Source organism: Hylobates moloch, unplaced genomic scaffold (genome assembly GCF_009828535.3).
Source record: "Hylobates moloch isolate HMO894 unplaced genomic scaffold, HMol_V3 SCAFFOLD_14, whole genome shotgun sequence".
NCBI lineage: Eukaryota > Metazoa > Chordata > Mammalia > Primates > Hylobatidae > Hylobates > Hylobates moloch.
Window position 1 is genome coordinate 41010451 of NW_026652289.1, and position 70332 is coordinate 41080782.

General features: G+C 48.3%; 2 protein-coding genes across 10 annotated transcripts; both read right to left on the reverse strand.

The window, feature by feature from the left end:
- Window positions 1–9379: 9379 nt before the first annotated feature.
- On the reverse strand, window positions 9380–27177 carry ISG20 (interferon stimulated exonuclease gene 20). 3 transcript variants are annotated; one of them, XM_032174480.2, is made up of 4 exons: window positions 27032–27152; window positions 26514–26765; window positions 13491–13691; window positions 9380–10446 (listed from the first exon to the last, which is right to left on the reverse strand). In XM_032174480.2, exons 2-4 carry the CDS (start codon window positions 26739–26741, stop codon window positions 10330–10332), a joined length of 546 nt encoding a protein of 181 aa, XP_032030371.1. In that variant the 5' UTR covers window positions 26742–26765; window positions 27032–27152; the 3' UTR covers window positions 9380–10329. The 3 variants fall into 3 exon arrangements, with proteins under 3 accessions (XP_032030371.1, XP_032030372.1, XP_032030377.1); XM_032174481.2 differs by lacking the exon at window positions 27032–27152 and adding an exon at window positions 26930–27010 and having other exon boundaries at window positions 10218–10446; XM_032174486.2 differs by lacking the exon at window positions 9380–10446 and adding an exon at window positions 10706–10783 and having other exon boundaries at window positions 27032–27177.
- Window positions 27178–32281: 5104 nt separating this feature from the next.
- On the reverse strand, window positions 32282–59980 carry AEN (apoptosis enhancing nuclease). Of its 7 annotated transcripts, none has more exons than XM_058427610.1 (8): window positions 59454–59980; window positions 59056–59149; window positions 57992–58614; window positions 55752–55869; window positions 55538–55650; window positions 37824–38427; window positions 35135–35335; window positions 32286–34504 (listed from the first exon to the last, which is right to left on the reverse strand). In XM_058427610.1, exons 5-8 carry the CDS (start codon window positions 55636–55638, stop codon window positions 34265–34267), a joined length of 1146 nt encoding a protein of 381 aa, XP_058283593.1. In that variant the 5' UTR covers window positions 55639–55650; window positions 55752–55869; window positions 57992–58614; window positions 59056–59149; window positions 59454–59980; the 3' UTR covers window positions 32286–34264. The 7 variants fall into 7 exon arrangements, with proteins under 7 accessions (XP_032030379.2, XP_058283593.1, XP_032030380.1 ...); XM_032174489.2 differs by having other exon boundaries at window positions 57992–58253; window positions 58499–59149; XM_058427611.1 differs by having other exon boundaries at window positions 32286–34501; window positions 57992–59149.
- Window positions 59981–70332: the final 10352 nt, after the last annotated feature.

Below are 70332 nucleotides of genomic sequence, written 5' to 3' on the forward strand. Positions count from 1 at the left end.
GCTGATCTTGAGCTCCTGGGCTTAAGCAACCCTCCCATCCTGGCCTCCCAAAGTGTTGGGATTACAGGCATGAGCCATCATGCCAGGGCTGTTGTAGGTTTTTTGATTTGAGATTACCATGAGGCTTGCAAATAATATCTCACAACTCATTATTTTAAACTGATGACAACTTAACACTGATTGTATAAACAAACAAACAAAGAGGAAACTAATAAAAGCACCACTGCAACTTACTTTGTTTCTGCTTCATTTTTGAAGGGTATTTTCAATGCATATACTTTTCTAGGATAAAAGTTTTTTCTTTCATCACTGTAAATATGTCATGCCACTCTCTCCTGGCCTATGAAGTTTTCACTGAAAAGTCTGCTGCCAGATGTGTTGGAGCTCCATTGTATGTTATTTGTTTCTTTTCTCTTGCTTTTAGGATCCTTTCTTTATCCTTGACCTTTGAGAGTTTGATTATTAAATGTCTCAAGGTAGTCTTATTTGGGTTAAATCTGTTTGGTATGCTAGAACTTTCTTGTACTTGAATATTGATATCTCTTCCCCTAGGTTTGGGAAGTTGTCAGTTATCATTCCTTTGAATAAACTTTGAATAAACTTTCTATCCCTATCTCTCTCTCTTTACATCCTTTTTAAGGCCAATAACTCTTAGATTTGTTTTTTTGAGGCTATTTTCTAGATCCTGTAGGCATGTTTCATTGTTTTTTATTCTTTATTCTTTTATCTCCTCTGACTGTGTATTTTCAAATAGCCTGTCTTCAAGCTCACTAATTCTTTCTTCTGCTTGATCAGTTCTGATGGTGAGAGACTCTGGTGCATTCTTCAGTATGCCAATTGCATTTTTCTACTCCAGAATGTCTGCTTGAGTCCTTTTAATTACTTTAGTGTCTTTGTTAAATTTATCTGATAGGATTCTGAATTCCTTCTCTGTGTTTTCTTGAATTTCATTGAGTTTCCTCAAAGCAGCTATTTTGAATTATCTGTCTGAAAGGTCACATATCTCTATCTCTCCAGATTGGTCACTGGTGACTTGTTTAGTTCGTTTGGTGAGGTCATGTTTTCCGGGATGGTCTTGACGCTTGTAGATGCTCATTGGCATACGGGCATTGAGGAGTTAAGTATTTATTGTAGTTTTTGCAGTCTGAGCTTGTTTATACCCATCTTTCTTGGGAAGGCTTTCCAGGCATTTGAAGGGACTTGAGTGTTGTGATCTAAGTTTTTGGTCACTGCATCCATATATGCATTAGGGGGCACCCCAAACCCAGTAATGCTGTGACTCATACAGACTCACAGAGGTACTGCCTTGGCAGTCTTGAATAAGATCTGGAAGAGTTCTCTGGATTACCAGGCAGAGGCTCTTGTTCTCTTCTCTTACTTTCTCCCAAACAAATAGAGCCTCTTTGTCTGTGCCACGCCGCCTGGAGCTGGGGGAGGTGTGACACAGCACCTGTGTAGCTACTACCACTGACACTGCACTGGGACAGATCTGAAGCCAGCACAGCACTGGGTCTCGCCTAAGGCCTGTGGTAATCACTGCCTATGTTTGCCCAAGGTCCTAGTGCTCTACAATCAGCAGGCGGTAAAGCCAGCTAGGCTTGTGTCCTTCCCTTCAGGATGGTGAGCTCCTCTTGGCCCTGGGCAGGTCTAGAGATGCTCTCTGGGAGCCAGGGCCTGGAGTTGGAAACCTTAGGAATCTACCTGGTGCTCTATTCCACTGCAGCTGAGGTAGCACCCAAGCCACAAGACAAAGTCCTTCCCACCCTTCCCTTCCCATTCCACAAGTAGAGGAGTCTCTCCCCATGGCCGCCATCATCCCAGGCCTGTGGTGGGTACAACTTGGCTACCACTGATACTCACTTAAGGCCCAAGAGCTATTCAGTCAGCTTGTGGTGAATGATATCAAGCCTGAGATTTTCCCTTCAGGGCAGTGGGCTATCCTCTGGCCCAGGGCAGGTCCAGAAATGTCAAGACCCATAGCGAGTATTGCCTGGATATCACTGTGGATTATTCAGGGCCCAAGGTGATGATCCTTTAGTAAGCAGGTGATGGATCCTGACAGGACTGGGTCCTTCCCTTCAAAGCAGCAGGTTCCCTTCTGGCCCAAGATGTGTCTAGAAATGTTTTCCGGGAGCTAGGGCCTAGAATAGAGGCCTCAGGACTCTGCCTGGTGCCCTATCCTACTTTGGCTAAGCTAGTACCCACGTTGCAAGACAAAGTCCTCTTTACTCTTCCCCCTCTTCTCCTTAAGTGGAGGGAAAGAATCTCTTCCAGAGCTGCTTGCTGCACTGCCTGGGGCTGGGGTGGGTGGGGGAGTGGTGCAAACACTTTCTTGGCTTCCCTGGCTGGTGTCTCACTAGGTCATTCGCCCCGCAAATCCACTGGCTCCAAGCCCAGCACAGTACCAAGACTTGCCCAGGAATTGCAGTCCTTGTGGCCTAGGTTGTCTCACAAGTTTATTTAGAACCCTAGAGCACTTTAGCCCATGATGGCGGGACTTGCTGGAACTCAAGTTCCAACTGCTGGGATGGGTGATTCCCCTCTGGCTAGGGCTGGTCTACATGCTCCCTCCATGGGTGCCAGCTGAGTTCTACCTGGTGTTGCTTTCCACTGTGACCAGGCAGCATTGAGTTCTAATGCAAAGTCCCACAATCACTGTTTCTCTCCCGCCCACAAGTGCAGATTATCTGTCTGCACCACAGGCTGCTGCCGGGGAAACAAGGAGGGGATGGCACCAGCAACTCAGGACTATCTTTCCTACGCTCTCCAGTGCCTATTTCAGTGATATGAAGTTAAAACCAGGTACTGTGATCGCTCACCTGATTTTTGTTTTTTATGAAGGTGCTTTTTTGTTCACTTTGGTGTTCCTATGGGGAGGATGATCAGTGAAGGCTTCTACTCAGCCATCTTGCTCCACCTCCATCTGTCTTATTTTCTCTTTAAATTTTTGGTCATTTTCTGGAAGTTTTACACAACTTGATATTTTAATATTTTATTGCATTTAAAATCTATGCTGTACTATTTTTACTTGTGAAGAACATTTTTTGTTCTTTAAATATTCCTTTTTAAGTAGTGATATTCACTTTTTGGATGTAATATATTTGATTTGTTTTCTGATAATATTAATTATGGGTTTTTTTTCCCCTTTCTTTAAAGTGTCCTCCCTGCTTTGTATCTATTCCTTCTCAGTTTTTACCTACTCTTTGTTTGGGTAACTTTCAGGTAGAAACCTTCCTCAAAAGGCTGGTGATCCTTTGCTGGCTATTCATATTGAAGAGTGAGGCACTAAAAGCCTGATTAGGGGATCTGTCTTTGTGTGGAAAGGGCTTGTTGACTGCGGGCCTCACTGTAGGGTGATGGAGCAGAAGTCCAGCTGGTTCACTGGGAACCCCAGATAGCAATATCTATAGGTTTTTGCCATTGGCTTGGTCAGTTTCCTCAGAGAGAAATTCTTTTGTCTCATGCCAGGAGGTTAGAGATTAACAGAAGCATTTGGGGGCAGAGTGTGGGAAGCTGTACAGATGTGAGAGGTCTCACTATCTAGAATGCCATACCTGCCACCACAATCTCCTCTTCCCACCTGTAACTCCTGGGAACTATGAAACTGTTCTCATTTTTATAATTTTGTCACTTAAGGAAATTTTTTTAAGTGGAATCATGCGGTATACACCTTTTGGGATTGACTTTTACACTCAACATAATTCCCTGGAGATTGATCTAAGTTGTTAAGTGTATAAATAGTTTCCCTTTATTCTAGTAGAATTACATGGTATGGACACACCACAGTTTATTTAACCACTCACCCATTGAAGGATGTCTGGGTTGTCTCCAGTTTTTTACTATTATGAGTAAAGCAGCTATAAACATCCATGTACAGATTTTTGTGTGAACATATGTTTTTGTTTCTCTTGGATAAATGCCCAGGAATGCAGTTGCTGGGTTGTATGGTAGTTGCATGTTTAGTTTTTTATGAAACTCCCATTTTCCAGTATGACTGTTTTTGTGTTTTAAATAAAAACTTAGTTAAACATAGAAGTGTAGGTTCAAAGTTCTTTTCCTTCTACTCTTTGAAGATGTTATTCCATTTCCCTGCATTCAATGTTGCTGTTGAGAAGTTAGATATCAATCTCACTCTTACTTCTTTGTAGGTGATCTTTTCCTCTCTGGAAGCTTATAGAACTTTATTTAAAATTTTTTTTTCCAGCCTCTACATTAAGGACAAAAGAATTTCATTTTTGACTTTCAGACTTTAAAGAGTCCACTGAAATGTATCTAGATGTGAATTTTTACTTACAGACTTAGTTGGGAATGCAATGGATTCTTTCCATATTAACATGCATTCTTTTGTATTCTGGGAAATTCTTGGTTATTATTTTTTCAAATATTTTCTCTACTCTGTTTAGTCTTTTGGGGTTTCTAGCATATAGATAGTGCATTAGTTATCTATTGTTGCATTAAAAACTACCCTAAAACTTAATGGCTTAAAACAGCATTAAGCCTTTATTATCTTGTGCAATTTCTTGAGGTCAGGAATCTGGGGTGACTTAGCTGGGTGATTCTGGCTCAGAGTCTCTCAAAGTTGGAGTCAAGATGTTGGTCAAGGCTGAAATCATCTGAAGACTTGGCTGGTGTTAGAGAATCTCATTCCAGGATGGCTCAATCACATGACTGGCAAGTTGATGTTGGCAGTGGCCCTCAGTTCCTGCAAATGTGGACCTCTTTGTAGAATTGATTATCCTCCCAACATGGCAGTTGGCATCCCCCTAAGCAAGGGATTTCAGAGAAAGTAAGAAGAAAGCCACACTGGCATTTATGGTCTGGACTTGGAAACTACAATCTGTTAGTTCCTTAATATTCTACCAGTTACACAGGTCTGACCTAGTCAATGTTGTGAGGAAGTGGGTTGACTTCTACAGAAGGAAGTGAATATCAGGAGATGGTGATCACTGAGGGCTGTCTTTGAAGCTGGCTACTATAGATCAGAACATTTCTTCTTTTCTATCTCCTGACTTGTCTTTCATTCTTATTTCTTTATCCCTTCCTGATGTCTTTTGGATGAGGTCCTCAATCAAGTCATTTAGCTCAGTAATTTCTCATTTAGCTGTATTCTCTCTGCTATTTAGCCTATCCCACTAGAGTGCAGTAATGCAGTCATAGCTCACTGCAGCACTGAACTCCGGGCTCAAGTGATCCTCCATTCTCAGCCTCCCAAGTATCAAGAACCACAGGCATGCACCACCATGTCTGGCTCATTTTTGTATTTTTTATAGAGACAGGGTCTATGTTGCCCAGGTTGGTCTCAAACTCCTGGCCTTAAATGATCCTCCCACCTTGGCCTCCCAAAGCTCTGGGATTACAGGTGTGAGCCACTGCACCTGGCCATCCCAAGTTATTTCAAAAACTAGGTTTCTTTTAAAACATAAGTGTTGTATTATTTGTGCCTTATGCCCTGCGGGTGTATGCACATGAACATGTTTAAGGGGGTGGAGCGGAGGCAGGTAGCAGCTTGGGGGCAATAGCCAGCTCTTCCTCTACCTTCATTCCCAGGGCCCAGTACAGCCCCCAGCACACAGGAGATGCTGGGTAAATATGCATTGAGAGGAGAACAACATTAATAACAACACAATGGTTATTGTCTTTTAAGCACTTGTTGTGTGTCCCTATAAACCTACAAGCACCGTCTGAGGTGGGCACTGACATTTCCATTCTGGAGGATCTCAAGGCTGGAGAGGGGCTCTGGCTGAACTAAGTTCAGGTCTTCCTGCTCTGTTCTAGCCCTAAAATTGGGAGAATGGAATAGGAGAATGAGGAGTGCAGGACATCCAGCCCTGAAAGAGGGGACCAGGTCAGTGCCCTAAAACCAAATGTTCCAAGCAGTGTTCCCTGGGCCTCCCCATGTGCCTGGGAGCAGAGGCCTGCAGCTTCTGCCACAAGACAAACATTGCTGGAAATCAGGGTGCTGGGGCTAGGCCAGCGTTTGCCTTTTCCTCCACGTCTCGGCAAAGCTACTCGAAAGTCTCTCATCCCCCAGCAGGAAAAGCATATGTTCTTTCCATATAGAGGAGAAATTGTTCCACCAGTGAGTAAGCCTCTTGGCTACAGAGCCTGGCCCAGCCCACAGAACACTGGACAGGAAGCTGGGCTGTGCTGCTTACCACTCCTGGAACTGGGACAGGGCCGGCTGACACCCTTGGAGACGACAATGGGCCTTCGGATGGGGCTGGGGGACAGTGGGGAAGCAGGGGCTGGGATGTGCCTGGAGACATTCAGTGGTTCAGGGTAGGAGGAGCATGAGTACACCCCTGAATAGAAGCACTTTTCTCCATTCTGGCTGAGATGGGCTGGAAGCGGGGAGGGACAAGGGGACTGAGAGGGGCAGGGCAGCCTTTCCAATCCCCTCACTGGGTCAGCCCAGGAGTCTGGGTCTGAGTCAGAGGTGACTCAGGTGTGCTCAGAAAGGTGGGGCTGTTTTTTAGACTGTTATTTCCAGCTACCCAAAAAGTCTCTTTGATGCCTGCACAGTTAGGTGGCAGGCAGTGACTCTTGTCCCTGACACCTTAGTTCATCCTGCCAGTGTCTCAGGTCTTTCTACCAGCCTCAGCTGGATGGTGGATGCTGCTCTTTCCCTCAGCTCACCTGGGTCCTGCTTCTCTCTCCCCATTTGTTAAGGACCCACTGAGAGTGGGGCTTGGGGAGTGTGGGGAGAGAAGGGACAAGGAAGCCAGGTTGTAGGAATGGGTAGGAGGGCAGCTAGTGGGGGGTAGAGGAGAAATCGGGAGGGGCTTCACATAAAAGGAAATCATTGAGAAATTGAGTGCATTTAACCTGGAAAGTCAAAGACTCAAGGGCGAGGATGGTGACATGAAAACCATTTGAAGACGTGTCACAGGTCACCCCATTAAAGTGGGATTGAATTTCTTGTGGGTGTGAGCTTGAGGGGGACAAACCTTGCTATGCATAAATCCAGGGCCCCCACCCTCTGAGAAGTCCTTTTGAGAAGTTGATTTTCTGTCCTTGGACCCATCCAGGCCAAGGGTAGACGCTTCCCAGTCAGAAAGAGTCAGGTGTCAGCTGGGAGGTGGACTGGAGTTTAGGTCTCAGACTGGTGACCTGTGGGCCAGACACAGCCCTGACAATGTGCACAATGACCAGCACTTGTGCATGGCCGCAGCAAGCTGGGGCTGAGTGGCAACTGCCTGCTTCAGCAGAGCATACACTCCCTGCTCCCCACAGCACAGCTGGTCTGGTTCAGTCATTTATTTTTCAGGACTGGCCCTTGAGACATTTTCATCTGTGACCCTTGGAACGGAGGCCTGGAATACACCCACCTTTCTCTCTCTTTAGGTGTACCCTGTGGGCTCAGCTGGGGCAGCTGCAGGAGGAGGAAGTAGTACCTGCTAAGATGCAGGCTCTCCCGTGGGCTCAGGGGACACCAGATAGCCTGAGCTGCCTGCCCTGACTGGGACCCCAGATAGGGCTCCCCGCGGGCTAGACATTACCACCTCAATAAACATCGCCTTCCCTTCTCCCGTCCTCAAACCTCATTGGAATAAACCCCGCCTCTGCAGGCATCGACTCCAATTGTGTTGAGGAGTCTAGAGGGGCAGCCCCAAGGCAGCTCTTGATTTTTATATCAGTAGTGATGGATGCTGTTTATCGGCCCCTGCCCCTCCTGCCCCGGCCCCCCACCCGGTGCTGGGCACCCTGCATACAGACTCTCAATCTTCTTTTCAGCCCTGCGTGGCAGGAAAGCCCATATGGTGGCTGCGGATACTGAGTGTCACAGAAGTGAGACACTCGTCCGCCATGACTCAAGCCAGATCCTCAGCCCAGGTCAGCTGACTCTAAAGCTGGTGCTCTTTCTAGAGCTCTCACTGCCTGTGTTTTACGTGACTGCAGCACCTGCTGCTCTTCGGGGTCCTGCCTGCCTGGGAGTGGGGGTGGTGGGCACCGTCCCGGTTTTCTCTCCCCTCAGGGCATCTAAGCAAGTCGGGCTGGAGATTCCCTTTGAAATGCTCTGACTTCAGGAAACCTGGTTTGTCTCTCCTTTCAAGGAAGCCTGAAGCCATGGACAGAACCTTGGGCTGGGAGTCAGAAAGCCTGGGCTCACCTCCCAGGCCGGGCTGCATCATGCTCCAACCCCTCTCTGAGCCTTAGCATCTGTGGCTGAGTGAAGACTGCCTAGAGTGTCCCTGGAGCAGCCCCCTAGGCATTTTTGAAGACACTGTCCCTCACACCTCATCCCAAAATATTCATTATGCAGGTTCTGCCCTCGAAGCTTTCAGGAGGACAGACGGCCCAAGGCCACCACCTGGTGGCCAGTCATAGCCAGACAAGGCCTACGCACCCAGCAGCCTTGAAGGCACGTAAGAAATCATAAAACTGCAGGGGGCTGGGTCATCACCTTGAAACTCTGTGGACAGGGCAGGAGAGAACCCCGTGAGAGCAGATTGCATCTCCCCCCTCTTCCAGACACGGGAGGGGGCCCTCCAGCTTCCCAGAGGTCAGTGGCTCAGATGGGAGGCATTGCCATCCTAGGACAGCTGAGGGGAAAAAAAACAAGACTTGAGTTTGGGGATCGGGCAGGTCTGGATTGGGATCTCTTGTGTGCTTAACCTTGGTCGAGTCCCTCATTTGTGCAGTGGGCCATTTGGGACCCATCTTGCTGGGCTGTGGACCTCTCTGCATGAACAGGCAGCCAAGGGAGCCGGCATGGGGAGAGGCTGGACCTGTGACTGAGTGCACCTTGGTGGCGCCCAGCCCTGGGGCCTCTCAACTGTGGCTGCACATCCTAACACCTGATGCTGAGGCGGTGCTTCTCTCATAGCATGGTCCCCGGGCCAGCAGCAGCGGGGAACTTGTTAGAATGGGGAACCTGCACATTCTCGAGCTCCACCGCAACCCACTGGATCTGAAACTCTGCGGGTGGACCCAGCACCTGCCAGGTGATGCAGATGCCCACTGTAGTGTGAGAGCACTGTGTTCAGGTGCTGGGATGGTTGAGAAAGCACCGCAGGTGACTCAAATACCCTAGGACCAGAATCACCTGTGGAGGTTAAAGAACGTAACAGCTTGGCCAGGTGCGGTGGCTCACGCCTGTAATCCCAGCACTTTGGGAGGCTGAGATGGGGTGGATCACCTGAGGTCAGTTGAGACCAGGCTGGCCAACATGGCGAAACCTCATCTTTACTGAAAATACAAAAATTAGCTGGGTGTGATGGCACATGCCTGTAATCCCAGCTACTTGAGAGGCTGAGGCAGGAGAATCGCTTGGACCCGGGAGGTGGAGGTTGCAGTGAGCCGAGATCCAGTCACTGCACTCTAGCCTGGGTGACAGAGTGAGACTCCATCTCAAAAAAAAAAAAAAAAAATTGCTGGACACCATTCCAGTGATTTTTATTTAGTGGAAGCGCTAAATTATTAGTTATTATTAAAATAACAAGAATTCTTCAGCTGATTCTAGTGATCAGGGCAGCTCTGGTCCAGACCCTCCTCCCCATGCAGTATGCCCTTCCCTCAGAGAGCCGAGCCCCGAAACAGAGTGCGGTGACTCTTCCTGGGTGCCCTAGATCTGCAGGCAGTCCAGGGAAGAACAATTACTTATCGACACCTGGTGGATGCTTGAGCTAGGGCAGGCATGGTGCTGGGGACTTTGCATGCAACATCTCACAAATACCCCACGAGTTGTTAGAATTCTCATTTTACAGATGGAGAAACTGAGAAGTTCAGTAACTCACCTTAGGTCAAACAGCTACTAAATGACAAAGAGTGGATTCCAACCTACTTCTCTCTGACTCCAGTTTGTTACCTTTCCTTCCTCGTTTTACAAATAGGAGGGGTGACTTGCTCAAGGTTGCCGGGGTGGCACCCTTGACATTTCCTGTACCTTTGCTTCAAAGCCCACAAATGCTGTGGCACCAACTCAAGAGGAGCTGAATGCCACCCCAGGAAATAATGCCACCTCTCTGGGCATAAATGCACCAGGAATAGGGCTGGGATGCAACAGCAAAGGGTAGGATTAGTAATTAAGCCACATGCTACTTAGATTCCCAAGCCGCATTTTGGACCCACAGGATTCAAGATATTAAGGAAATTGATACTTGCCCACCTCCCCAGCATAAGACTTCATTCCCTCCTAATATCACACAGAAATGGATCCTGTCTACTGTTAACCCAGCTCGGAGAGAAGAATAAGAAGAGGACCCAGTGATGGCGTAGAGAAAATATAGAGCCACTTTACTATTAAAAATGTATTTTCCAAAAGCAAGGTAGTTGCTGTCCCAAAAAGCCAAAAGCCTCTAGTCCCTGGGGAACGGGCTGGATGGGGCTTCAGTTTGACACAGCCAGGCGGGGCAGCCCTCGGCGGGCTCGGATTCTCTGGGAGATTTGGTAGAGCTCCATCGTTGCCCTCGCATCTTCCACCGAGCTGTGTCCAAGCAGGCTGTTCTGCAGACACAAGTATAGAGTGGGGACTTGGGATGAGGCTGAATTCAGAGGCCCCGTGACAGGGTCTTCCCTGGTCATATCCCGATTTCCAGAGTCCCCAGGTGGGTCAGTGGGTGAGAGTCTCTTGAGGTCTCTGACACTCTGGACTTAGGAGACTCAGCAGGTGGCTGGAGCTGGCCTGCCTTCAGACCTGGGGCCAGTGGCACAAAAGCCAGCCTCCTGGGAACCAGGCTGTGCCTTCAAGTCACCTGCAGTCCCGCAAGGGAAGCAGAGGCTGCAGACTTGCTGTCAGACACACGCAGTGGCTCCAGCAGCTCTAACAAGAAGCTTCAGGACACTGAGGAGAGAATGAGGAACTCCAGCTAGGGACACAGGGAAGGGCTGCTCAGAGAGAACACGAGGACATCAATAAATGGAAAGCAAAGGCTGCAAGCATTTAGGAGGCAGGGAGGGCATGTGCAGCTAAAATAAGAGACCTGCGAGGGTGGGGGCAGGGGGTGTGTGAAAGATGGTGTGGGGGCGGATGGTGGGCCTGGATTTATCACTGAAGACCTTGAATGCCGAAGTCGGGAGCCTAGACTTTATGGGGTAGTGCTACGGGAGTCAGGGGGCCCTCGGTCCATTCAAGGGAGAAGCGATGACCATTTACCACGTCTTCCATGCACTAAGCTGAAGTTAAACCTCTGAGCTGGATACGATTACTCCCCCATTTTATTGATGATAAAACTGAGGCTCACGCACAAGCCAGCCAGTTGTGGAGCTGAGATGTGGATCTTGCAGAGGGAAGTAAGCAGGGCAAATCCTCACTGCAGTCACCTTTCATCTCCCTTCGCATGCCCCGCTCAGCCCTGGTGTCCTGGCCAGTACCCAGCATGGGAGCCAGCGGGCTGTTGGACCTGGCTGCATTTTCTTGGTGTCCCTCTATCAAGAGAGGCCTTCCTGTTCTCACAGGGGCTCCTTTACCAGGCACTCCAGACAGGGTGTTGGGGTCACCTGGTTAGATGGCCCAGCTCAAAAAGGCTTTTTCTCATTGCCGTTATTACGCTGTATTATTTTTTAATGTTTAGTTTTATTTTTTTGGCTTGGACACCCTATCATTAATCAGCAAGCAGGTAGCATGGTGGCGTCGTCTGCACTGTGCCTCTGCATACTTGCCCCTGTCACCATCCTTGCTTGACAGATGAGGAAAGTGAGGCACAGGGAGGTTATGTGTTCTACCGCTCTGCTCTGTGGAGAAGGAAGCCAAGAACAGAAGCAGAATGCAGCACCAGCATCCTTTATTACCAAGTGGGGAGGTAAAGAGCCCCGGATTTGGAATCAGACAAACCCCAGGCTGCAATTCCCAGCTCCCCTGCTTATGAGCTCTGTGACTGTGGGCAAGCCACTTTTCCTCTCTGGGCCTGTTTCCTCTTCTGTGAAATGGGCCTGATTATACCTGCCTTAGAGGATGGAATGAGAGAATGCCAAGTGCCCAGAACCCTTCACAGGGCTTGATAAATGGCAGGGTCTTTCCTTTCCTATGCAGCCCAGTCTGCCATGCGTGCAGCTTGGCAGGGAGCCACAGGCCTGCCATTTCACTCCCTGGAGGGGCAGTAACACCACTGCCCAACTGTGACAGCTCTACCATGTTAGCTCCTTGTGTCCTGTGGGTCAGTTCTGGTCACAGTGATCAGTAGCACCACTGTCCATGTGAGGGGGGCTGGAGGGCTGGTTTCTAGGGGCATCAGGGTAGGCAGGAGCTGCCTGGTGGGGTACTGAGCTTCTGGAACAACCAGGCTTAATGAGCCCAGGGACAGAGCCTGGGAGAAGGCCCTGGGTCAGGCTTAAGGCCCCAGACTGAGAGCCGCAGAGTGACAAGGGCTCCAGGAAAAGCCCAGCCTGGCCCTTATGTGCCTTATGTGCCTTGAGGCTAACAGGCCCAGACTCAGCCCTGTTCCCTGCTCCGGACATGATTCCTACAGTTCCTGCCAGCAGGCTAGGGGCGGGCTCCATGCTCCCCAGCCCCTCCCCGAGCCTCAGGCTTTGGCTCACCTGGCCCCACTCTGTGTGCCGCCTTCTGCCCTCCTTGACTAAGACCCTCCTCCAGGCTCTGTTCAGATCTGGTCTCCTGCCCTGCCAGCCCCATCCTTCATCCTGCTCCCAGGGCACTGCCCTTCCCTCCATCAGACACTCCTTACCATGTGTGCTGATGATCTGGTTAAGGGCCACCTCCCAACCAACCAAGAGCTCAGGGACAGAGACAGGTCTTGCTCACCCTGCGTCTCTAGGATCTGGCCTAGAGCAGGGAGCAGGTGTTTAATAAAGAGCTGTTGACCTGAAGGGTCCCTGTGTACAGCCCTGGCTCTTAGTGTCTGGCCCCTCTCCCTCTGCCCTTCCCACAGGGTGAACTCCCAACCCCCCATATCCGCATGCCTTTTCCTGCCTGCTTTGCCCACCAGCCAGAAGTGCTGCAGAATCAGTGCCCAGGAGTGGCAGCAGCTGGTGGCTGATGGGGACTGGTGTACAAATATCCCAGTTTCCTGGCCCCTGCTGTGAGACACATCTGAGGTGAGGTGTGTGCTTTACATCATTGCCCAGAGTTCTATGGTGGGAGCAAGCTTCACTTCCCACAGGGTAACTGGCTTGATTTTTAGGTTTTTCCTGCCTGCCTCATCCTCCACTCCAGCCCAGGACCAGGAAAGCAGGACCTACCATCAATGCCTCAGGCAGGCTGCCCTGAGGTGTGGAAGGGCATGAGGGAGGAGGAGGAAAGGGAAGGGACGGGGAGGAGGAAGGGAAAAGGAGAAGAAAGAGGAAGTGGGAGAGGTGGGAGGGGGGGGAGAGAAGGCAAAGGGAGGAGGAGGCAAGGAGGAGAGAGGAAGGGAGGAAAAGGAGATATGAGGAGGGCGAGAGGAAGGAGGAGGGGAGAATGAGAGTGAGAGAGGAGAGGGGGGAGAGAGGAGGGGAGGAGGGGGAGGAAGGGGAGGAGGGGGAGGGGAGGGGAGGGGGAGGAGGGGGAGGAGGGGGAGGAGGGGGGAGGAGGAGAAGGACGAGGAGGTTCTCACCTGGATGCTCTTGTGCAGGAGGCGCTCACTCAGCACCCGCAGGGAGACACGCCTGCAGTGGTCCACCTTGGCCTCACGCCACAACAGCATGTCGGTGGACGTGTCATAGATTGTGTAGCCGCTCATGTCCTCTTTCAGTGCCTGGAAGTCGTGCTTCAGGTCATGACCCACCACCAGCTTGCCTTTCAGGAGCTGCAGGATCTGGCCAGGAAGACAAGTGCCCACCCCTACATGACCCAGCATCTTCTGGGTGGGGTCTGGGGCTGGCAAGGGAGCAACCCCTCCTTGACTGGCTGTGTGACCTCGGGCAAATTATCATCCCTCCCTGCGCTTCAAATATATCATCTTTGAAAAGAAGAGATTGGACTAGGTCCCTCCTCACGCTTGATAGTTTCATTCTGTGCCAAAAGCCCACCCGGACTCCTTCAGGAGCTGAACTGTGTAGGAGCAATGGTTAGTACATCCTGAGTATTTCCCAAATGCCGAGCACGCCTCAAAATACGTCATGTATATTATGTTGTTAAATCTTCCCAACAATTCTATTATGGCAGGCAGAATAATGACCTCCCAAAGATGTCCACACCCTAGTCCCCAGGATCTGTGAATACATTACCTGGCAAAGAGGAATTAAAGTTCCGGGCAGAATTTAGATGGCTAATCAGTCAGCCTTCAAATGGGGAGATTGCCTGGCCTACCCATGTGGGCCCAATATAATCACAAAGCTCCTTACATGTGGAGGTCAGAGTGAATCCACGTGAGGAAAACAGGCTGTTGCTGGCTTTGGAGATGGAGGGAGGGGCCGTGAGTCAAGGTATTCAGGCAGCCTCTAGAAGCCAGAAAGGGCAAGGAAATGGATTCTGCCCCCAGAGCATCCAGAAGGAACCTAGCCCCACTGACACTTTGATTTTAGACCAGTGAGACCCACGCTGAACTTCGAAACTACAGAACTGTAAGAGAATACATCTGTGTTGCTGTGAATCACTAAGTTGATGGCTTCCTTACGGCGGCCACAGAAAACTAACAGTGAGGAGGGAGCACTGCATTTAACTGAGTTTTACAAAGGAAATATCTGAAATGCAGAGGAGTAACATGCCCAGGCTTACTCTGATGATTTTAAAACAAGTTTGCAAATTCCTTGGCACTCTTCTTTAAAAAGATGGAATCAAACTCCCCTTCCATTGCATGTGGGCTGGGCTGTATGACTTCTGACTTCTCTCTGGGACCGCAATTCTATAAGAAGTCCAGCCACCAGCCAGGCACGGTGTCTCACGTCTGTAATCCCAGCACTTTGGGAGGCCGAGGCAGGTGGATCACCTGAGGCCAGGAGTTTGAGACCAGCCTGGCCAACATGGTGAGACCCTGTCTCTACTAAAAATGCAAAAATTACCCATGCGCGGTGGCTAGTCCCAGTTACTCGGGAGGCTGAGGCAGGAGAATTGCTTGAGCCTGGGAGGGAGATTGCAGTGAGCTGAGATCGTGCCACTGCACTCCAGCTTGGGCGACAGAGCACGACTCTGTCTCAATAAATAAATAAATAAATAAATAAAGTCTGGCCACCCCAAAGCCACCATGCTGGAGAGACCACGGGGAAGAGCCACCAAGATAGTGATGTGGCCAAGGCAGGCCAGCACCAGCCACCAGACAGGTGGGTGAGCAAACCTTCCAATGCTTCCAGGCCCCAGCCTTCAAGGTGCCTTAACTGACAGCCTGTCCTGCTGCAGAGCACCTGCCCAAATTGCAGGTGGCCGAGCGAAATAAATATTGACATTGTTTGAACCAGTAAGTTTTGGTGTGATTTGCCAAGCACCATTTGATAACTGGGACAGTCACACGGCTAGTTAGTGGCAGAGCCAGGCCGTGAAGCCAGTGGGCTGAATCCAGAGCCTGCCTGCCACTGCCACACTGAGCCAGAAGAGTGAACGACCCACTCCAGGCCTCCAGCAGCCCAGGCGCCCAGCTGTGAGTGCCCCAGCCCCGCGTTCCTCGCCTCCCACATGGACAGCCTGCCCTGCTCTGGTCACACAGGCCAGTCAGCTTGCTTTCACTCAGCTGCCGTTGGAGAGGATGGGAAGGGGACCTGAAAATAGAACAGATGTGAGCTCTATTAGGGAAAGGGGCGGCTCGCGGCTAGTTCAGGCCCACTTTGGACAGCTCTAGGACAGCCTTCGTCTCCTTCTCTGCATATAGCCCACGACCTTAGCCCGTGCCCCAGGCAAGAGCCTTCTGGGGGCTAACCCCTTCCCCGTAGCCTGCCTCTCCTTCTAGATGGCAAGCGGCCTCCTGGAACATCATGTGTTCCCTTTTACGTGTTCTCCCCTGGCAACCACAGGAGACTGAGGCTCAGAGAGGAGATGTGACTTGCCCAGGGTCACAATGTGGGAAGCAGAGTCTGTCCATCCACTGTCAACAGGCAGTGTCACCAGCCTGCCCTGCCGTCCACATGGTCTGGTTTGGAGGCCTTCTCTGGACAGAGCTCATGCTCGACTTAGAGGACTGGGGAGAGCGTGCTAGAGAATGAGGGGGCGCTGCTCCTGAACCACACCAGCGCTTCTCAAACTTGAGTGTGCTAGAGGTCACCTGGGAAATGGCGATAAAACTGAGGCTTTAAAATATGACAACAGGCACACGACCTCAGAGCAGCAGCTCAAGGGAAACTCTGTGCAGAGGAAACCGCCCAGCACACAGCGGCGGGCAGAAATGGCACGGGGCGTGGAGAGATGTGGGTGTGTGGGTGGCCATGGGTCACGTGTCTTTTCTTGCTAACATCCTTTGTGCTCCTGAACAATGTGGCCTGTTTTCCCCGTCTGGGGGCTTGGCTCAGGCCCAGTTCACACAAAGCCCTGAAGGAACTCATCCACCATGCCGAGGCAGCCACAGCTGGGCCCAGACATAGAAGGTACGAGTCATCATGATGCGGATTCCCAGGAAACTCATCACTTCCCGAGCCTGAGAGTCTGGAGAGGGGAAGTGCGGGTCTACATGAGGCACTATGGGACTCACCACAAGACAAGTAGAATAAGAGGGAGAGGACAAGACGAGGAAAGAAGAGGAAGAAGGGAAAGAACAGAACCATCTATTTGGCAGAGAGACACCACTCTTTGGGACAAAGATTCTGGGAAGGAAGGGATGCTGGAACTTGCTGTGTGACCTCAGGGATGTTAAAGACCCTCTCTGGGCTTCAGTTTTCCCATTTGTAAGGTGAGGGCCCAGACTGGTGAGGCTTGAGTGGCCCTTTAACAGCCAGGGCTCCACAGATTGAGGCAAGTCTGAAAAGGGAAGGAGTCGGGCACCTGCTGGAGCCCAGGAGTCGGGGAAAGGCACAGGCAGGCTGGCCTCAGGGCTGTGTGACCTGCTGGCCACAGGACCTGCCCTGAGTCAGTGTCATGAGGCAAGTGTGCCAGACTTTGCCACTTTCAAACACAGGGGGAGGAGTCTCTCAAATTCCTGGAAAGAACTGGGGTGGGGCTGGGGGATGGGACATTTATTGATCTCTTAGCAGCCTGGCACTGTGCCAGGCACTTTCCTTCCCTCGTCATGAGGTTCCTCAGTGAGATTATTCTTAATTCCATTTTACAGAGGAGGGAGCCCAGGATCAGAGAGACTAAGGGGCTTGCCCAAGTCACACAGCTAGTCAGCTGAAAGCTGCAGTGCCGTGTCTGGATCCACCTGACTCCGTCATTGTTACTGCAGTTGTTACTATTAGCACAAGGACCAAGGGACAGGGCACTACCAGGCACACAGTGATAACCGTACAAGGCAGTGACTTTCATACCATCTGAGCCGCCAGCAAAGCGGGGTGCAGAACGGTGTGCACCCAGGTCACAAGCAGGGCAGTGCCAGGCCAGGTGCGGCTGTCTGCCTGCACACACCTGCCACTGTGTTTCCACTCTACTCCAAGTATTTCCCAGATGTGCTTGATCCAAAAATCCAGGAGGGCCAGGCCCTACACCTACTGAATTGAAATATCCAGGGAGGGGTGTCAGCAACTGTTTCAGGGTATTCTTCCCATCTAACAAGTCTGCACATCTCTGCACTGAATCCTGCTGAGCAGTCCAGAGCCTGCTGCCTCTACCATGCATTCATTCATCCATTGTACATTAGTTCATGTACCCATTCATTCATTCTTGGCTGCCAGGAGAGGAGGCTATGAGTAAGGGGCCCTAAAGAATGTTGTTCTTACAGAGGACGAGGTCCCTTACTATTACCTTCTGGAGTGGCTCCAGCCCCACTCTTTGCTGTTGTCCTCTGCCAAGCTCCACTGGTGTCCCTGCCCCCGGCTAGTGCCTGGTTCCCACAAGGCCGCTTACCCTGGGGCAAATCTGGATATTGAAGCCTTCCTCCTTCATCTGGCTGAGCCCCAGAGAGAATTTCCAGGTGGCAGGGCACCAACAGGACACTCCCACCTGTGCAAGGGCTACCAGGCTGGCTACAGCTGAAATCTCTCCCTGTTCACAAGCTACCATGACTTCCCTTCTGTCTGCATCTGTGTCCGCAACCACGGTGCTTCTCAGGGTGGATGTCCCTCCTTATGCTGGGTTGACATTAAAAGAGCATTCACTCACAAAAGTGATTTACAAGTTACTAAAAATTACTGTTAGATTTTTTAAAAAGAAGAAAAACATTAACTCCCCAGGTGGGACCCCTGAATCTGAGCAGTGATTTGTATCACAGCTTCCTGGATGTCCTTAGGCAAATCACTGCCCCTCTCTGGACGCCAGTCTCCAGTGCATGGATTCCCTCCTGTGCTGACAGTCTGATTTATGGGGCTCTCTTATGGACCAGGTTTCTTAGCCTTAGCACTGTTGCCACGTGGGGCCAGATACTTCTTTGTTACGTGTGCATGGCAGGGGAGGGAGCTGCCCTGGGCATTGCGAGATGTTTGGGAGCTCTCTGGTCTCTACCCACTAGATGCCGGCCACTGTGACAACCAGAAATGTCTCCCAACATTGCTAAATATCCCCTCTATATAATGGTCAGACACAGAGATGTCAGAAGATCATAAGCACTTACATTATAAAAGTAATGTCGCCACATTACAATAAATAAAAAGGGATGGAGTGGGGGGCCCCCACTCACATCAGTGGCCTAAAGCACTCCTGGGTGGACTTGACACTCCCCGGAGCCTCCTGGCCACCATGGGCTACTTTATTGCTGGCTGCTGGCTGGGCACACTCACTACTCCTTACTGGGAGGAGACAGAGAGATGAGGGGCCTTGGACAAATGCCTGCATAGCCAGGCGCAGTGGCTCATGCCTATAATCCCAACACTATGGGAGGCCAAGGCAGGAGGACTGCTTGAGGCCAGGAGTTCAAGACCAGCATGGCCAACATGACGAAACCCCATCTCTACTAAAAATACAAAAAATTAGCTGGGCGTGGTGGCACATGCCTGTAATCCCAGCTACTCAGGAGGCTGAGACACGAGAACTGCTTGAGCCTGGGAGGTGGAGGTTGCAGTGAGCCAAGATTGCGCCACTGCACTCCAGCCTGGGCAACAGAGCAAGACACTGTCTCAAAAAAGAAAGAAAAAAATGCCTGCATGAAACCAAGGGCTGGCCAACCCTAGACTCACCTGAGAGGTGTCACCCGGCCTTGTGGGGTCTCATAAAAGGGCTGTTAGGCTTCTGCCCTTTGGGAGTCTTCGGCACATTTGGGGGCCCGTGAGCCTGATCTGTCTTTGGGATTAAAACATTACGGACGATAAATGGGATCAAACTGCCTCCGGAGCCTCCAACAAATTGACACTCAGTGTCCTCATCCACAGAGACAAATAATGACCATTACTGGGCCACATTTCCACTCATGTGCTATGCAGGACATCGCCCCTTACATACATTGGACGCTTAGCATTTATAGAGTGCATTCACACACACTGAGCATGGGGTCTGAACACCACAGCTCCAGCTCTGGAGCCAGAATCTGAGTCTCTGCTCAACCCCTTCCTTGGACAGCTTACTCAGTCTCATACCTCAGTTTCCTCATCTGTAAAATGGGAGTGATGGTACTAGTTCAGGGTTGTGGTGGGGAGTATGTAACGTGCTCAGAATAGTGCCTGGGCCACGGGGCTGGATACACCTTTACTATTTAATCATCTCTGTGTTACAGAGGATCCTACTTAGGGGAGCACAGAGAGGTTGAGCAACAAGCTAGAGGACACAGAGCAATCCAGAGGCAAAGTTGGGATTGGATCCACATGCAGCCCAATCTAAAGACAGTGTGCTTGCTCCCTGCCCGTCAGGGCTGTGCATCACCGCATCTCAACAGCAAAGGCCAACACAGGGCAGAGACAATTTTACTCCATGCAGCTGCCAGAACTCTTTTGTATTTGTGAAAATCAGTTCAACTTCAATCCCACAAACATTCTCAAGTCACCTGTGTGCAAAACACAGGTTCCAGTCTGGGGGCAGATGAAGTGTATAGTAAGAGCTGTGGAAATAGGCAGATGGTGTGGGTGAATGGACAAGCTATGATGTGCATCAGCAACAGCAAGGAGGGCCGGAGACCAGGGACCAGTGGGGCAGGGATGGTGGGCAGGAGTGGGTAAGTGCATCATAAAGGTCTCTTCTGGCCTGGGGCTGCCAGAATGATGGTATTTCTAGGGAGAGGGATGGGGGATAGGAGAGACTAGGAGTTGGCTGAAATGCATGGTAGGCAATGGCTGAGCTATGAGAGAAAGCAAGAAAGGCAGGTAGATAGGGGTTTGGAGAGCCTGACTGCTGGGTGTTGAGCTGGGGGAACCTTAGGCAATAGGGAGCCACAGGAGATATTTTAATAGGGGAGGCGGCGATGATCTCAGGCCAGGTTTAGGGAAGTTCTCTGGCAGCAGAGTGGGAGAAAGCAGCATGCACACCAGATACAGCCAGCAGAAAACGAGGGTCAGCATCTAAGACCGCAGTTCCCAAGAGAAGTCGGAGAGGGGACTGGGTTTCTGTCCTTCTCTCTTCATGGGTGCAACTGGCAAACATCAGCTGTGAACCAGGCACCACGCTTAGGGCCACAGTCCATGTCACTGCATGTGACCTGCATGAGACCAGGGAGGAGGCACTAGGAGTTCTCTTTTATGATTAAGAAATGGAGCCTCAGAAAGGTTCAATAACTTGCTGACAATTGTACAAACCTATAGGTGATGGAGCAGGAACTGAGAAGCCCGGATGTGGTTCCAAAGACCTGCCTGGTCTTCGAACCCCTGCCTCGTCATTCAGTGGCTACCAAGTGCCCAGTCTGAGCAGGGTTCCGTATCACACGCTTAAAGCGTGGAGTTGGGCCGGGTGCGGTGGCTCACGCCTATAATTCTAGCACTTTGGGAGGCCGAGGCAGGTGGATCACGAGGTCAGGAGATCGAGACCATCCTGGCTAACACAGTGAAACCCTGTCTCTACTAAAAATACAAAAAATTAGCCAGGCCTGGTGGCAGGCGCCTGTAGTCCCAGCTACTCGGGAGGCTGGGGCAGGAGAATTGCTTGAACCCAGGAGGCAGAGGTTGCAGTGAGTTGAGATCGTGCCATTGCACTGACAGAGCAACACTCTGTCTAAAAAAAAAAAAAAAAAAAAAAAGCGTGGAGTTGGCATAGCCTCTAACTGACAAACAAAAGCATTTCTGCACCAAATCTGGATGAAGACTGAGGCGTCCAGGCCCCTAGGCCAATGCTCAAGGGCGCCCAGGGAATTGCGGTTTTCCAGGTCTGGATGTACAGGGACTGGGAAAGGCACTGCTCTACCGCCTCCTTTCCCCCCGCTCTGGGCTCCTTTGCCCCTTTCTGTCTGTCTGTCTGATGGGGAGGGAAATTGGGGACAAGGAGGAAGGAGAGGGACATACTGCCCACCCTGACTGCTCAGTGGGAATCTGAGGGTGGGGAGTTCCTTGTGGTGTCCTTGGGCCTCCCATCGGCACCTGAACAGACTCCCGCCTCTTCTTCATGTTGCCCTCACCTTTTTGGTGATTCTCCAAACATTTTCTTCCTTTCCTAACATTTTCTTCACTCCAATTCTCTGTCTGCCAAGGATGATGCAGGCCCTTGTAACTGCTCCCTAGGACCTCTGACTCTTTTTTTTTCTTTTTCTTTTTTTTCTTTTTTTTGGAGACCAAGTCTCACTTTGTCGCCCAGGCTGGAGTGCAGTGGCACGATCTCAGCTCACTGCAACCTCCACCTCCCAGGTTCAAGCAATTCTCCTGCCTCAGCCTCCCAAGTAGCTAGATTACAGGCACATGCCACCACGACCAGCTAATTTTGTATATTTAGTAGAGACAGGGTTTCACCATGTTAGCCAGGCTGATCTTGAACTCCCAACCTCTGGTGATCTGCCCACCTCGGCCTCCCAAAGTGCTGGGATTACAGGTGTGAGCCACCATGCCCAGCCTCTGACTCTTACCATCATCTCCTTTCTCACTCCCATCTATCCTGCATGGTATTTCCATTCTAGTTTTCTTGAAACTGGTTTTTATCCTCCCATGCATTGCTCAAGAATCTTCAATGGCTCCCTATGGCCCACTTAATTGCCTACACAGACTCTCCTCCACCCCTTTCAAATACCACCAGCTTCATGGAGTCTTTCCAGAACCATGATGATGTACTGTGACCATCCCCAGGGTTCCCACACTATACTGTTGATACAGGTTAAGCATCCCAAATACGAATGCTCCAGAATCCTAAACTTTCTGAGTGCCAACATGATGCTCAAAGGAAATGCTCATTGGAACATTTCAAATTTCAGATTTTCAAATTTGGGATGCTCAACCAGTAAGTATAATGCAAATATTCCAAAATCCAAAAGAATCCCAAATCCAAAATCCAAAACCCTTCTGGTCCCCAGCATTTCAGATAAGGGCTACTCAATCTGTACTTCTAGAACAGTGTTGTCCAATAGAAATATAACGCAAGCCACAGATGTAATTTTTTTTTTTTTTTTTGAACAGAGTCTTGCTCTGTTGCCCAGGCTGGAGTGGCAGTGGCATGATCTTGGCTCACTGCAACTTCCGCCTCCTGGGTTTAAGCGATTCTCCTGCCTCAGCCTCCTGAGTAGCTTGGATTACAGGCACCCATCACCACGCCCGGCTAATTTTTGCATTTTCAGTAGAGATGGGGTTTCACCATGTTGGCCAGGCTGGTCTTGAACTCCTGACCCCAAATGATCTGCCTGCCGCGGCCTCCCAAAGTGCTGAGATTACAGGTGTGAACCACTGCACCCAGCCCACAAGTGTAATTTTAAATCACCCAATAGCCATATTTCAAAAGGTAAAAAGTAAACAGGTGAAATTAATTTTAATGTTTTATCTAACCTAACATGTCAAAAATACTATCATTTCAACAGGTAATCAATATAAAAGTTACTGAGACATTTTATGGCTCTTTTTAATATTTTAATTATTATTATTTTTTAATAGAGACAGGGTCTCTGCTACCCAGGCTGCAGTGCAGTGGCATGATCATAGCTCAGTTACAGCCTCAAACTCCTGGGCTCAAGCAATCCTTCACCTCAGCCTCCTCGAGTAGCTGGGACTACAGGTATGCACCACCATGCCTGGCTAATTTTTATTTTATTTATTTATTTATTTTTTGTAGAGGAGGTCTCACCATCTTGCCCAGGCTCATCTCAAACTCCTGGGTTCAAGCCATCCTTCTGCACTGGCCTCCCAAAGTGTTGGGATTACAGCCATGAACAACTGCATCTGGCCTGTCTCTTTTTTTAAATACAAGGGCCTTCAGCCAGATGCAGTGGCTCATGGCTGTAATCCCAGCACTTTGGGAGGCTGAGGTGGGTGGATCACTTGAGGTGAGGAGTTCAAGACCAGCCTGGCCAACATGGTGAAACCTCGTCTCTACTGAAAATACAAAAATTAGCCAGGCGTGGTGGTGCACAGCTACTTGGGAGGCTACTTGGGAGGTCAAGGCGGGAGAATCCCTTGAACCTGGGAGATGGAGGTTGTAGTGAGCCGAGATCGAGCCACCACACTCCAGCCTGGGCGATAGAGCGAGACTTCGTCTCAAAACAACAACGACAAAAAATCCAGTGTGGACTTTACACTTACAGCACATCTCAGTTCAAACCAGCTAAATTCCAGGTCTGAATTCAGCCAACTAGCAGCATATGGCTGCTGGGGACCCCACTGGACAGCATAGTTCTAGAGACCGTAAGCCTGAGTTTGGATTCCTGAGCAGTTGTCTGATATTCCATCTATCTTCACAGCGCAAGTTACTCAGTTTATGGGTTGAAGTGTGTCCCGCTCTCTCAAATTTATATGTTAAAATTCTAACCCCCAATACCTCAGAATGTGATTTATTTAGAAATAAGGTCGTTGCAGATAGAATTAGTTAAGGTAGGATGACGTCACACTGGAGTGTGACACCAATCATAATCCACTATGATTGGTGTCCTTTGAAAAAGAGGAAGTTGGCTGGGCACGATGATTCACGCCTGTAATCCCAGCAATTTGGGAGGCCAAGGCAGGTGGATCACCTGAGGTCGGGAGTTCAAGACCAGCCTGGGCAACAGGGCGAAACCCCGTCTCTACTAAAAATAAAAAATTAGCCAGGCGTGGTGGCGGACGCCCATACTACAACTTGGGAGGCTAAGGCGGGAAAATCGCTTGAACCCAAAAGGTGGAGATTGCAGTGAGCTGAGATCGTGCCACTGCAGTCCAGCTTAGACAACACAGTGACTCTGTCTCAAAAAAAAAAAAAAAAAAAAGAGGAAGCTAACCAGGTGCAGTGGCTCACGCCTGTCATCCCAGCACTTTGGGAGGCCAAGGTAGGCGGATCGCTTGAAACAAGCCTGGCCAACATGGTAAAACCCCATCTCTACTAAAAATACAAAAATTAGCTGGGTGTGGTGGCTCGCGCCTGTAGTCCCAGCTACTCAGGAGGCTGAGGCAGGAGAATCACTTGAGCCTGGGAGGCAGAGGTTGCAGTGAGCCAAGATCCTGCCACTGCACTCCAGCCTGCGCGACAGAGCGAGACTCCATCTCAAAAATAAAAAGAGGAAGTTTGGACACAAACAGAGAGAATGCCATGTGAACATGAAAGCAGAGATCTGGGTGAGGCATCTATAAGCCAAGGTACCCCAAAGCTTGCCAACAACCCCTAGAATCTGGGAGAGGGGCAGGGAACAGATTCCCACTCACAACCCTCAGAAGGAACTAACCTGGCCGACACCTGGATCTCAGACTGCAGCCTCCAGAACCCAGAGACAAGACATTCCTGTTGTTTAAGCCACCCAGTGTGTGGTGCTTTGTTATGGCAGCCCTAACAAACTAATAATCTAGCGAGCCCCAGTTTCCTCATCTGTAATATGAGGATAATAAGGTAAACAACCATGGCCAGATGCGGTGGCTCATGCCTGGGACTTTGGGAGGCCGAGGTGGGCAGATCACCTGAGGTCAGGAGTTCGAGCGAGACCAGCCTGACCGACATGGTGAAGCCCCATTTCTACCAAAAATACAAAAAAAATTAGCCAGGCGTGGTGGCAGGCGCCTGTAGTCCCAGCTATTTGTGAGGCTGAGGCAGGAGAATCACTTGAATCCTGGAGGCAGAGGTTGCAGAGAGCCAAGATCACGTCACTGCACTCCAGCCTGGGTGACAGAGCGAGATTCCGGTTAAAAAAATAAATAAAACAGACAAACAAAAAAGCAATCATAAGAGTTAACTTTTTTTTTTTTCCTGGCTCTGTTGCCCAGCCTGGAGTGCAGTGGTGCCATCTTGGCTCACTGCAGCCTCAACCTTCTGAGCTCAAGTGATCCCAGCTGCTGGAGTAGCTGTGACCATGGGCATGTGCCACCATGCCCGGCTAATTTTTGTATTTTTTTTTTGGAGATAGGGTTTCTCCATGTTGCCCAGGCTGGTCTTGAACTCCTGAGCTCAAGCCACCCATCTGCCTCCGCCTCCCACCATGCTGGGATTATAGATGTGAGCCACTGTACCGAGCCAATAGCTAACATTTTTTGAGTACCTATTTAGGCACTCTATCTAGACCCTTTCTCAATCCTCGCAATAACCCAACAAAGTTGCTGCTACTATTATCCTTCTTTTCTTTTACTGGGTACAAAGAGGTTGAGTAAGTTGCCCAAGGTACCTTAGCTGTTAAGTAATGGGAGCTGAGATTGAAACTGACCCTCTTAACTCTGCGTTAACAGTTCCTGAGAACCTGCCTGGCAGGGCTGTTTGTGAGGAGTGAATGAGCTCAGGATGGCCAGTGCTTAGGGGAGCGGCCAGTGCATAGTGAGTGCTCAGTCAATAGTAGCTATTGTTGTCATTTCATCCCCAGCACCTGGAGCCTGGCACGGATTGGGTGTGCGCTGCTGAGAGGAACCTGTGTTCTTCTTGGACTTCCTCAAACCCTACCATGGTGTCTAGAAACTGACGAGCTCACTTGCCCTTCTGAGATTTCCCAGGGGTGGCTAACCCTGTTGACACCTTTAAGTTTTGCTTTCCACTTAGTAATTCAGGGAAACAGAAAGTGAGACGTGACGACCTCACAATCAGCTAAGGGCAAGAGTGCAGGAAATCCCTGGACCACGAACTCAGGATTCAAACTGAGCAGACAGCCTACTCTGGGACAGAATGCTAGCCTGAGAGCAAGGTCCTCAGCCCAAGAAGCTCAGCCTGTTCTCCAGGACGGGGAGGGCCAAAGCCTCTTGCCAGGGCCTCAGCCAAGAATCCTCTCAGTTCCCCACAGGTCTCACCAGTGGCAGCCTGGGGTAGAGGGAAGAATGGGGAATGTAGACCCCAAGTCACTGTGTTGGGGGAACATTGGATGGGACTCAGTTTCCCCATTTTAAGACCAGCAAGTTTGACCAGATCCAGATAGATACCCCAAAGGCGGCTCCCAGATGTGAGTCTATGGTTCTCTGAAGACAGGAAGGAAGCCTTCTCCAGGATGTGACGGAGACACCACCGGCTTTCTCCTAACAGCAGTGTGGGAAATCTTCCAAGTGGGGTCACAGGTCACAGATGGGCACCAGGGGGAAGGGGCCAGGGAAGTGGGAGAGGGGTTATTTCCGTAGCCCCTGCTGGCCTGGCCTTCACTCACCTCCAGCCTGGCCACGGCAAATGGTGTGGCCCCCACCATGTGCTGAGGGGTGACCCCGCTGACCCGGGTTCTGTAATCGGTGATCTCTCCCTCAGGCCGGATGAACTTGTCGTACAGCACAGCACCGTGGATGTTCACGAGGCTGCAACGAGCCAGGCCACTCTCCCGGTGGGGCCCCAGCCCCACCATCTCGCAGTCCATGGCCACCACCTCACGGCTCCCAGCCATGTTCCTTGGGGACCCTCAGAGATGCTGGAGAGAGGGGTATGGGGGGCGGTCTCACGCTTGGGCAAACCAAGCCTCCAGGTGTCCTCAACCAACCCCAGCTGGCCTCACCCTCCGCCCTGCCCTTTGTTTCCAACACCACCTGGCCACAGTGGAAGCTGGCCTCTTGCCTCCCCCCTCCCCTGCCTTACCCTGCCTGTGGGTCCCAGGGCCTCTGGCCTGCCCGGCAGCCTGGGGACCAGGAAGGCCCCTCCCGCTGCCTCCCCAGCTGCTGCTCCAGCCCCCGCTCTCACCTGCCTGCCTCTGCGCCCTCAGCTCACGTCTGCCTCTCTGCTGCCACTGGTCAGCTACTGCAGCTGCTCTCAGCAGTGACTCATCTCTAACTCCAAGCCGGCATCCCGACCCTGTTTCAGTTTCTGGTTTGTTATCAAGTGAAGTCAGGGGCGGAAGGCTGGGCACGTGGGCTGGGCTGCTCCATCTCCTGGGCTACCGGCAGGTGGGGAGCTCAGCTCCGGGCCGAGTCAGGGCTGACGGAGCTGGCAGGCTCCATGTCAGGGTGCCCCTCCTTTGCCCCGGCCCTCCCCCTCCTCAGATGACGCATTTGACGTTCGTGGAGTGGATTGCAACATCTTTGTTTCCTTTCTCACCCTCCGCCCAGAGAATAAACATCCCCAGGACTGGACTCAGGGAATGTCCCACAACTAACTTCTGGGGCCTGCTACCAGTCTGATACTCAGTGGTCTCTTATGGGGGCATGGAAGCTAGCTCTTGGGACATATAGGCTTTTATTGGAATGGGCAGGAGAAAGTTGTGGTGGGAGTGGCTAGCCCCCACTTCCAACCCAGGGAAGGCAAGGAGCAGCGAGGCAGCCCTTACAGGCCTCCGTGGGTTCCGGATGCCTCAATGAGCTCTGCCTCCAGTGGGGCTGGCACTGTGAGGGTGAACAGCCCGGCCACACTTCCTTGGGTCCACACTCTCCCAGGCTAGGACTTTGAGCTCTTAGAACAGTGCCTGCCAGATAGGGAGGGCTCGGTATTTAGTGAATGACAAATGAGTTACAACTGGGGCAAAAAGAAAATCAACTTTCAATGAGGAAAGTGCTTGTCTTTTACTGTGGTGAGATCCAACAATAAGCTGAGCGTTCCCCATGCTTTCCTCCTACCCTAGATCTGTGCAGAATCCACATCGATCCCTCCAGTCTGACTGCCTCCCAGTGTCATGAAGATTTGTGGTTTGAAAAGTAACTTCCCCAGGTCTGTGGTATTTTCACCAAGTGGGATTTGGATGCCCAACTTTAACAGACCTCAAAAATAAAACCAAAGTGAAATATGTCTTCATGAGAAAGCACTGCTCCTGCTTACTGTTCACTGGATGCAAATTTGAGGTGCGAGAGTTTTTGGTTCCCATCCTGAATAAGCAACTTTTGCTTTAATTCAGACTGTGTGGGGACTTTTTGCTTTTCAAATGCATAAAGGTTACCCTGATTCAGGACGAAATGAAGTAACATTCCTGTTACTTTATGGGAACATGCACTTAAAAAGTAACCCCCTAAAGATCCAATCATAGGTTTGATTCTACAATCCCCATAGGACCCCCAAGTGCCCGTGGTGATCCTCAGACAGGAACATCTTTGCTGCAACCCCTCACGCCTTCACCTCCGCTCACCTCCTCAGGTCTCAGTCAGAGCACATCCCACTCCTCCAGTATTTTCCCCATGGTTCTATGCCTGCTCTGTCTGACCTGAGCTGCCTCTAATTCTTACCGTTTCCCCTTTCCCGTGGAAGCCCTACCCTAGTCCTCACCTGCCTAGCCCGTGTGGCTGCAGGAGTCACGCCAGGTTCTCCCACCTCCATCTTCACGATCTGCTCAAAAGGGTCCTTTGAGTCCTACCATATTACATTTCCCAAACTCTAATCTCTTGTACTATTCATCACTGAGGCGCTTCTCTGCTCAAGAAATTTAGTGATTTCCTGTTGTCCAAAAAAAAAACAAACCTCAACTCCGGGCAGTTTCCAGACCCTCTTCCATCAGCCCACCAGCCTTTCCAACCTCATCTTGCATCACTATCCAATTTAAGGCCTTTCTTTTAGGTTTAAACCCACATCCAGGGCTTTGGTTTATGCACATGGTGACTTCTGCCAAACCATCAGCAGGCTGTTCTGAAACCCCCTGCATCTAGCAAGGACTAGGTCTGATGGCCAGAGGGACCAGTAAGATCAGGTCTCTGCTTCAGGTGGAAGAGACAGGCAGTGCTACAAAGGCAAGCCCCTCTCCCATGCCCCATTCCTGCCTCCCCCACTTCCTTCCAAACACACTGGCTCTTTCTGTCTTCCTCCAACATTCTGGTCATGCTCCTGTCTCAAGGCCCAGGCGTTTGCTGTCCCCTTACTCTTGAAAGGTCTTCCATTGTGGCCTGGGGGGTCACATTGCTCCTATTCCATGACGTCTTTCTATGAAGCTGTCCCTGACCTCTCTATTTAAAACCGCACTTCCTGCCAGGGCAATGGCTAGTGTCTATAATCCCAGTTACTCTAGGCTGAGGCGGATTTGCTTGAGGCCAGGAATACGAGACCAGCCTGAGCAACACAGGCAGATCTCATCTCTAAAATTAAAAAATAATCCATTGTGGTGACTCACACCTGTAGTCCTAGCTTCTCCAGAGACTAAGCTGGGAGGATCAATTGCACCCAGGAGCTTGAGGCTATGACAGTGCCAATATACTCCAGCCTGGACAGCATAGGGAGACCTTGTTTTTAAAAACTAAAAGTTTACTTCCTATCCCCTTCTCTGGCCTTTTCCCATAGGAATTAGCACCCTCTGAAACACTGTATTTTACTTGTTCATTTACTCTTCCCCCTGCCATATGTTTAGTTCAAAGCTGGGGCCCCAGCATCTAGAACCCTGAACTGTTTTTTAAGTGTATTGTGTGCTCTGATGTTGGACGCCAGGCACCGGTGGCTCAGCACCCAGAGAGAAGCCCGACCCCAGCCAGGGTTTCCCGGTGCCGATGCTCTACCTTTAACTGGCGTCACCCATCGGCAGGCTACGCCCACAAATCTTGTTGGATCAGGTGACAGGTGAGTCACTCAGGGCAAACTTGTCAGCCTTTCAAGACACACATCCAGCTACAGCTGACCACCTGTAATGACCATAACAGGTACAAGTCGGCCACTCTGTGGCCCTCTCTGGATCCGCAGCACTGGCCTCAGGCTGAGATAACTCATACTGGAGGGCGAGAGGCACCTCTCCCCACAAGGGACATGCTCTCCCAGCCCAGCCATCTCCAGTCCTGCTGGGCATGTACCCCTAAAATGTGTATGTGTATTCCTAAATTGTGGTTGGCCCTTGAACAACATGGGCTTGAACTACATGGGTCCACTTATATGCAGATTTTTTTTCTATAAATATATTGGAAATTTTGGGAGAGATTTTTCAACAATTTGAAAAAACTCAGATGAATTGCATAGCCTAGAAATATCGAAGAAATCAAGAAGCTAGTTATGTCATGAATGTATAAAATACATGTAAATACTAGTCTATTTTATCACTTACTACCATAAAATATGCACGTCTATTATTAAAAGGTAAAACTTCACAAAACTTACCTACTTACAGAGCACACATGGCACCATTCTCAGTCGAGAGAAATGTAAACAAATGTAAAGATGCAGTCTGAAACCGTAACTGCATAAAATTAACTATAGTACATAGCGTGCTGTTAATGTAGCCACTTCCTGTTGTTACTGTAGTGAGCTCAAGTGTTGCAAGTATCTGCTTAAAACGTGTGTGACACTAATCATCCCTGCTTCAGCAGTTCATATCCAGTACATCTGGTATCCCAGTAAGATGGAAAAAGTGATTTCTTGCAGCTTTTGTGGTATTTTTCATCATGCTTAGTGCAATACTGTAAACCTTGAATCCCACCACGGGACCCATATGAAGTGCCACTACTGATGCTGGAAGTGCTCCCAAGAAGCAGAAAACAAGTCGTGACATTACAAGAAAAAGCTGAATTGCTTGATATGTACCATAGATTGAAGTCTACAGCTGTGGTTGCTGCCATTTCAGACAGATGGTTCATCTCATATGTAAATAAAGCAAAAAACTTACAATATTGATAAATACAGTAAATATTTTCTCTTCCTTATCATTTTTTCTCTCACTTACTTGATTATAAGAATACAGTATATAATACATATAACATATAAAATATGTGTTATTTGGCTACCTGTTATTAGTAAGGCTTCCAATCAAAAGTAGGCTATTAGTTGAATTTTTGGGGAACCAAGTTATATGCACATTTTTGACTGTATGGGGAGTCAACACCCAATCCCTATGTTGTTCAAGGGTCAACTGAATATACTGAAGTTTGAACCATAAGAAACAGTGGGGCTGGGCACGGGTGGCTCACGCCTGTAATCCCAGCACCTTGGGAGGCCAAGGTGGGCAGATTCCATGAGCTCAAGGGTTCAAGACCAGTCTGGGCAATATAGAAGACCTCGTCTCTACTAAAAATATAAAACATCAGCCAGGTGTGGTGACATGCACCTGTAGTCCCAGCTATTATACTTGGGAGGCTTAGGCTGGAGGATCACTTGAGCCTGGGAGGTTGAGGTTGCAGTGAGCCAAGACTGTACCACTGTACTCCAGCTTGGGTGAAAAGTGAAACCCTGTCTCAAAAACAAAAAACGAAAAGCAAAAAACTGTAGAATATTAGCAATTTCGTGTGGTTTAATACATGTAAAACTATGCTAATAGATATAAAACACATGTTAAGAAAATTAGTTAAAAAGGAACTGTATACCAAAAAGCATGTAAGAAGATGCTCAATATTACTAATGATTAGGGAAATGCAAATCCGAACCACATCATCTCATACCCATTAGGATGGCTGCTATGGAAAAACAGAAAATAAATGTTGGCAAGGATGTGGAGAAACTGAAACCCTTGTTCACCGTTGGTGGGGATGTAAAATGGTACCGCTACTACAGAAAACAGTACAGCGGTTCCTCAAAAAGAACTATAGCCCAGGCGCAGTGGCTCACGCCTGTAATCCCAGCACTTTGGAAGGCCGAGGTGGGTGGATCACCTGAGGTCAGGAGTTCGAGACCAGCCTGGCCAACATAGTGAAACCCCGTCTCTACTAAAAATACCAAAAAAATTAGCTGGGCGGGGTGGCGCATGCCTGTCATCCCAGCTACTTGGGAGGCCAACGTGGGAGGATCTCCTGAGCCTGGGAAGTTGAGGCTGCAGTGAGCCATGATGGCACCCTGCACTCTAGCCCGGGCAACGGGAATAAGACCCTGTCTCAAACAAAAAACTAAACACAAAACTTGTGCTCTGTAATAGGGCAATAAGAAATAAATTATCTAAGTTCTGTAGCTCTGCTAGTTTCTTGCTGCAGCGCACTGCATCCTCTTGAAAACTGCCTTCTCGAAGGCCAAAGCACCCAGCAAGGCTTAGTGCCCCAGTCCCCCTCCCAAATCCCCAGTGAGCCACCCTCCAATCCCAGCTTGAGAATTCACAGGAAGGGCCACTTCACCCACTTTTCGAATTGAGTTTTATTCTAGAACAAATGGTTTTACAACAAAGCTGATCATAAATAGTACATTTCCCCGCTGATAATAGCGCCATCTTCCTTCAACCCCAGACCAAGGGATCAAAGCTACTGCTCAACTGAGTTTGACATCAGCTACCGACTTTTAAGGAATCTAGAACAAAGTTCTGGAGCCAGGCCAGAAGTGGTAAAAGATTCAGTTAGCCCCTTCCTCTGTGCTGTGCTGACAGGGAGGGAGCCAGTGACTGGACAATCTATGACCCCAAGTTTGCGGAACGTGGGGCTTCAGCTGAGGGTGGGGTAGTGTGATTTCAGCAGTGTCTCTACCTCCCTGACCCCTGTGCTGCTTTGCTCTGTTGTCACCTCCCGCACAGTGTCAGGACACTGACCGGAAGCCAAACCTGTGCCTGGTGGCCACAGACAAGACACACGGATATCCGTGAACCTTGCTGCTGTGCCCTCACCGAGGCCAGCACCCCACCTGCTGGAACAGCCAAGCCAGAGCAGTTCTGTCTGGGCCACAGCTGCTCAGCCTGTGGACTCAGGTGTTATCCTGAAGAAGTTGCAACAAATCCTCAAAGAATAAACACGTTGTGGCCCCTTTTTGGGCTTAAAAAAAAAAAAAAAAAAAGGATAAACAGAAACTCACAGTAGCTGTGGCTCACCATGTGCCAGGCACTGTGCCAAACACTTCACATTTAGTGCTCATTACAACCCTATGAGGTAGGCCGTACCACTATCCCCATTTTACAGATGAGGAAACAACAGGCTCAAGAGTGAAGTCCCAAGCTTGCCTAGTATCTCAAAAGCTGCAAGCAAAGATGGGGCTCCAAGGTCTGTGTGACCTGAGCTCTTGGTTACCCAATACTTCAAAACTGTCACTTAGGAAAGAAGAGAATATTTTTAGAAACAGGAGAAAACCCAACAGCCACAGTGTTTGTCAAAGAGCTGAGGGGGCACCAGACCAGGTTCAGGGCCACTGCATAACTGCCAATGCCCTGCCCCAGCCCCAGCCCCAGGAGACACGCAGACTCCACTCCCCTAGCGAGTGGCCCTGCTCTTAATAAATAAATAAAGTTCAGGCACAATTCTACACAAAGGCCCCAGAATTCAAATCACTGTCTTGTTTCTCAGACTTTTGCTTAAGAGCCCAGTACTGGGTGGACTGGGGAAATCCCTGATTTGGGTCAAAATAAATATGCCAGTTCTCGCCCAAAGCTTACCTGCCTTCCCTCCTCCCTAAGGTGTGCTTGGGGCTTTCTGTTGCAAGCATGTTAAGGAGCCAGCTCCCAACGAGAAGCCTGTGGGCTCTGCTATTCCACTGTAGCCTAGCAGGGAGCTGACAGGCCAGAGGGAGCACAGAGTTCCTACAAGGGCTGTAGCCAGGGTTCCAGGTCAGGGAGGTGGGGAAGAAATGCCTCCTTTAGGATTTAACTCTTTAACTTCAGGGCATATTTATTCTGAACCCAAATGAGTGGAGGAAGAGGTAGGCAACAAAAGGAAGAGACTTTACCCCAAGTCATTGAGTTGGGGTAAGGGAGCTCCAGGATATTGACACCTCCACCCACCATCCCCAGAGACAGTGATATGATCCCTTTCATTAGCACAGCATGATGACTCAGGAGATCTGGGGGGTGGGGAAGGCCACGACAACCTGGGCAGTCTGTTGGCACACTCCCTACTCCTGCTGGGCCCTAGAAGATGGTCCACCTGACATCTCCATGGAGTCTGTAAAGTGCCATTAGCAAAACCACAGGAGTCAGGAGAAAGAACCAACAGCCCTGGAGAGACAGAGGGCTATGCTGTGAGCAGAGGGTGTCAAGGTAACAGATGACCCCAACTCCTCTGGCCCTGGGGCTGGCTCGCTGCATCCTGCCCCACCCTGCCCAGGAAGGAGTGCCCGCTGCTCTCCTGGCCCCCACTTTCACCGGCCACACCGGAAGCCCAGCCAGGGAGCCCCGCCCCCTTCTCAATTCCTTCTGTCCTGTGCCTCCCTGGCTCCTCCTCTGCTGCCGTGGGCCAGGTCATCGGGCCAGTACTGGTCCTCCATGTACTGTTCCATGTCTGTGCTGCTGTCAGGTTCTCTGTCCTCGGGGCAGGTCCAGAGGCTGCGGGCCTCCTGCTGTTCCCACTGCACCTCCACCAGCCGGTAGAGCTCCATGGCTGCCGTGGCATCTTCTACTGATGAGTGCCCATGCTGGCCCACCTGCTGATGAGAGCCAACACATCACTGCCTGCAGGCCTGGTGAGAGGCCTGTTACCCCAAGAAGCAAGGCCAGTTTCCCAGGGCTCTTTGTGCAGGCCCAAGAATACGTATGCTCAGAATGGAGGTTCACAGAAAAGGGATGGAACCCCAACTGTACACCATAAGCCATGCAGCTTCTCCAAGCCTGTTTTCCTCAAATATAAGGCATGCTAAAAATCTCTTGCTTCAAAGGCTTGCAGACCAGATGAATAATAAATGTGAAGCCCAACAGGAGCAAGAGGTACTGGCTCCTCCCGATCTAAGACTCTATGTCTGGTAGTGGGGGATGGGAGACCATCCTTCAGGGATGCAAGAACCAAGAGTTAGGCAGGGGACAGAGCTGGAAGAGATCGGCCTAGGAGAATGTGTTCTAGGAGAATTGCAGTACACACTGGGGAAGAAGGATGATGGAGAGAAACACCTGCAGCTGCGTGTACAGGAAGGAGACCCATTTAGGCAAGGTCCCTGGACCTGGACTAGGGAAGAGAGAATGACAAAGAGGCTGGAGACACAGCCCAAAGCCTTGTCTGTGGCTCAGGTGGCATGGAGGCCAGGAGGGCCTCCCTCCCTTCCAGCCACTCTCCCACCACGCACCTGGATCTTCTTGTGCAGCAGCTGCAGGGCCAGGTCCTTTAGAGAAACCCGGGTCCGGGTGTGGAGGCCGGGCTCGCTGAGGAAGTTTGGGACATAGGTGGTATCCCGGGTCTGGCTCCGAGGGTGGACATACTTGAGCGCCTGGAAGTCGTTGTGCAGCGCGTGCCCCACCACCACCTTGCCCTTCAGGAGCTTAAGGATCTGTGAGCAGAGAGAGGAGTCAGGGAGGTCCCCCCACACCGTCAGGCCGGCAGGAGACACGCCCCGAGAACCCCTGGCCAATAGGTGCATGGATCCCTGTGGAGGGAAGCAGCACGAAGTGGGGAGATCACGAGCTCTACAGTCAACCATGCTGCCCCCAGTCTGAACCCAGGCCCTTCTACTGTCTATACCCAGGGGCATACCTATGTCTTCTGCACTTGTCAAAGGGGAACACTGCCAGCAGCATTCCGTGGGGTGGCTCTGAGGACTAAACGAGGTCATGGATAGAAGGCTTCCTGTTACCAGATACAAGCAACTCTACTGCTGGCGCTGGCTCTCCTCTCAGCCTGGAAGACATCGCCAGGCCTCCCACTCCACCCAACTCTCCCCCACCCCACTGTAAGGTCTGTGAGTGCAGGGACCACGTTGGACTTCTTAGTGATGCTCCAAGGAAAGCGTCACATTTATTCTTTTTTTTTAATGCCTATCTTTTTCCTGTAGTAGAAAGCATTACATTTATTGATTATTTACTTATCACAGGAGGTGATCAATAAAGACCAGCTGGGCGAAGTCAACAGAACCGTGCCTGTCACTGGTAGACACACCATAGCAGCAGCTCTTATGAGCATTAAGGGCCATAATCCCTGTCTTCAGGACTCTGCCCCCTTGCCCTGCTGTGTACCAACTCCTCCTCACCCTCTTAACGTGCTCTCTTGCTCAGCTCTGGCCGCCTGCACAATGTGTACCTCCCTTCCCTGCTGGGTGGCCCTCCTCACACACCAGGGAGGCCACGCCCAGGGCCACGGGCCAGCAACCCCCTCCAGCCCTCTTAGCTGGGCTTGGGCTCTCCTTATCACCAGTCGCCGGCCTCCACAGCCTACCTCTGCTGGCAACATATGGTTTATGCCTAACCCCAGCTTTCATGGCAGATGGATAAGATGCATTGAGACCTTATAGTAGGGGCATGCCACCATGCTGGTCACTCACCACACTGCCCCTCCCCCCAAGTCAGCCATGAAGTGGAAAGAGATGAAGCACACCCCACAGTGGCTCAGTCTGGGCAAACAAAAAGCGGTCCTGCTCTTGGGACCACCACCCACCAGGTCAATGGAAGGGACTAAGGAGCTGGAGGGTTCACCACACACCTCCCCTCTTGTTGCTACTCTTACTGATTGGCCTGCTTGATACATAAAATAACCTCCAATCATTTCAAAGGAATGCTCGGGCCACAATGTTATGTGAAAAAGTAGGACACGAGATAGTGTACACCAGTATTTCCCAACCTTGCCTAATCCCAAGAATAACCCAGAAGTGTTAAAAAGTGGTTCTGTTATAAGGCTTGTTTAAAAATGCAGATTTGTCTCAATGCAATTGATGTATGACACATTTTGAGAACAATGCAAATTTCACCTTTGCTTATGCATAATTTCGTCCTTGAGAAACACTGAATGAACGCAGAAAACTGCATCCAGCTGAACTGAGCCAAGAGGGCATACACAATATGCACACAGCCCAAACATCTCCCAGCAACCCTGGTTCACCTGTGTGATGAGCCACACCCACCCACAGCTGGTGTCACACTTCCTGTCTGACTTCAAAGAACTCTCCTTCCACCACTTCACAGAAACTCAAGCTGCAACCTTTCTGACTCCTGTTTCCACAAGCAAGCTTCAGGTCTTTTTCAAGGTAAAGTGCCATACTTATTGGTGTATTGTGCATTTCTTAACCATTTAAGATGTGTGGAAGAAAAAAAAAAAAAAGAAGAACAAGATGTGTAAAACTGGACTACCCTTTTTATTAGGTTTCTATCTTATTTTTGGGGTGTCACTGATGGCCTTTTTAATACTGTCCCCTTCCTCCATTTCCCCTTAAGCCCTGTGGCTTTATGGTGCAAGTCTGCACAGTGTGATGATTTTTTGGAACATGGGTCAGAGCCCTCCCCAAGCCTAATGGATCAGGAACTCTATGGAAGGAACCAGGGACAAGGATCCTAGATTGTTAAAAAGGCCTTAGGTGTTTCTAAGGTCAAGCATGTTTGGGAATTCCTGGTGCATCAGTGTGGTCCCAACCACTAACTAATTTTTTCTAAGCACTAAGAAACTAACATAAGGAAATATGCCAAAACATCCATACCTGAACGTGATGCCACTGTGGGCTTTACAAATTTCACATCAAAGCGTACAACTTTTATAACAGAAAGCAAACGCTAAAATATAAGCTGTTTATCACTTATAGGCCTTTATCACTTAAAGGCTACACTTGGTATAGCCTTTCTACATTGTCCTGTGCAACAGGCCAGCAATCCTTATCTGGAGGCAGGGTCGGGATTTTATTTTTATTTCCCCTATACTATGGAGAAGGAAGCTACTGTTTGGAGCAGTTAGGTGACTTTCCCAAAGTTTCTTGCCCCCAGTGAAGCAAAGTGAATCCAGGGTGGCTCTTTCCAGCCCACCACACCTCCCAAACAAGTCCCCAACCCTGTCCTTACCTCTTTCTGGGCCACCTGGAAGGGGATAGCCTTGCGCATGTGCTGCCGAGTGATGCCGCTCCAGCGAGTACGGTAGTCAACGATGGGCATCTCAGGCCTGATGTACTTGTCATAGAGGACATCGCCATGGTAGCTCACAATGGAACAGCGGGCCAGCTCGCTCACCCGCCCTCGGGGTCCCGTGCCCACCATCTCACAGTCGATAGCCACACACTTGCTGGGCAAGGGCCCTGAGGCTTTCCTGGGAGCAGGCCTTCTGCTGCATGGGGCACCGCCAGATCCAGCCCTCAGACACTGCTTCCCACTGCTGGCAGCTTCAGTTGCTGTCGCTGCCCCGAAAGGGGTGGGCAGTGGGGAGGACCCTGGTTCTGGAGGCATGCTCAGCAGCCCCTGCTCCTGCAGCAAGGCCTTCCGGGCCATGAACCGCTGGTGCTGTCGGCTCCTTCTCTTGTGCCTCTTCCGAAGCACATCCTTGGCATTTGGGATGGTGAGGGAAGGGCACAGGCACTGAGCAGACTCAGGGGCCTCCCGGGGTACCATTCCAGTCAGCTCACTGCTTGGGGCAAGGGAAGCCTGGGGAGTAATCTTCCAATGGGGCAGCAGCCTGAAGAGAGAACGCACAGGCAGAGGAGCTGGGTGAGAGTGTGCCAGGCAGCCCACCCACCCTCCCTCCCTGCAGTGATCCACGGTGCGGATGCCCGAGAGCCCTGCACTGTAGCTCGTGGCTCCCAGATTGAGTTGAGGACCCATTTCACTAATAAAAGCATTCATACTGTAAACACATGCAAATCACTGTTGTAAATACTACATGGAATCACTCAATCTGCTCAATGACCTGAACAAAGTATTATTATCTTCATTTTACAGGTAAGAAACTGAGGCACAGAGGTGAAGAAACTTGCCCAATTAGTAAAAGTCAAAGGCTGATAGGAACCCAGAATCCACACCCTCGACCTCAAACCATGGCTGAGTCCAATATTGTTAGCAGTGGACTTTCTTTCTGCTGTGATTTTTAGCTAAGAAGCATTGGACTTTGACAGAGGTATGGTTATAGGAAAATACAGGTTATAGAAACTGTATAGCCCTTTTTAAGAAATTTTTTTTTGAAATGTGAAGGCACAGATCCTCAGCAGAACCTGGAGAAAAAATTTCATAGGAAGCCTGCAGTAACTGAATAGTTGTATTTTTTTGTAATATGTTAACCAACTATAATTTATTTATTTATTTTATTTATTTATTTTGAGATAAGGTCTTGCTCTGTCACCCAGGCTGAAGTGCATTGGCGTGATCACAGCTCACTGCAGGGCTCAAGTGATCCTCCCACCTCAGCCTCCTGGGTAACTGGGACTACAGGTGCACACCACCACACCTGGCTAATTTTTTTGTATTTTTAGTAGAGATGGGGTTTCATCATGTTGCCCTGCTGGTCTTAAACTGGGCTCAAGTGATCCGCCCACTTCGGCCTCCCAAAGTACTGGGATTATAGGTATGAGCCACCGTGTCCAGCCTTTAAATGTAATTTCTTTACCTGACTTTGTAATTCATTAATCACCACCGCATCTAGAAACATTTAACAGTCCTGATCTGAAGTGCTTGCAGATTTCTGCAGTGGGCGCCCACCCAGGGGACTTCAAGCCCTCGTCACTGAATGCTAGGATAAGAGGTGCCCTTGCTCATTGCTGCTACAGGAAATGTCTGATGTTCATGTGAGTTTGCAAAACCCAGCATCTTCCCAACAGCTGAGGCCATAGCTTGGAAAGCCTATCTCATTTGTTATGCCAAGTCAGTCAGTACATTTTTAACAGATCAAACAAACTAGGGCTTTGAAGTCAGGCAGAGCAGGTTTAACTCGGCTTTTTTTTGTTGTTTTTTTTGAGACGGAGTTTCGTTCTTGTTACCCAGGCTAGAGTGCAACAGCGTGATCTCAGCTCACTGCAACCTCCGCCTCCTGGCTTCAAGCGATTCTCCTGCCTCAGCCTCCTGTGTAGCTGGATTACAGGCATGCGCCACCACGCCTGGCTAATTTTTGTATTTTTAATAGAGATGGCGTTTTGCCATGTTGGACAGGCTGCTCTCAAACTCCTGACCTCAGGTGATCCACCTGCCTTGGCCTCCCAAAGTGCTGGGATTACAGGTGTGGGCCACCATGCTCGGCCTAACTCAGCTCTTTGTAAATTGCCTAAACTGCTGAGTTTCAGTTTTCAGGCATGTAAAATGATCCTACCACCCCCTCTACTGTGTGAAGAGGAAATGACACAATGTATTCTGGGGTCTTCCTGTATTCTAAACAGTAGGGGCTCAATAACCACTGCTCCTTCTCCCAGAGAGGTTAGACTCTAGCCCGTGGTTGGTGACCGGCTTTTCTCAGGCCAGAGCAGCCTCCGCCTGGACTCACTGCCCTTTCCCAAGCCACAGGCCTTCCCCTGCCTCCCTTCCCACTCACAGCCCTCCTGCTCTTTCAGACTCAGCTATTGTTCTGCCACCACCCAGAATCCCTTCTGTTAGAACCTCTGTCCCACTGGGTTGCACAGGGTAATGCCACACTGAGGCTCTCGGGTCTCCACTGTGCCAGGTGCTGGGCAGCTGCAAAGGTGGATCCTGGACTCCAAGAAGTTTAGTTTCATGGTGGAGACAGAAACCAAGCATAAAGTGTGCTACGGGCTGACGCAGAGGTGCTAGGGAGGCAAAACAGGCTGGAGGACAATTCTCTGGAGGCTTCCTGGAAGAGGCTAAATCTGTGTGCATGTAAAACAGTAACCTTCCAGGTAGAAGGGAGAAGAATCAGTGGCCATGTTAGGGGCAAAGGTCTGAAAAAGGAGTAACCCAGGGTGGAGGAAGAGGGCCCACCAGCAGCCTGAAGTCACTGGGGTGTAGAGCATAAGGTGGGTCATGCTGGAGGCACTGCTCCTCACTCCTCTCTCATTTGGACCATTTCATCTTCTGCTTCCCACTCTGGTGGCCATTCCACAAGCCACCCCTACCCCAATCTGGTGTCCCCTGAATTGGCCTCTACTGGCCAAGTGAGTGAGGGAGCCCCAGAGGCACCTATGGAGGTCACTGAAATATCCCACAGTAGCCCTGACTCAGGACACTAAGTCTAGCTAGGGAGCAAAGAAATTCATCCCTCTGTGCTGAGCTCTTACAGCACAATTTGAGAATTATTACACCCTTCAAAGTCCATTGGTACACACAGTCTACCTCAGAGCTGTAAGAAGACAGGTTAGAGCCTTGATTGTCTCTGTCCCTTCCCCAACAGCCAGCCTAGAAGCTGGCACGTGGCAGGTCCTCTTCAGAAGGGTGTAGAAAGAGGTCTGGAGAAGATGAAAACCTGAGCAGTAGCAGCAGAGACTAAGAGAAACGGGAATGGGGTGGGAGGTGAGGTGAAATGCCAGGTTTGATGATGCCAGCATTTGCATAAAGACTCCCCACACTCTAGGGCAGGGCACCGCATCCTGACTTGACTCATCCAGACCTGACCCATCCTGACTCATCCACCCTGCTTGCTCATTCCATCCTTTCCAGGAGAAAAGGTCTCTCTTTTAAAAAGGTCTTAACTGTAACCAACTTCCTCATATTGACAGTCACATCTTAGAACTGACAAATTCAGAACCTTAATCTGCCTCAGCCCAGCAATGGGAGAAAAAGCAGCCCAATGCCCACCCTGCTAATAACTAATTTGGGAAAGGGGGATGGCGGATAGTCCCCTCCTTTCTCTGTGAGGGGCTGAGGCTAGGACTAAGGAGGGTGGCTTTCCTGATCCTACTGGCAAGGTTTTAAAGAAGCCAGAAATTAAGTCATCTGAGAAAAGGTCTCTGTGGCCTCCTATTTCAAGAGAGGAAAGCAGTCCTTTTCCAAACACCCTGACCTTGCTTGAGAGGAGAGAGAGAGAGAGACCTCCCCCTCATATTGTTCTACATTATTTTATACTCAGTACCTGTTTTAAGAAGAAACAAGGAAGCAAAACCAAAGGCAGGCAGCCCGGCGCCAGGCACCAGACCCAAAACCAGACCCAAAACCAGGCCTGGGCCTGCCTGACCTTAGCCTGATAGTTAAAATTCAACCCACGACCTAGCAACCGATGTTATCCATAGATTTTAGACATTGTATGGAAGGACATTGTGAAATTTCTTGTTCTGTTCTGTTACACTCTGACTACCGGTGCATGCAGCCCCTGTCACATACCCCCTAGATTGCTCAATCAATCACGGCCCTTTCATGTAAAATCTTTAGTGTTGTGGGCCCTTAAAAGGGACAGAAATTGTGCACTCAGCAAGCTCGGATTTTGAGACGCTAGTCTGCCGATACTTCCAGCTGATTAAAAGCCAATTCCTTCACTACCTCGGTGTCTGTGGGGTTTTGTCCGCGGCTCCTCCTGCTAACATGCTGACAGGTCAAAACCAACAGTTATCAAGGACACACCTCTTTGGGGACCCAAATGTAGCCCAGTGAAGCTGGAGAGAAGTTCCGCTCAGATAAAACAACCCTTTCAACCAGGGCAAATACAAGCCTTTCTCTAGCCTGGACCCAGCGCTCTGGGGGTCAGACACTGGGCCTTCAGGCAGGGAGGGGGTTCTGGCCTAAAGAAAGGGTCCCAGCTGCAGAGTCAATAGAGCAAAGGCCCCAAAGGAACCACGAAGTCAGAATCCTCAGTGGCATGAGAGCCACCAACCCGCTGGCTGATCAGGAGGACAGAGGGCAGTTCTAGACCCTCCTCTGGCACTAAGTAGCTAGATGATCTGGGGCAAGTCACGTCTCTTCACCATCAACCGAGGGCTTCCCAAATGTAGTTAATTACCACATGACATCTGATAAAAGGCTGATTTTCAGGCCCACTCCCACACCGTCCTAATTGCTATTTTGGGGAAAGGGGCCTGAGAATCTAGATTTTTAAAAAGCGCGCGCACGACCCCTACCCTCAAGCCACAATTCTGATAATCGCCCAAATCTGAGAAAACCTGGCTCGATAACGTCCCCTGTGCTGCTAAAAAGTCCACGGAACGACAACAACTAAAGTCGGCTATCCCGGCACGACCTCCCCACCGGCTGGCGTTCTGCCAGGCGTGACGCGTGGGAGGCCTGATCTCACCGGGAAGGACTCGGGCGTTGGTCACTTGCTGGCCGCGGCGGCTGGGCCGAATCCCAACGACCAGCGCCGCCCCCTCTGGCCCTGGACCCCCGAGCAGAGCGAGGGCTGGAGACAGGCGGCGCCTGGCCTGCTTTTCTGCTGGCCGGTAGGGCAGGGTCAGCCCAGCTCAGGCGTCCCTGCCGCAGGCCGGGGCGGGCACAATGCGCGGGGACCTGCGACCCGGGACACGCGGCCTCAGCCCGCCCGACCCCGCCGCGGCGGCGCAGGGTCCTGGATCTCACCTGAAGCCCCGCGCGTCTCTTCCGGCCCGCACGTGGCATCCGGGAAGCCGGCAGCTCCCACTTGCCCGGGCAAGCCCGGCTCCGACTGCCCGCCTATTGGCTCGCTGGACGGCAGCGCCCGCCCAAGGCCTCTTCTGATTGGTCGAGCCTGCCTGGCAGCGGAGAGGCTGGCGAAAGCAGAAGGGGAGGGACTCCTGAAGAGGGCGTAACTCGTGCTGCGAGCCGGCCATACTGGCGGGAAATTTTAAAGAGAAGGGAGGAGAGCCTGATCCCTTCTCGTCCCTGCCCGGTCCCATCAGTGTTCCCCGGCTCCAATCCACTCCTCTCCCTGGGTCGGGATGTGGGCTCCTGTAAGCCTGGTACCACCAAAGGCCGAATGACTTACTGAGTACACCCACATCTGCAGATTGGGAACATCGGCCCCTACCTCCTCGGGTGTTCTGGGATTCAAGGAAATAATATACGCAGTAGACACTAAATAAAGACTTTGAAAGTCAGATTTCCTCCGTCAGCGCTGCTTTTTCATTTATTCTTTTGCAACACTTGACTCCTAAGTATTAAGTTCCTACGTGCACTTGGCAGTGGGATGCACAGAATAAACACATAAGCATCCTAAGTTGTTTATCTAACAGCAGGGAAACAGCAAGGTTAACAGAAAATTCAGTGCAACATGAGGCCGGGGCGCAGTGGCTCACGCCTGTAATCCCAGCACTTTGGGAGGCCAAGGCGGGTGGTCACCTGAGGTCAGGAGTTTGAGACCAGCCTGACCAACATGATGAAACCCCATCTCTGCCAAAAATACAAAAATTAGCCAGGCGTTGACGGGCGCCTGTAATCCCAACTACTCGGGAGGCTGAGGCAGGAGAATCGCTTGAGCCCAGAAGGCGGAGGTTGCAGTGAGCCGAGATAGGGCCATTGCACTCCAGCCTGGGCAACAAGAGCAAAACTCCGTCTCAAAAAAAAAAAAAAAAGAAAGAAAGAAAAAAAATTCAGTGTAACATGAGTAATAACAAGAACAATAATAAACAGTTCACATGTATTATGTAAGCACGAATGATGTGCCAGGCAAAATATTCAGTTAATTTGTACAATGACCTTACTATTATTTCAGTTTTACAGTTAAGGAAATTGACAGTTAAATTAAGGAGAAACACCTAGAATCCAAAGATCCTTACCTAAGCAGTCTGACTTCTCTTAGTTCCCATTTTGCAAGCAGAAGTGGTATTGGAAAGGTACCTGTGATGAGAAATAGGCTAGGAGCTGTTTCTGATGGGAGTACAACTTAGAGGGAAGCAGGACAAGGGATGAGATCACAAGAGAGATCAATCCTTTTACCCAGGCCCCTACAGGCTTTGGGGAGGCAGAGGGATTTAAGCCATAGATGGTTCACCAGTGAATCTGCATTTGAGAAAACTTGTTCTGGCTGCAGCATAGAGAGGAATGGATGAGGACTGGACAGAGAGGAGTGGGGGAGTGGTTGTGGAAATTTGGAAGATCATGACGTCCAGAATGATGTGGAGGATAAAGAGCTCCCCACCTAAGTAGCACTTGAAATAACAGATTCAAATGCTACTTAGGAGGCAGTGCTGATCAGAGAGCACAGGGGAAGGGGTTATAGGACAGTGGTCTTCAGGCATGGGGACTATGGGAGGTAAATCTGGGGCAAGGAGAGTTTTTTTTGTTTTTTGGTTTTTTTTGGTTTTGTTTTTGTTTTTTTGAGATGGAGTCTCACTCTGTCACCCAGGCTGGAATGCAGTGGCACAATCTCGGCTCACTGCAACATCTGCCTCCCGGGTTCAAGTGATTTTCCTGCCTCAGCCTCTGGAACAGCTGGGATTACAGGCACAGGCCACCATGCCCAGCTCTATTTTTAGTAGAGATGGGGGTTTCACCATGTTGGTCAGGCTGGTCTCGAACTCCTGACCTCGTGATCCACCCACCTCGACCTCCCAAAGTGCTGGGATTACAGGCGTGAGCCCCCGCACCCAGCCAAGGAGAGTTTTAAGAGTCAATATCCAGATCCTCAGCTTGCATGGTGCTGGGCCTCAGAATATGCCTGGGGTCTTTGAGGTTCAGCTTCCCTCTCTTCCTGTGTAACCAGCTGTCTCCCGCTTTTCAAAGGCAATTCACACTGCACCTGTTCTAAATCTTGCAATGCTGCATTACCTTGGGAAATGAAAGTCTCCAGAAGAAACAACAGAGCAATTCTAAATAATGTATGAATTATTGTTGAGGACGGGGCAAGAAATCCTTCTACAAGTCAGGTGGTTTCTCATTCTTTGCTTTCACCAAGATTCAAGGAGGATCTAATCATGTTATTAGGTCATTAAAAACATTTTCTTGAGACCGAGGCTGGAGGACTGCTTGAGGCCAGGAGTTTGAGACCAGCCTGGGCAACATAGCAAGATCCTGGCTCTACAAAAATAAATAAATGTGGAGGTGTGTGCCTACAGTCCCAACTACTGGGGAGGCTGAAGTGGGAGGATCCCTCGAGTCCAGGAGTTAGAGGTTACAGTGAGCTATGATTGATCCACTGCACTCCAGCCTGGGCGACAGAGCCAGACAGACCCTGTCTCAAATAAATAAATAAATAAATAAATAAATATTTGAGTATAGATAATTATCAGGAATTTAAAAGAAGTGAGAGAATTGCCAGACTAAAACCCTTCCCACTTCTCTATGGTTTTAATGTAAACAATGTTTATCAGGCCTACAACTGTAAAATCAAAACAACAGACTCACCTCTGTCTCATTCTTACAAAAAGTGATATTCATCTCTGGACTCACAAATTTATGGAAAAGTAACTGGCTCAATCCATCTCCTTCAAAGACATATTTTCCATGAAATTTTAATGAAGATTAATTAACTTTTACATTTAAAGATTCTCTCATATAATGAAATGCTGTATTTGTTTTAACCATACGTACTACTAATAATTACAACAGCATTTCAATCTAGAAGAAAAAAAATTAACCCTTAGAACCTCATGGTCACAGAAAATTTTTTAGAGTTAACAAGTTCAAATTTATCTATATAATTGTGTGACAGAAATGTACAATAGGGTGCTTCATAAAATATTACCAAGCTTGAAAATATATTATGCTTGGATAAAACTCCACAGCAGAAGCTGAATGAGAAGAAAAAAAGAATATTGCATATTATTCAAATAAAAAAACAGATCCAGATTTCATAAAGAGAGATTTTATTTAAAAGGATGATTTTGGGGTGGGGTGAGGGTGGTAAGACTCTCTAAATAGGGAGAACACTCAGGCCATAAATCTACAAACTCTCAAGGGGTAGGCAAAAGGGGATTTTCTTTCATAGGGAGGAGTAAACCAGTCTAGAAAGAACCTGGTGTAGGCAAGTGGGATGAATGAGAGTGACAGCATGGGGCAGTAGATCAGAGATGGCTTTATCCTGAGGACAGCCTGTTCTCAAGGGGGCTGTTGCAGAGGGATTTCATGCTGGTTTAGGCTGAGGGTGGGCCAATATTCAGAGGCCTTGGGGAAGGACAAAAGCTTAACCAAAGTTTTGTTAATGAGCATTTTTTTCCAGCTGATCAATGGGCCAAGTAGTTCAGCTAATCACTTATGAGGCAAATGGGAACTGGGGCTGTCTGTATCCAGTCTAGTAACAGGGTATAGTGGGGAATCGCCATAGAGGGGAATCCATGAGTTTTATCTCAGTCATATGCAGAAGGGTGTTTCTTTGCAGTGAGCCATTTCCAGAGCCTGAGAGGATGGGGTTGAGGTAGGGTTTGGGGGTAAGGCGTTAATCATTGCTGTTCTCTAGGAGCACAGTGCTTAGGTAAAACTCAACATTGTCAGAAATAGTTTTTTCATGTACTTTAAAAATGAAGGCTGGGTGCTGTGGCTCACACCTGTAATTCCAACACTTTGGGAGGCCAAGGCAGGTGAATCACCTGAGGTCTCAAGTTTGAGACCAGCCTGGCCAACATGGTGAAATCCTGTCTCTACTAAAAACACAAAAATTACCTAGGTATGGTGTGGGCACCTATAATCCCAGTTACTCAGGAGGCTGAGGCACGAGAATCTCCTGCACCCCGGAGATAGAGGTTGCAGTGAGCCAAGATTGCACCACTACTGTCTAGCCTGGGCAACAGCGCAAGACTCTGTCTCAATAAATAAATAAATAAAGAAGCTAGGCAAGGTGGCACATGCCTGTAGTCCCAGCTACTTTGGAGGTTGAGATGGGAGGATCACTTGAGAAGGGCAGGAGTTTGAGGCCACAGTGCACTATGATTGTGTTACCCTCCAGCCTGGGCAACATAGTGAGACCCCACCTCTACAAAAAATAAATAAATGAAAATGAATAATGTTTGTATCAAATCATTATGATATTTAGACTCCATTGCGTTCATTTAATGACATATTTTTAAGATGTCCATATTTACAGATGCTCTGTAACTTAACAATGAGGCCATGTCCAGATAAACCCACTATAATTCACAGGTTGAAAATGCACTTAATACATCTAACCTACCAAACGTATATAGCTTAGCCTGACATACCTTAGATGTACTTACAACATTTACATTGGCCTACAGTTGGGCAAAATCATCTAACACAAATGTTATAATAAAGTACTGAATATGTCACATGATTTATTCACGACTATACTGAAAATAAAAAACAGAATGATTGTATGGACACTTGAAGTAAGGTTTCTACTAAATGCATATTGCTTTTGCACTATTGTAAAGTCGAAAAATGTTAAATTGAGCCATTGTAGGTCAGGGACCATCTATACTTACATTTATCATAAAAAAAAATTGCTAAGTAAAAAAACTTGATGTCCCAGGTATTCAGTAAGGGTGGCCTCACACTGGCATCTTGACTGTGGATGGTAGTACCCATACCCCTTCTTTCTTAGGGAAACCACTAAACTCACCCTCCAACTTCTGCTAGCTGTGTGACTTTTGGCAAGGCTCTTGACCTCGCTGAACCAAGTCAGCCCTTCCCTTCTACCCAGAGGCTGCCTCTGGATTGAGTAAAAATATCTCCTCCTAGGCTGGGTGCGGTGGCTCACGCCTGTAATCCCAACACTTTGGGAAGCAGAGGTGGTAGATCACAAGGTCAGGAGTTCAAGATCACCCTGGCCAACATGGTGAAACTCCATCTCTACTAAAAATACAAAAATTAGATGGGCATGGTGACGCATGTCTGTAATCCCAGCTACACGGAAGGCTGAGGCAGGAGAATCATTTGAACCCAGGAGGCAGAGGTTGCAGTGAGCCGAGATGGCGCCGCTGCACTTCAGCCTGGGTGACAGAGCAAGACTCCATCTTAAAGGAAAAAAAAAAAAAAACTCCTCCTTCCACAAAGACGAGGGTTCCTTTACAACAGAGCTTGTTTAGGCTGGGGCCTGGTGGGGAAAAACCCGTCATCCAAGCTCTGACCTCACAGACCCCATCATTTCCCCCTCCGCGTTTTCAATCTGAAAACACTTGAGACAGGACTTGACCTGTTTTGCATTTACAAATCATTATGCTACAGTCAGAGTGCCATTCTGCCTGCCCCGTGTACTCATTTTGAGGACTTATTGGGGTACTGTGGGGATCCCCATGGTGCTGGGCCAAGTGTAGACTTGAAAGAGAGTGTTGATCTGCTCAATTTTTAGAGCAATTGTTCTCCACGTGTCGTCCTAGCCCAGCAGCATGGGCATTTACCTGGGAATTTGTTGGACCTACTGAATCAGAAAATCAGGGTGTGGGGCCCAGAAAGTCAGGGGATGAGGTCCAAACAGTCAAGGGGTAGGATTAAGAAAATTAGGGGGCGGGGCGCAGCATTTTAACAAGCTGATGAAATAGCTAATCCTGAGGCATGCTGAAGTTTAGGATCCATTGTGTTGGAGAGTATGAAGCTGACAACACTCCCAGTGCTAAATGTGAATAATGTACTTGTTTTATTCACACAGCTCCCTGCCTCTTAGCTCTCTTGATCCAGCAGCGGCTGGACTTTGGACCTACCAGGACACAGCCTGGCACCAAGACAATTAAGGTACCTTTGTACCCTCCCCCATCTCCTAAGAATGTCGGGGATCCTCAGGCCCAGGCTAAGTCTCACACGGCTAATTTATTAACGGAAAACCGGAGAGATTTGATCCAGGGGGGTTTTATTCTCTGCCGTTGCTTGCTCCATTCTAGAGTTCCCTCACATGTAAAATTAATCCCTCATTCAGTGGTCCCCAGTCTTGACTCAACATGCTGAACTTTAAAAAACACAGACGAGGCCGGGCGCGGTGGCTCACGCCTGTAATCCCAGCACTTTGGGAGGCCGAGGTGGGCGGATCACGAGGTCAGGAGATCGAGACCATCTGGCTAGCACAGTGAAACCCTTTCTCTACTAAAAAAAAAAAAAAAAAAAAAAAAATTAGCCGGGCGTGGTGGCGGGCGCCTGTAGTCCCAGCTGCTCGGGAGGCTGAGGCGGTAGAATGGCATGAACCCAGGAGCCGAGATCGCGCCACTGCACTCCAGCCTGGGCGACAGAGCGAGACTCCGTCTCAAAAAAAAAAAAAAAACACCTCAGACGCTTGGGTCACACCCCACCCCAAGATTCTGATTTAACTGGTCTGGGGTGGGGCCTGAACAGAAAGGTTTATAAATCTACCCAGGTGTTAGTAATTTGTCGCGGAGACTGACAATTGCCGCCAAAGTGGAGTTACCTAAAGCTTCCAGCAGAGGACGCTGCCTCTCTGCTCATCCAGGGAAACGTGAGCAGGGAAACCTGACAGCTCCAGTTGCGATGGGTGGGGCTGGAAATCAGGCTGTTTCCTAAACCTGGTTGATGCAGTTAAGGCGAGGGGCCAGATGCCCTGACCCTTGGATCACCGATGTTTTTGTGTTGAGACTCCAAGAAAGTTACCTTAAAAAGTAGTAAGTTAGGGCCGGGCGCTGTGACTTACGCTGTATTTTCAGCATTTGGTGAAGCCAAGGTGGTAGGATCACCTGAGCCCAGGAGTTTAAGACCAGCCTAAGCAACACTGGGAGACTCTACAAAAAATACAATAATTAGTCAGGTGTGGTGGTGGGTGTCTGTAGTCTCAGCTGATCGGGAGGCTGAGGGAGGAGGATTGCTTGAGCCCGGGAGGTTGGGGCTGCATTGAGCCGAGATCACACCACTACACTCCAGCCTGGGTGACAAAGCCAGACCCCATTTCAATAAATAAATACATAAATAAATAAATATAAATAAAAACAACAGTAAATTGTCTATTTTGCTGAGTGACCAAGAGATAAGTCACAACCTCTGCAGGCCCTCATTTCAGCATTTTTAAAGTGGGGAGGGACTTGGTCTATATTCATTCTTTCAATATATATTTAGCCCCCTGGAATGGGCAAGATACTGATCTGGAAGAGGAATGACACATATTTAAATAGGATTAAATTTCTACATGACAGGGGAGACTAATAGAAAGATGGTGGTTTCCATTTTTTCCTATTTCAGGATCGCAGACTTGTGGGTGCACAAGGCTGGTGAAGAGGACAACCATGAAAACTATGAAAGAAAAGGCAGAAGAGACCAATATTGGGTGTATACCTATGCTATTTTGTATTATGACACTTCACTTGCCTACTTATCGTAATAACCTAGCAAGGTAGATGTGATCAATTCTGTTTTACAGTTGAGGAATCTGAGACTCAGAGATGTTGAGTGACTGACCCAAAGTCACACAGCTCATAAGCAGTGGAGCCAGGATTGAAACTGGGACGTGTTTGACTTCAGAGCCAGGACTCCCCCACCACTTAACAAAGGCTCTGGTATCCATCCCTCAAATCAGGAATGCACCCCACTTCCCTCCCCAGACGCTTGTTTCACTGAGGCACAATCTCTCCCCGTTCCATCCCCAAACCAGCCCCAGAGGCTGAGGGCTGCCCTGGAGAGACTCAACTCCCCTCCTCTCCTGTTCTCCAGCTCTGCCCTTCCTGCCCAATCTGGGCTTCTCTCCCGCTGTGAAGGACAGACACCTGCTGAGTGACACCAATTTGCAGACTTATGAAGTGTAAATGAGATTTCTAATAGGACTGGCTTCCCACTGGCTTCAGGCAGGGTTAGGAGTAAAAGGAAATTTAAAAGACTGAAGTGCAGAGGAAGAGAGCCAGTTTGGAGGAGAGGGAGCAGCAGAAGTAGAGGCAGCGACAGTCTCTGGGTAGAAGTGAAGGGCTGACTTGGTTCAGAGAGGTCAAGTGCCTTCCCAAAGGTCACACAGCTAGCAATCGGAAGAGGCAGAATGAGCTCAGCTAATGGTTGCATTTTTAGAATTCCCTAAATGAGTACAATCTCCAGCCCCCAACTTTAGTTTGTAATATGCTTTAGTGTCCTCTGCTGTATGAATGGAGGATGGTGGGAATATACTTAGGAATAGGGAGGGCATTTGGATTTGTTGCTTGAAAATTAATCTCCACTGAAAGTGTCATCACTGTAACTCGGTGCTCACCTTAGGGCAAGGTACCTCCCCAGGCAGAGGAATCCCAGGCAGAAAGGCTGGGAGGCCAGGCAAGGTGGCTGATGCCTATAATCCCAGCACTTTGGGAGGCCGAAGTGGGCAGATCATCTGAGGTCGCGAGTTCGAGACCAACCTGACCAACATAGCAAACCCCTCTCTCTACTAAAAATACAAAAAATTAGCTGGGTTGGTGGCATTCACCTGTAATCCCAGCTAGTCGGGAGGCTGAGGCACAAGAATCACTTGAACCCAGGAGGTGGAGGTTGCAGTGGGTCAGGACTGCACCACTGCACTCCTGCCTGGGACAGAGTGAGACTCTGTCTCCAAAAAAAAAAAAAAAGGCTGGGAAATGCTTTTTCTAATCACTAATTCTAATTGTACTCCTGCCACAGTGGGGGATGGCCCCCAAGCACTGGGCTTTTTTCCCTTGGCCACACCTCTGGATGTAGCAGCACAGAGGCAGGTATTTGGGACCAAGAAATTCCATACACACAAGTCCACTCCCTCAGCTGTGGAGCAGGCACCAGACAAGCTCCGAGCTCAGGTGTGTCCCCCTTGCTGCCAGGTACACCGAACATCCGGGAACCTCGGTCTCCAGCACATACCTCTTGGTGCCCGCATACACTGTGGCTGTCGGGCCACAGACAACGAGGCCCTGAGCCCCGGGGTGTGGGGTTACAAGGTGCCTCCATTATAGGTGCCCCAAAGTGATTGTTGGGGGAATTAGTAATTAAGGAGGGTTTTTCTCTCCCTGGCCTTCAGGCAGTGGTATGGAAGCAGTCCACTGCTCCCTGAAAACAGAGACCCTGCCCCACTTCCCTGCTCACACCATAGTTTGTCCACATTTCTGGAAGAGTCTGCCGATGGGTGTTCAGGGTGGTAACCTGAGATGTTTTCTAGGAAACACAAAAGATACAAAAAAGAACACGTGGAAGGATAGCCAAAAAGGGGGGCTGCCCCCATTTCCTGCACCCCGCTGCGATGGCTGGCACCATTAGGCAGACTGGGATTTGTTGTTGAGCGCAGTAAGACAACAACAAAATCACTAGTCTTCCAGACGGGGCCAGCCGGTCCACTCTGTATCCAGGCCAGTTCTGCAAGGCATTCGAGGACCACCTCACCTCCCCTCGCCACCAGGTCAGCGGTCTGGATGCTCCTTCAGGTTAGGCGTTGTCTCTGCTCCTATTACCAAGTTCATCTCTGAACACCTCTCCTCACCTCAGAATTCCCTGGAGAAATTTTTTTTTTCTTACTTTCCCCTTTTTTCTGGAGTGTTCTACTTTCTATAATGGACATAGTTGCTTTGTTTTGTTTTGCTGAGACAGGGTCTTGCTCTGTCACCCAGGCTGTAGTGCAGTGGTGCAATCATGGCTCACTCCAGCTTCGACCTTCCAGACTCAAGTGTTCAAGTGATAATTCCAACTTAGCCTCCCTAGTACCTGGGACTACAGCTAATTTTTTTTTTTTTTTTTTTTTAGTAGAGACAAGGTCTCACTATATTGCCCAGGCTGGTCTTGAACTCCTGGGCTCAAGTGATCCTCCTGCCTCAGCATCTCAAAGTGCTGGGATTATACACGTGAGCCACTGCACCCAATTTGAGCATACTTCCTTTACAAACAGGGGAATTATTTTTAAAGGGAAGCAGGCAAGTGGTTCATTTCTCTCTTTTCTTTACTAATCATAAAGCACTGAACCACCATGGAGAAGGGAAAGTAGAGCTTGGAAATGGTGACCCCTCTCTACTGGTGCCTCCCCCTTCTGGAAGCCTATGGGCATGGCCCATGGTGAAAATTCTTCCAGTGGTTACTGAGCCCTGGAAGCACAGCTTCAGAATGAAGTCAGAGTGGTGGTGCTGGGGTAAGCAGAACAGGAAGAGAGGAAAAGGGGAAATGGTTGTGGACAGGAGGCTGGTGGAATCCTGGCGCGGTCATCCCCTACCTGCAGGCACAACGCTGGGCTCCCTGGTTAATTTCCCTTGCAGTGTGGCACTGGTGGAGGAGAGGCAAAACCCCTGCTGCCTGGGCCAGCCTCTAATTGTGCTGGCAGGGCACATCCGCTCCTTAATTAGCAAAAGCCACAATATCCTGGTGGCTCAGAGAGCACAGCCCTAATTGTATTTCTGCAGCAACTGAAGGATAATTACCCTTCCCTATTGGTGCTGCTTGTAATTCTTTCTCTTTTTAATTGTGAGTGCTTCCTCTTTAGCCCACCCTTCCATCCTTGGGTTTATTCTCTCTATCCAGAATGGGGAGGGGGCTTGCCTGGGGATGGAGAAGCTCAGGAGCAGGGGGAGTCGGGGGAGACATGGAGAAGACTGGCAGTACCCAGCTCTGAGTCCCAGCCCCTTCTAGCTGTCAGCCTGAGACAGGGCACAGCTCTGCCACGGGTCTAAGAAAAACCAAGAAGTTCTTTTGTGGAAGATGTAAGGGAGAGGTGTCCCTCCCCCAGAGGCTGCTTATGACCCTCTTCAGTCCACTCCCCCCCCCCCCCCGCCCCGCCGCCCAGTGAGGTGCTGGCTCTGAAATTCCCAGCTGCAGAAAACTGAGACCTCCTTTCCCCATCCTTTAATCTATCAAGAAACAGAGATGGATGTGTGGTCTTTAATTTCTTTTACAATAAAAAAAAAATAGCCCCATGTCTCTTTGCCACTGTTGAGAGAGGGTTAGTCCTTCATCCTTGGATTGTTTTAGAGACAAGGACCTGAGCGTACCATTAGAGAACAATGCTAACTAAGGTAACCCCTTGGTTAATAGGAGAGCTTAGCACCCTAGGTATTTCTAGAAAAAACAGGCCTTTCTTAGGGAGCTGGCAAATAAACTTCAAGAAGTAATAGACAAGCTAAAATGAACCACAAAGGGAGTTTGAAGAGAACCATAGCATGGCTCTGGATGTCACCTTGCAGGACTGACTGATCTAGATTACATGAGCAACCCCGGCTCTAAAGCCACCACCCAAACCACTGCCCTGCTAGAAGCTCACTATGAGAGCAGGGACTCTCAACTCATTATTCTTCCCAGTGCCTCGCATGCAGCCTGGCCCGTGATAAATGAAACTGGTTGGCAAAGAAGCAGAGTTCAGAGACAGAGTAGGATTGTGAGGTGTGAACAGGGTAAATCCATTTTCATTGGCTTTTTCCTTACAGATCCAATGAAGATGAACTTGAACTGATTGTAGCTCTAGTTTTCAAAATTCTTTAATTCTGGGCTCTATCTGAATTGGGAGAAGATGCAAGCAATAAAAGTGGCTGCTATAGTCTCAAAGAAATATATTTTGAAAAAATGACCTGCCCTTGAGCCCACCAACTTCCACTCCCCACTTCTAATTTCTTTCCTCTGGATTTAGAGCCGTTCCCTTAGCAACGCTTGTTTCCATGGTTTCCTCCATGACAATGATCCCAAACCCCTCCTCTCTTTTACCTCATGACAGTAATGGATGATGGGGATCCTCAATGTGGCCACTCCATGTTACCATGGTAACAATTAACTGAGCCTTAATTTATCTTTTGTGAAGAGGGCTAGGGAATATGAAGCTTTTGATTTGGAGGGGGAGGGTCCAGGTCTAGAGCTACCATTCTCATAAAGAAGAAGATAAGCTATTTGTCTTAATACTAGCCAGTAGGATTTAGTTCAAACATTTGTTCAGCCCTCCTTTAAGCACAACTGAGTTTGAGGGAATCAGAGGGGTACAAGACATAGCTCCTAATATTGAAGGGCTTATAGTCTAGCACTAGGGCTCATGGTACCGCTGAACTCTGGCACAGATGGGGCCAATAAAGAATATGGCTCTTGATAGCACCGTGATGATCAGGCATCTATCCACTCCCAGTATCCTCTCCTGCCAAGAACCAAAAAAAAGACTGACTGAAGTGGTCTGTACTCACATTAAGGCTTCTTCCAGGCTGTTATCAGAGAGTTTCTGTCCTGAAAGGGAAAGAACTTCGACTTCCCCTCTTTTTAGGCAAGTGGCGACCAATGCCAGCATCCCTGAGTAGGACTATTTGGTGCAGGAAAAAAGAGAAAAATAAACAGACCTGCCCATTGCCAATGCAACAAAGGACTGCGATAATCCCCAGTTCCAGGATCACCACCACCTACCTGCAGCAAGTCTTCCTGGGAAGCGATGAGTCAGCTCTTACACTGAATTAGAGAGTCATTGTCTCCATCCATTCAGCTTTTCTATTTGTCGCTGAAAATTCAGGCCGAAAGCGCAGCTCTGAAGAATGAAAGTGGAAAAACAGACAAATAAAAATCAAAGTGGAGAGGACACCAAACACCAAACACAAAACACCAAAGCTGAGAGCTGAGCAGAGTGAATCCAAAAGCTGAGATATCCATTCTGCGTCACACGCAATGCAGCTCTTCCAACTTCTAGCTTTCCATCTTCATCTCCAAAAGTTTTCACCAAATCTCTAACAATGAGGACCAATTATCTACTTTTAGGGGAAATCACAAAATTCTCTGGACCCTCAGTGTGCTGGTAACAATAACCTGCACTGACTTGGAAGGATGATCGCAGTATCTCCTAAAATAAAGGGGGAAAAAAGCCATAGGACAAGGTATAAGGCAGGTATGTTGAAGTAAGCTACGAATAGATAGGTAAAAAAAGTCACCCTTGCAAGTCAGTGCAATCTGGATTAGCCAAAGTCAATTCCAGATCCTGAGTCCAGGACTCTGAGTTCTATCCTTTGCTACTGGGTAGAACTAAGGCAGATTCAATCCTTCTGTGTACCCTGCTCACTCAGCTAGTCAGAAAAGGATAAATGGCATCCTCTTATTGGTTGACAAGGCAATACACACCAACCAATGAAAGAATGCTTCTTCCTTTCCAGCCAATAAGAGCTCAGTTATCTTCTTGAAAGGAAAGTAGACCCTTTGTCCATAAAGAAAATAAGCAGAAAGTGAATAATAATTTAAAAAAAAAAACAACTGTTGCTATGGGACATTATTGATGTGATCAATGATAGCTGCCCCAGAGAATTCATAAAGGAAAACACTTCTTTGGGAAGAAAAGTATAAAAAGCAGACCAGCTGTCTGGTCTGGTCTAAAGGGAAGTTTCTATAGTAACATGTGAGAGAAAAGCATTTTAAAAGCATTTTAATGTAAATATCCCCAAAACTATCAAGTCAGTTCACCGAGTGAATTTTTGACCTTTTAAACTTATGCTGAAATTATAATGATTAAAAAATTTTTTATTAATAATAAATGAAGGAAATGGAGAGAAAAGAAGAGAACAAGAGGAGAAAAGAAAAGACATGTGTGTTTACTGGTTCAGGGCATCACAGATAAAGATATCATAGTTACTGCCTGAAATGGAAATGTTCTCCATCCCCGTGCTGTCAAGTAATATCTCAGTTTAAAACAAAGTTCTTTTGTTGTTGTTGTTGTTGTTTTTTGGGAAAGAGAAAGTTCATGGCTCTTAGACATATTTGAGATGAAATAGTGCACAGAGCACAGGCTGTTCTGGTAACTTGCTAGCAGTTTCCTCTCAAATCATTCCAAGAATGTTACAGCTGCCTTTGGAAAATTATGAGTAAAATAATTTCCTACACAGATGTTTCAAATGAACATAGGCAGGGCAAGGATGACAGGTGAAAGTGTAGTCAATGTTTGTCAATCAAGGGAAACAGAAAAACTCAGAGGGTTAGAAGCTTTAGGTGCTGTATTTGCTAATTATGAAGGCAATGCTGGGGAGGAAGAAGAGGGGAAAATCTTGAGGAATCAAATGAGAGTGATGCTAGTGTCCATTTGCTAAGGGAGACACGTTTCCCTCTACCTGTGCTTTCTATGTGGTCTATGGGGCAAGGTGAGAAGTGGGGTAATCCAGAATTCAGCCCCCTCTCCCCTGAGGGGAGTGGTTTAGTGGGGGAGGGATGACTATCAAACCAGGGAGAAAGCTTCTCTCTACAGTAGACACCCTTGGACAATTCTCTTGTCTCCCTTTTGTTCATCCATGAAGAGCAAAATTTTTTTTTCTCATTTTAAGGGGGAAAAAGAGAGGGTGGGGATAGGAACTCAGCTCCTCCAGTATAAAGGACTAAATGAAAAATATAAACGCCCAAATTGTAAATCCTGGAGAAATGAAGCCAGTGGGGTGGAGGGGGGAGGGGATGACTGTAGTGGTGGAAAGGTAAGTTGGTTTGCTATGCGCCTTGACTTAAAAGAAAAACAAACAAACAAACAAAAAACAAACATCTTCCAGGATTTCCCCAGACGGAGCCTTACGTGGGATCGATGTGCCTCTCACCTAGCCCAGACAAGGCAGGGGCTCCCCAGGAGATATTTTAAATAATCAAGGTGCTGACGGATTATCAGTGGCCAAAGCCCCTCCACCCACCGTAACCAAGGCAACAGGAGGCAGGTGCTGCGACTGGTTGCCTGGTAACCATGCTAGTGCCCAAGTCAGGTCCGTTCTCTTCCTTCTCCACCTCCGTTAGCCCTTTTGTGATAGCGTCTCTCCCTCCGCGGTCTTTCCCCTTCTTGGCCAAACAATAATCTTTGCTCCTCATACAAAGGTCACCTTGGGCTCCTTTGGGTAAAAAAACGCGTACCTTGATGTTCTTTTTGGACAGATTTCATCCACGCTGGAGTGTTGAGACCTAGATAAAATGTGCTTCTTACCTCGGTTTCATTATCTTCACCCTCCACCTCACTCTTTCCCTTCCACTCACTCCTATTAAGGCATACAGAGAGCGCGGGGAGGAAGGAAGGAAGGGAAAAAGGAAGGGGGAGAGAGCGAGAGGGAGCGCGCGGGAGCGCAGGATTGAAATGTGGCGATTTTTCACGGAACACCAGAGCCCGGGGCTCGCAGTAGATCCTCTGTCCCGCTTGCCCCTTTGCTCACCGCCTGCAATCGTGCCTCTGCTCCCCGCACCATTGCCTGCATTTGGCGCCAAGTTTTTCCACTGGTCTTGGCCAGGGCGAGAGAGAATGCTCTCCTAGAATTCCACACCTAAATCCCTGGAGAAATGAGGAAGATGAGTCCCGCTTTCTTCCGCGAACCTGTGTCACCTCCTGACCTCCTCCGCGTGGGGTCTGAGGGGCCGCGAGCGCACGTGGCGTGGGCTGGGAGGCCGAGCCGTTCGCGGGCACCGACCATGGGCACCCTAGGGCCAGGGCACTGTCCAGCCTCTGGTGCTGAAGCTGGAGGCTCGGATTCTCTCGGGGAGGGGCTCCAGGGACCTTTAGCAGCCTGATTCTGAGCCGACTCCAAGCGAAGGAGAGGCGCTTGGTCCGCCGAGTGGAAAGGCTACACTGGGAAGTAACGGCATTAGACGCTCTCTTTCAGCAGATAGGGCTCCCCCAGGGCGCAATCCCCAGCGCCTCTGATTCCCCTCCCTGGAGTTATTTGCTGCAATTGCGGTGGGTAGGAAGAAAGGCCCTTTGCACTGGGGCGATTACCCAGTGGTCTCCTGGTACTTTTCACATTTTTTCCTGCTGCTCTGGGCTCTCTGGGTGCTGGCCGGCAGAGTCCCCCGACTCCTGGCGCTCAGATCTGGTGGCAGGCAAAGCAAAGAGGAGAGGCTTGGAACGCGGAACCCAGCTGCTCTTCTGCATGCAACAAGTCAGCTGCATCTAGAATCAGGGGCGAGAAGCGCGGGAGGAGCGGCGGCAGCGGGCTTGGGGCGGCTGGGTTGCGAGATCCGGCTCCCGCGAGGCTGTGGGGCCGTCTTTCTCCTACTGGGCGCGGGACCGCGCGAAACAAACTGCAAGCCGGGTTTCCGCGTCGCCCCGGGCGGGTACTGGAACGAGACGCCCCCACACCTCTAGCCCGCCCAGCATCCCCTAGGAACGCTCACCTGCTGGGCTCCGAAGTCGCCTTCCTTCCTCTTCATTTCGGCAAGGCACATTTGGCGGGTGCCAAGCCTGGCGGCTGGCTTCCCCGGCCCTCCAGAGCAGCCTCAGGCTTAGCTTCCCGAATATCAGCTCCAGTCGGCAGATTCTCCAGTCCTGAACCCTTGACCTGGAGGAGGGGACTGGACGGGGGACCTCGGCTGGGATTTTTACCTGGCATGAGTCGCCGCGGCTAGGGAGGAAGACCACTTGCTCTCCGTTTCTTTCTGGAAGAAAGACCCTCACCACCCAGCTGCCGGCACTTTGCTTCTCCCCAGGAGCCGCAGTGCAAGCAGAAGCGCAGTGCGGGGGAGGGGGTGGGGTTTGAGGAAGCTGTTTGTGAAATGCCCCTTGAATACTTGCCTCTCTGAGGTCATCAGTCCTGTCCGGGTCCGTAGTCCTGGCATGGTCCGCCCGGTGCAAACACAGTCGCCGCGGCTGCCGGGCGAGGGGAGAACAGCTGCTTTAAAGCCGAGACCAACCCACGGGTGGCCTGTCAGGGCCACGGATGTTCATGACGTCATCCTGAAGGCGAGCGGAGAAAGCGAGTGGAGAGGGGGGAGCCGCGCTTCACATCAAATGTCCCCTGTGGCCATGGCAACAGCTTTGGGGGAGGGGGTGCCTGTCCGCGGGCCAGCAGCGGGCAGCCTGCTACTCCTGCCGGGGTCCAGCGCTCCTGTGGGTAGAGTCCAGCATTAGTGCTGAATCCAGTTGTGCCCTGACCAGAAGAGACACCAGAGCAAGTCCCCTCCCCTGTCCGGGCTGGTCATAGCGGGTGGGTGGCTGCCTGGTCCCAGAGAAGAGGCTAGGGGAGACTGCAGGCGCCTGGAGAGCAATTAGCAGAAATTTTCTTTTTCACAGGGCCATTTTCCTATTCTTCCACCACACTACCTGGGCAGGTCAGACCCGGTTCACCTGTCCGCTCACAGACGTGTTCTCACTCACTCTCGACCGACGCATGCTGGAGCAGAGCACACCCAGGCAGCGCCCACCAGGACCCACCCACCTGCCCGGGTCCTCGCCTGCATACAGGACAAACTGCGGCTTCAAAGCAGCCGTGAGAGCTTCAGAAAATGACAAACCCACTACCGATCCAGTGCGCATCTAGGGGGCGCAAACTGGTGACCAACGAACCAGAGGGGACACAAACATGTTTGTGAGGCTCCCACAGTATTTTAAAAATTTGAAGTACTTGTCAAAAAGATTGGAAGAGTTCACAGAGAAATCTGCGTTTTCCATCTCGCTCTCCCTCTCTCTAAAACAGTATTCTAGTCATGGCCTTTCTATGTCTCTTGAATAGGGGCTGGCGTTCTGCATGCAGGGAGAAGCCCTGACCAGTGTACATAGGGCTGGGGTCGAAGCAAAAGTAGGCCCTCTTCCCCTTTTTGTCAATATCACCAAGCCCATTTATCATCAATCTTATCCTTTTACATTTTTTTCCTATAGTAAAGAGGAAAGTGTGGACAAGAGCAGTGGCTCACGCCTGTAATCTGGGCACTTTGAGAGGTGGAGGTGGGATGATCACTTGAGCCCAGGAATTCAAGACCAGCCTAGGCAACACAGTGAGACCCCGTTTCAAAAAAAAAAAAAAAAAAAGGAGGAAAGCAAAATTGTTTTTTGTCTCCGGCTGGTTCCCTGCAGGCCCAACCCTGGACGGACACAAAAATATCTGTGCTGCCCACATCAGCCAACACAGGCAGCAGGATATTTCCTCCTAGTCAGACTGGTGAATTTTTGTTTTTTTGTTTTTTATTTTTCATTTTCATATTTCAAATTATGCAGGTATTTGAGAAACGTTTTAAAAAATCATATTTTTCATTTATCACTCAGATATTTGATCACATGGAACTTTCTTTACATTTTTAAATGTAAGGAATAATATCTTATTCATAAATACGTGGAAAAATAGAAGAAGAAAACATTTTAATTACTCTCAGACTCACCCATTATTATGTAAACATAACACTGTTTTGCATTTTCTGGTTGGCAGTCTGAATACAGCTGTAAAATACATTCTTGTGAATGCAACGAGCCAACCAACATACAAGTAAAAAGCACCACTAACAGGGACATATAGTTGTGTCTTATGCATACTCTCTCACACAGTCACATTTACCAGTTCATTCATTAAATGTGCATTTTGAATATTGTACATGCAACAATATGGAAGGGGGGTTATCTTTTTTTTTTTTTGAGACGGAGTCTTGCTCTGTCGCCCAGGCTGGAGTGCAGTGGTGCGATCTCGGCTCACTGCAAGCTCCGCCTCCCTGGTTCACCGGATTCTTCTGCCTCAGCCTTCCGGGTAGCTGGGACTACAGGCGCCCGCCACCACGCCCGGCTAATTTTTTGTATTTTTAGCACAGATAGAGTTTCACTGTGTTAGTCAGGATGGTCTCGATCTCCTGACTTCGTGATCCGCCCGCCTCGGCTTCCCAAAAGTGCTGGGATTGCAGGCATGAGCCACTGCACACGGCCAGAAGTGGGGTATCTTCTTTTTCCATTAGCAGTAGACTTCCCCCTAAGGAAAAACAGGTTCTTATTTATATGCACTTGCTCTCTTAGCCAAGTGTCTGAAAAATTTTGGTTGAAAGCCAAGGTAACTTTGTACTAGATCAACTCCAAATCTTGGCCAACATGGATTGTTTTTAGCCTATTCAGAAAAATTAGGGCAGAGAAAAGATTCTGCATTTATCTCTTGGTGAAAATCTGTTTGGTCTTTGGCCTGATTGGCTCCTTAACACAGGACATTTTTCTTGCAACCGTTCCATTTGTGAATCTTAGAGCTCTAGGCCCTAGAGGGAGTGTAAGTAATACTATTAATGCTCCATTCATTATCTTTATAAAGCACTTTTAATTTTTCACTGAGTATTTTACATGACGTATCTCGCTTGATTCTAGAAGCTGACCATTTTATAGACAAAGAAGCAGAGCTCAGACTGTTTAATTCACCTTGAGTTCCCAGTGCTCCTTCTGCTGGAAAGACCCACTGTCTCCCTTATATGAGTCATCAAAATTATTTGGTAAATGGTTGCAGTGAGCCAAGATGGCGCCATTGTACTCCGGCCTGGGCAACAAGAGGGAAACTCTGTCTCAAATAAATAAATAAAATAATATTCGATACAGAAAATGCTAGATACATAAGGTGTCCGTTGTCACATTGTTTAATATTTTTTAAAATGGAAGCAACATAATATCCAACAATAGGAGACTGGCACATCATCTGTTGAATGGATAGAATATTCTACCAACTCTAAAATTAATGTTTATGCTGAAACATGAGCCAAGAAAATACTCATAATGTTAAGGAAGGAAATTAGCAGAACATAGCACTGTCTTTACAGATATCATTAAAGTAAGGGCTTTAGAAAGCATACATATAGAAAAAATAGAACAGAAGTACATCAAAGTATGATAAAGTTTCTGTTAAAGAGATCACAGGTGGCTTTTAAATGTTTTCTTTTTATCATGTTTTCCAAATTTTCTGAAACATGATTAGGTAGTTTCTATAATTAAAATATAGTATGATACAAATATGGGAGTAGATGGTATTTATTAGGCATTTATTCCTTATCTGGCACTGTTCCAGATGGGCATAATCAGAGCAGGTGTGGAGCCTGGGTCTCAGACCTGTGCAGGTTGCTGCAGATCTTGCCTGGGGTATTAGGTGACCACGAGAGAGTTTGACCTTATCTGCAAAGAGCTGATAAGTGGCATTTGGTTTTTACTCAATTCAGATACATCATCAGTCCAGCTGCCCTTGTCCTCCTCCTCAATAAGCTTGCTTCTGTTCCTGGTATCTACTTTCTGGCCACTTCCTTCCACACCTCAAATAATAATGAAAACAATAATAATATTTCTTTTACGTTTTTAATAGTACTTCACATTTTTCAATGCTCTCCAACACAATGTTTTACATAACTTTATAGCAACTACTACCAAAAAACCCCACTTAAATTTAATTATCACAACTCTGTGAGATAGGTGTTATTTTCTCCAGGTTTGTTTATTCTTTAGGTGCTGTGCCAGAAGCCACACAGCTGATAAGTGGTGGATCCATCTTGAATTTGACTTCTAGACACTCCCTTTTCATAGGACAGTGGGAGTTTAATCAGGGATAACAATTCTTCTTCGGATTAGAACTTAATTGGAGGACAGATTGGCAGCTCAGTTGACCTTACTGCCATTGCCATTAGCCAAATAAAGATAAACCTGGACACTGCCAGTTTGCTCAATATTCTCATGCATTCATTTCTTGGAATTGACAAACCATGGACCAGAGGTCAAAAGATTCTGTGAGGGTCAGGCATCTTGGAGACATTACTGAGTTTCTAGATGGGTTGACATTTTAGAATGAAATTTTCTGGAAAGGAGATTGGATTACAGGTGCTAAAAGACTTGCTTGCTATGGATGGCTAAGGAGGCATCTGTCTTGTGCCAACAACCACACACCTCAAATGTGGAATTAGAGAACAGTGTAGTGAATGAAGTCATCACACTCACTTCCCACACATGTCGGGCATTCTAAGAAACTTTGGATCTCTCATCTTTCATCCCAATTGTGTAGCAAATATTTCTAAACCTTTGCCAGATTACCAAGAGAGCTTTAAAATTTAATTTCAAGGACTAACCAAGCACCTGATGGATTTTGTCACATCTGAAGACCAGAGAAGGCTGTTCTTTAAAAAGAAAACATAATTTTGGCAATAGTGAATATACAGTGACACCAGTTCAGAAAGAAGTTCTTCTAGAATTTTGACTCTACTTACCTCTAGGAAATTAAAATTCAATAATAGAGAATTATAAATATCTTTGGTTCTTGGTTCCTGGGATACTCTTAACGGCCAAAGTAACCCAGGCAATTCTAAAAGTGACACAGAGCTGTTCTTTTTTTTTTTTTTTTGAGACGGAGTCTAGCCCTGTCGCCCAGGCTGGAGTGCAGTGGTGCGATCTCGGCTCACTGCCAGCTCCGCCTCCCGGGTTCATGCCATTCTCCTGCCTCAGCCTCCCGAATAGCTGGGACTACGGGTGCCCATCACCATGCCCAGCTAATTTTTTTTGTATTTTTAGTAGAGAAGGGATTTCACCGTGTTAGCCAGGATGGTCTTGATCTCCTGACCTCATGATCCGCCAGCCTTGGCCTCCCAAAGTGCTGGGATTACAGGCGTGAGCCACCACCTCCGGCCAAGCTATTCTTAAATAATATAATCATCTTAAGAAATGATAAATTCATAGTTTGCTCCAACTGTGAAAAACTGTGCACATTAGGTGATCAGGAGATATTTTAAAGTCTCTCTTAAAATTTTCCATTGAAAGTAGAGAATTCCCCTTCTAAGTGATCAGGAGATTTTTTTTCTGGGGTGGGATGGGGGGAGGGTCTTGCTACATTGCCCAGGCTGGAGTGCAGTGGCTATTCACAGGTGTGATCATAGTGTACTACAGTCCAGAACTCCTGGGCTCAAGTGATCCTTCTGCCTGAGCCTCCCAAGTAGCTGGGATTACAGGCACATACCACTGTGCTTGGCACCTGATAAGGAGATTCTTTTTTTTTTTTTTTTCCTGAGACAAGGTCTCACTCTGTCACCCAGGCTGGAATGCAGTGGCACAATATTTGCCCACTGCAGTTTCAACTCCCAGGGCTCAAGTTATCCTCCCACCTCAGCCTCCAGTGTAGCTGGGACCACAGGCATGTGCCTCTATGCCTGGCTCATTTTTAATTTTTTTGCAGAGAGGAAGGGGCAGTCTCCCTATGTTGCCTAGGCTGGTCTTGAACTCTTGGGCTCAAGTGACCCTCCTGCCTCAACCTTCCAAAGTGCTGTAATTTCAGGTGGTGAGCCGCTGTACCCAGCCTAGGGGATTTGTGTGTGTGTGTGAGATGGAGGAGTCTTGCCCTGTCGCCCAGGCTGGAGTGCAGTGGCAAGATCTCGGCTCGCTGCAACCTCCGCCTCCTGGGTTCAAGTGATTCTCCTGCCTCAGCTTCCGGAGTAGCTGGGACTACAGGCGCGTGCCACCATGCCCAGCTAATTTTTTGTATTTTTAGTAGAGATAGGATTTCACCATGTTAGCCAAGATGGTCCTGGTCTCCTGACCTTGTGATCCCCCCACCTCGGCCTCCCACAGTGCCGGGATTACAGGCGTGAGCCACCGTGCCCGGCCGCCTAGGGGATTTTTTAAAGTTAAAAAGGAGGTGATTATATGTTTGTAGACCCATGTTTATATACCACCATTCACAATAGCCAAAAGATGGAGGCCAGGCACGACAGCTCACACCACTAATCCCAGCACTTTGGGAGGCCGAGGCAGGCAGATTGCTTGAGCCCAGGAGTTTGAGACCAGCCTGGGCAACATGGAGAAACCCTGCCTCTACCAAAGAAATATAAAAATTAGCTGGGCATGGTGGGATATGCCTGTAGTCTCAGCTACTTAGGAGGCTGAGGTGGGAGGATCACTTGCATCTAGGAGGCAGAGGTTTGCAGTGAGCCAAGATCATGTCACTGTGCTCCAGCCTGGGGAACAGAATGAGACCCTGCCAAAATATAAATAAATAAATAGAAAGAAGGGAGGAAAGAAAGAGAGGGAAAGAAAGAAAGAAAGAAAGAAAGAAAGAAAGAAAGAAAGAAAGAAAAAAAGAAAGAAAGAAAGAGAAATGAAAGAAGGAGAGAAAGAAAAAAGAGGGCAGCAGCTCAAGTGTCTACTGGTGGCTGAATGAATAAGCAAAATGTGCTATGCATATATAATGGAATATTATTCAGCCTTATAAAGGAAGGAAATTCTGACACAGGCAAAAATAAGAATGAACATTGTGGACATTATGCTAAGTGAAATAAGCCAGTCACAAAAAGACAAATGCCGTATGATTCCAGTCTTATGAGATATCGAGTATCTCATTTAATATTTCCTAATAAGAAACAATAGATGAATTGTTACGTTTTTCACTAACTAAAATTAAGATCAAGATGACATCTTCAAAATGCTGCTGTGAAATGTCAGCACAGAACTCCATACCTAATTAAACTACTATTCAGAGTGAATTTGAAATATAGACTATTTTAAATGACCTAAAACTATAGAAAGTTCAACACTCTTTTTCATTGTAAGACACAAAAGGATGGGCTTTGATAGCAATGAAATTGAACTCAAAAGGAAATAATGAGATGAAAGGAGCAACAGTGAAAATAGAAATGGGAAAATATGTTGATAAATCCAAAGAGCACCGACTATAAAATACAATAATACCAATGTCTAATTTGGAAGGTGGAGTCAAAAATGAGACAATAAATATCAATACGTTTTGGTGAACCAATATTGTATAGACCACATTGAAAATAGCTTGTAGAGCTTCAGTTCTAAATTTTGTTTGTTTTATTCCAGTATGTTTTACAAATATTAACTTTATATTGTGCTTCATCAGGTGTACCTGTTAATATGCTAATAAAACAGCTAAAATGATAAAAATTATGAGTTTAACTTCCAAATTAGTAGAGAAAAAGAATGAAGAAAATGAGATTAGTCAAGTGGAAGGTTGGAAAGGAAAAAGAAAAGAAGAAGAAAAACCCCAAGGTAAATAGAAAACAATAAATGCAATGGCGGAAATAATTTTAATATTACTAATCATAATAAATTTAAGTGTACAAAAGACAGAGATTTTTAGACATTTAAAAATTCAGCTATACCCCAGTTGTGAAAGATATACATAATCAAATGGACACAGACCTTGAACGTCAAGAGTTAAGAAAAAATATTCTAGGCCGGGCGCGGTGGCTCACGCTTGTAATCCCAGCACTTTGGGAGGCCGAGGCGGGCGGATCACGAGGTCAGGAAATCGAGACCACGGTGAAATCCCGTCTCTACTAAAAATGCAAAAAATTAGCCGGGCATGGTGGCGGGCGCCTGTAGTCCCAGCTACTCGGAGAGGCTGAGGCAGGAGAATGGCGTGAACCTGGGAGGAGGAGCTTGCAGTGAGCCGAGATTGCGCCACTGCACTCCAGCCTGGGCGACAGAGCTAGACTCCGTCTCAAAAAAAAAAAAAAAAAAAAAAGAAAGAAAAAATATTCTAGACAATACTACCCCAAACTAACCTTGTATAACAGCTAATGTAGAATTTAAAGTGAAAAGCGTTAAATAGGAACATGTTATAATGATATTAATGATAAAGTGAGTAATTGGCCAGGAAGGTATAACGATTCTGAGCCTGAATACATCGAACGACACAGCATCAAAATGTAAAAAACAAGGCTCGGTGCAATGCCTTGTACCTGTAATTCCAACACTTTGGAAGGTTGAGGTGGGAGGATTACTTGAGACCAGGAATTCAAAACCAGCCTGGGCAACATAGTGAGAACCCATCTCTACCAAAAAAAAAAAAAAAAAAAAAAGCAAAAGAAAAAAAGGCAGTTTGTATAGAGAAATAAGCCAAAACTAACCAGAACTACCTACAATTAATTATATTGAGATATTTTAGTACACCTGTATCAGAAACTGATGGATGAAGCATTAAGATATTTTGAGTGTCTGTATGAATACAGACAATTTTAACTATACAATCAGTAAATTGATTCCCCATCCCTCTATTTGTGTGTGTATGTGTGTGCATCTGCACTCAACAAATAAAGAAGGCATATCCTTTTCAGGCACACGTGAATATTTGTAAAAATTGTTAAATACTATCTCATAAAGAAAATCTCAAAAAATACTGAAGAATCAATATCATTTAGATAAAATCAGAAATCAATATTAAAAGCAGAACTCAAGACTGAAAATATAAGCAAAGGTACATCAGTGTTGTGTGGGAAGCAAAAAAAATAAAAATTAAATTAAAAATATAACCAAAGGAACCCATATATTTGAAAGCTAAAATACAAACCACAAATAAAACAAAGAAATGACTAAGGAAAAACTAACAGACAAAATAAAACCCCACCTTTCTAAATACTTCAGAATAAAACAAAATTCAAAATGGAAATGTAAAAATAGTACAAACTAAAAAACAATGAAAACGCTATTTACCCAAACTTGTAGAATACAGCAAAAATAGTACTTTGAGATAAATCTGTAGGGTTAAATGTATATATTAGAAAAGAAGAAAGACTTTAAGTAAGTACAAAGCTAATCATTCAGTTAATTTCTAAAAAGAAAACATAAACTCCAAGAAAGTAGAAAAGAAGATATAATAATGTTAGCAATAAACATTAACAAAATAGAAAACAAAGAGCTAACAAAGGCCAGAGGCACAGTGGCTCACACCTGTAATCCCAGCACTTTGGGAGGCCTAGAAGGGAGGACCGCTTGAGGCCAGGAGTTCAAGACCAGCCTGGGGAACATAGTGAGAACCACTCCCCAACCCAATCTCTGAAAGAAGGAAGGGCAGGGCAGGGCAGGGCAGGGCAGGGGAAAGGGAAGGGAAGGCAGAAAGAAAGAAAGAGTTGTACTATCTCAGCTCACTGCAACCTCCGCCTCCTGGGTTCAAGCAATCTTTCCACCTTAGCCTCCCGAGTAGCTGGGACTGCAGGTGCAGGCCACCACACCAGGCTAATTTTTAGTAGAGATGGGGTTTCCCCATGTTGTCAAGGCTCGTCTTGAACTGCTGGGCTCAAGCAATCTGCCCGCCTCGACTTCCCAAAGTGTTGGAATTATAGGCGTGAGCCACTGCACCCGGCAGATATACAAAAGCTTAATAGACCTATAACAATTAAATTGGTAAATCTTAATAAAAGTGTAGCACACTCTGCCCTAAAACACACAAATCGTTGTTTCAGATTGTTTTATATACAAATTCTACCATAACTTTGAGGAACAGATTATCTTTATGTTACAATGCAAAAAAAAAAAAAAAAAAGAAAAAGAAAAAAGAAAGAAACAGTAACAATAAACCGCAACAAATACTGGAAAGAAATGTATAGGCCAATCTATTTATAAACACAAATGTAAATAGTCCTAAATAAATTTTTAGTAAGCTAAATTCACATAATAAGCAAATAAGTCTTATCCTAGGATTCTAAGAATTTTTAACATTTAGAAATCTATTCAGCCGGGCATGGTGGCTCACGCCTGTAATCCCAGCAGTTTGGGAGGTCGAGGCAGGTGGATCACCTGAGGTCAGGAGTTCGAGACCAGCCTGACCAACATGGAGAAACCCCATCTCTACTAAAAACACAAAAACTAGCCAGGCGTGGTGGCGGGTACCGGGTCCTGGGTAGCTCTAATCCCGGCTACTCGGGAGGCTGAGGCAGGAGAATTGCTTGAACTCGGGAGGCAGAGGTTGCGGTGAGCCGAGATCATGCCATTGCACTCCAGCCTGGTCAACAAGAGCGAAACTCCATATCAAAAAAAAAAAAAAAAAAAGAAAAGAAAAAGTAAAAAGAAATATATTCATGTAAATTAGCTTGATTTTAATAGATTAAAAGAGAAAATAAAAGCACTAAATAAATCTAGAACACATTTGCTAAGATTCAATATTGATTTAAGATAAAACCTTTAGCCAATCTGGAATGAAAGGAAATTGCCTCTCCTTAATAAAGGATATCTATTCATAGTTAGTATCACACTTAACATTGGAATATGAGAAACATTCTCTTTGAAGTCAGGAATGTGACTGTAATCAACATGCTACTAGATGTGACCATGAAGATATCAAGTTGTCATTTCAGATAATGTGCTTTTACTAGAAAATGTAAGAAAACCTACAGATAAATGCTATAAGTTAATAAGTTTTTTTGACAATATCAGTGTTCAAAGATCAATAGCAAATTGAGAAAATCAATGACACTGAAATTAAGTCTTCTAGTTAGATTGATCCAGAAAAAAAGAGAAGATTCAAATGACTTAAGAATCAGGAGTGAAAGAGGAAAC

What these genes read in the sequence shown, in the direction of transcription:
- ISG20 (XM_032174480.2), bottom strand. Translation starts at nt 26,741, where the DNA reads ATGGCTGGGAGCCGTGAGGTGGTGGCCATGGACTGCGAGATGGTGGGG. An exon ending in TTGCCGTGGCCAGGCTGGAG is followed by an intron (nt 13,692 to 26,513) that starts GTGAGTGAAGGC and finishes CTTCCTGGCCAG; the next exon opens with ATCCTGCAGCTCCTGAAAGG. An exon ending in TCCTGCACAAGAGCATCCAG is followed by an intron (nt 10,447 to 13,490) that starts GTGAGAACCTCC and finishes TTGTGTCTGCAG; the next exon opens with AACAGCCTGCTTGGACACAG.
- AEN (XM_058427610.1), bottom strand. Translation starts at nt 55,638, where the DNA reads ATGCTGGCATTGGTCGCCACTTGCCTAAAAAGAGGGGAAGTCGAAGTT. An exon ending in AGCCTGGAAGAAGCCTTAAT is followed by an intron (nt 38,428 to 55,537) that starts GTGAGTACAGAC and finishes TTCTCTCTTCAG; the next exon opens with GCTGCTGCCCCATTGGAAGA. An exon ending in TCCAGGTGGCCCAGAAAGAG is followed by an intron (nt 35,336 to 37,823) that starts GTAAGGACAGGG and finishes CTCTGCTCACAG; the next exon opens with ATCCTTAAGCTCCTGAAGGG.